This window comes from Falco biarmicus, chromosome 9 (assembly GCF_023638135.1).
Source record: "Falco biarmicus isolate bFalBia1 chromosome 9, bFalBia1.pri, whole genome shotgun sequence".
Lineage (NCBI taxonomy): Eukaryota > Metazoa > Chordata > Aves > Falconiformes > Falconidae > Falco > Falco biarmicus.
The window spans coordinates 504,048-564,995 of record NC_079296.1 but is presented as its reverse complement, the minus strand read 5'-3'; the positions used below and the strand labels follow the sequence as shown (position 1 = coordinate 564,995).

General features: G+C 45.8%; 1 protein-coding gene and 3 long non-coding RNA genes across 4 annotated transcripts; 2 read left to right on the top strand and 2 right to left on the bottom strand.

Annotated features, from left to right (window-relative positions):
* Positions 1 to 5,803: 5,803 nt before the first annotated feature.
* On the bottom strand, positions 5,804 to 26,033 carry LOC130154938 (uncharacterized). Its single transcript, XR_008823890.1, has 3 exons — positions 25,875 to 26,033; positions 7,419 to 7,526; positions 5,804 to 7,320 (listed from the first exon to the last, which is right to left on the bottom strand). It is a non-coding gene; the product is annotated as an uncharacterized LOC130154938 (long non-coding RNA).
* On the top strand, positions 8,085 to 9,435 carry LOC130154936 (uncharacterized). The gene is made up of 3 exons (XR_008823888.1): positions 8,085 to 8,766; positions 9,125 to 9,191; positions 9,298 to 9,435. It is a non-coding gene; the product is annotated as an uncharacterized LOC130154936 (long non-coding RNA).
* LOC130154937 (uncharacterized) lies at positions 14,579 to 24,828 on the top strand. Its single transcript, XR_008823889.1, has 3 exons — positions 14,579 to 14,598; positions 22,337 to 22,404; positions 23,285 to 24,828. It is a non-coding gene; the product is annotated as an uncharacterized LOC130154937 (long non-coding RNA).
* An 841-nt stretch (positions 26,034 to 26,874) lies between the features above and the next one.
* On the bottom strand, positions 26,875 to 31,407 carry LOC130154681 (golgin subfamily A member 2-like). The gene is made up of 5 exons (XM_056350980.1): positions 31,402 to 31,407; positions 31,251 to 31,322; positions 28,522 to 28,569; positions 27,976 to 28,029; positions 26,875 to 27,733 (listed from the first exon to the last, which is right to left on the bottom strand). The coding sequence occupies exons 1-5, from the start codon at positions 31,405 to 31,407 to the stop codon at positions 27,632 to 27,634; spliced, it is 282 nt and encodes a 93-aa protein (XP_056206955.1). The 3' UTR covers positions 26,875 to 27,631.
* Positions 31,408 to 60,948: the final 29,541 nt, after the last annotated feature.

Sequence of the window (60,948 nt, the reverse complement as noted above, 5' to 3'; positions counted from 1 at the left end):
GCTCCGTGTGTGTGCTGGGACCCAGCCAGGTTATCTCCGTCACCCCAAGAGAACACCATCATCTCTTGCTCTTCACAGGTCCACAGTTCGGCTTTTAGCAGCAAGAGAAACCCATCCCGATATACAGGAGAGGAAAATGGGGAATGGCTGACCTAACAAGAGATGAGAGAACAGCTAGGTATTGTGAAGGAGAGGAGGAAAGACGAACATGGTTATCTAGTGACAAATAGGTGTCTGCATGCGTGTAGCGGTACATAGCTATGTAACTGCGTGAATGAGTTCTGCCCTGAGCCTGGTGGTACGTGCAGCTGCGGTTTGTGTCCGGGCTCAGAGATGTCAATACGGGCTTCTCTGTTACGGTAAAGTGTCTCTGGCTGCATTAAAAAAAAAAAAAAAGAAAAAAGAAAAGTGACTTTAGTAAGACTGCAACCTAATCGAATTCCAAGAAACGTGAGATAAGATGAACTTCTGAATTTTGTTCATAAGTTGTAATGGAGTGCTACCTGTATATGAATGCTAGAACATAACTCTATTTCAGTGTGACCAGAATTTAACATGCAACTGCATCAGCATATTGACAGAATACCTTTTATTTCTTTTTTTTCATAACCTCTAAACTGGGAACAGCTCAAGGTGAAAAGAGACTGTTCAAATCCCCTCAGCTGTTGCCTCAGAAGGAATAACGTGTTCTTTGTGTACAGGTGAATTTAACACAGCTGAAAATTTGTTTTGGGTTAGAAGTCAAGTATCTGTCACACCTTCATCCCCACCACCACAACCTTTAAGGTCGGTGGGAAAAGCATTCTGTACTCCGTTGCAGCGGTGAAACTTCAGTTGAGCTGCAGTAGTTTGCGTACTTAACTGCAACTCCTTTGGTGAAAATGAAGTTGTCGTAGAAGTTAGACTTTAACTTGAGTATCATACCATTTGATACCTTGTAAGCGAGAAAGATTGTGTCCTGAGAGCATGCTCTTTCCCACACTTGTGCCTAGAGTTATACTTGAAATCAGTTTGCGTGTTAAGTTTAAACCTAATCACACAGATATCTCAAAGTCCACAAAGATACATCACTGCTTAGGGTATTCTTGCAGTATAGCAGGTGCAAAACTCGTTCCAAAGTAACGATCTAGTGAAGCGTTTTCCTTCAGGAACACCATTTTCTCACTTCTCATAGGTTATACACCATACAACATAATATCTCTCCATAAAGTGTCTTGTGACTAAACTGCATTCTGCAAATTTGTATTAGAAATAGATGCTTGCATTTTCAGCTGGTGAAGTTCCCTAAGATAAAGGATTGTGACCTAGGCATTGTTATGAAGCTCAAAGATCGCGACAACAGTGATGGAGAAGAGTGATTTAACATGTAGTTGATTTATGGTTCATACAGGACTACATCACACTACAAAACCGGTATGAATTCAGAGTTGTGGATGTACTGCATGTTCAGGTAATAGTTTATCTACAATTTTTTTTTTTTTAAAAAGGTGCCTAAGCTATAAATACTGTATACTGCGGCGAATGAAGAGACGGGACGCAGCTTGATGCAAGCAAATGTCAATTTATTGTACAGAAGCACGAGTTTTTATACACTTTCAGAAGCTGTGCGTTTTAAACAGATTGGTTCTTGAAGCTAAGCCTTGCATACTAGGCAATCCCTGATTGGTGGTTAACTACCATCAATTAACAGCAAGGTGTTACCTTTCCTTGGCGCCATCCTTGGCGCCATCCGTCTCCCACTCCCCTGTGCTCTGTAAACATGTCTCATCATGTTAATTGTTGTCTAGACAAGCTCGAGTACATTCCCCTCAGCTAACTGATTGCCATGCATGGTCCTAGTTTCCAGACCGCTCCTGCATCTCCCCCTTCCTGTTGCACAAAAGGAACCTTTGAAACCGAACAAGTAAAACCAAGGTATAAGTAATAGAACAAATAAAACCCCAACTGAGACATATTATTAATGTCAAAATAACCCACTGTCTTTGTTCCGTACAATTTTACAATTTCCCCTTTTTGTTTTTGAACAGCTAGTACCAGGTTTGCCATGTTCTGCAGGGCCCTTGCAAACATGACAGCAACCAAGGCAATAGCAAACAAACAATACTGCCAATTGAGTGAATGGATGCCAAAAAGGCTGAAATTTTCTCAGATTTTGTTAGCATGTTGCTGCAATGGGGCGCCTAAAATCCACGCAGCACATACCATCAGAATCCTCACAGCCATGTCCTTGAACCAACAACAAAAAGCAGTGGCAATTTTGACGCACATTCTTAACTGCATACCAAACAAGGTGATTTAACTCTTTAATGCTTTCCCTGCTGTTACTCTGGATAAGAGAAGAACTGCTGCGACACGTTCCCATCATAGCCTCCTACTACATTAGCATCTACAGAAAGACAATTATTGACTTTCAAACTGTAAACGGTATAATCTTCTTTTGGATTAACATTATACATAGATGGAAGGGCACACCAAACAAGAACTGGTTCAGTCAAAAAGTTCGAACCATCGCATGCCTTCTCTGAACATACCTCTGGGGTCATTCCCTTCATTCCCTCTCTTTTTTATGCAAAGAGAAACACTTTTACCATAACAGAGAAGCCCCTATTTACATCTCTGAGCCCGGACACAAACCGCAGCTGTATGGTCCACCAGGCTCAGGGCAGAAATCATTCATGCAGTTACATAGCTATACATCTCTACAAGCATGCAGACACCTATTAAACACTAGATAACCATGTTTATCTTTCCTAGTCTCCTTCACAATACCCAGCTGTTCTCTCACCTCGTTAGGTCAAATATTCTCCAGCTTCCTCTCCTATCTCTCTCTTCAGACATTCTCTATCCTCCTCTTTTTTGCTTGTTAATTGCGACAAGGCAAAGGTTGTGTGTAGCTGGGTGACCATGACCTGATTTATGTTACAATCAACTAAACACTGAATACAGGAAAAAAAGGTATGGGAGACATAAGGCAAACATCAATAAGGTGGTTAAAGATAATTATAATAAAACCTGTAATACTTTTGAGTCATGGCCCAAAGTTTCCCAGCCGTGAGAAGAGACCAAAGGCATCCCGCCCCTGGCTCTGTTGCAGATCTTTGTTTTAAGGCTTTTGAGTTTTGTATACTTTTGTAAATTAATTCACAGTGGTCACTCAGATTCACGTAACACATCCTATCAAAGTCTTTACACTTGTGTCCCTGTGCTAATAATAAAAATCAATAGCAACTCAGTTCAGTAGCAACATATGATGGACAGAATCAACATCTGTTAATAAGCCAGAAAAAAAAATAGTATTTGTAGTATTACTTTGTTTAGCAAGCTAGCAGCCTAATTTACTAAGCAAGTTAAAAGCGTGTACTATTCTTACAGAAGAGATTAAAGAAGCAAAAATCTGTTATGCTGCATTCCAGAACTCAGCCTGAGAATTACAATCTGCTGTGAGTTCTGCGTTACAATCATTTGACACATGTTGGGGTTGCGATTGTGAAAGTTGCCCATTTACAATTTTCATTGACATTATCACAGCTAGTTGTTTTAAAAGCAACCCTTGAGCTTCCTGATGTTCGACTTGTTACAAAATATTCTGAAGCCAATCAATAAAGTTAGTATTAAAGTTAGTGACTCTCTAGGACCCCGCAACACTGTGGCAAGACTCCCGCATCCTGACTGCCTTAATAGCCATCTCATTCATTTGCAAACAGTTGTCCCTGGGATACCTTGCCTGAGTCACAGAATCGGCACAATTATTTTCTCCAGCCAACTGCTCATAGTTAACAGCAACTCCCCGATTAAGGTTTTCAGTCAAGGCCACTACACATAGCTCACAAAAATCAAATAACCACATCATATACTGTATCAGTTAGTACCATACAAAGCAATAACTTCCAATCATGCAGTGTGAGTGTATAAGGCTCTGCCATCACTTCAAGAAGGGACATAGCAAATGCATTATAAATCCTCCCTTCCCGCACTGCTTTGCTTAACCCTTTAACAGCCTCGTATTGCAGAGGCTGCCACTCTGCAGGTTGATTTGTCTGACAAAATACTGAACATGCCATAGCGACTCCCAAAACCCATCACTGAAGTGTTTCCCACTTGCATTCCTGCCACCAATCCCTCAGACTCCCTTTCACCCTCCCCAAAAATACAATCAATGCATCGGGAGAGACAAGGGGGGCAGGGGAAAGGTCTAGCTCCTTTTCCAGATCTATAGGACCTGGATCAAAAGGTTTAACAGAGTCAATGAAATAATTTTCCGAGTTGTCCTGTTCCCATGCTTGCTCCTGTGTTGCGAGGGTCGCTGCAATCAGTGACAGAAGCTTTGGGGGCAGAGGAGGTGTGGACAGAATCGCCATCACTGACAGTGTCTTGAGAAGAGTCATGCTGTCAGTGGAATTTACAGCTTCCTCTGGTTTAGCACCGATAGTAGAATTAGTCCACACTTGGCAAAGAGTAGTCAGAATTTGCCACCAAGATGTTAAATGCATTCCCGACACAGAGTTCCCCTCCGCGGCAGCATCATACAATTGGCTGCTGTATGTACACACTTTCATTCTTTCAAAGTCTCTAAAGTTTCTTGGCTGCTCACCTGTCTCGATGAATACAGGTGTTATCCTCGGGGTTTAGGTTGTCCGCCTGGTCCAGACAGCAAGACGATCATTCAGCCAAGCCGTCTCCTCCAGAACGCAGCCCTCTTCCACGAGCTGTCTTTTTTCCGTCCTTATTCTTCCAAGGCTTCGGAACACCACCATAGGGGTCACCATTTGAGGAGACTGAGGCACGGACTCCCTGATCTGACTAGAAGACCCTTTATGAGTCCATATACGTCTCTTTCTGGGGACGAAGCCTGATTCCCCATTACGGATTTCCCACAGCTCACCTCTCAACTCCGGAGGGATTTCAGGCCGGCTCCTGCTTCCTTTCAGCAGATCATTCAAAGTTCTGTGGGATTCGCCGCATGTCGCTCAGATAGGCGATTCGAGAGCCCTTCACGTTAGATACTTAAACGCATCACGTCGGGGTCACCAATTTGCGCCGAATGAAGAGACGGGACGCAGCTTGATGCAAGCAAATGTCAATTTATTGTACAGAAGCACGAGTTTTTATACACTTTCAGAAGCTGCGCGTTTTAAACAGATTGGTTCTTGAAGCTAAGCCTTGCATACTAGGCAATCCCTGATTGGTGGTTAACTACCATCAATTAACAGCAAGGTGTTACCTTTCCTTGGCGCCATCCTTGGCGCCATCCGTCTCCCACTCCCCTGTGCTCTGTAAACATGTCTCATCATGTTAATTGTTGTCTAGACAAGCTCGAGTACATTCCCCTCAGCTAACTGATTGCCATGCATGGTCCTAGTTTCCAGACCGCTCCTGCATCATACTATTGTCTTTCCCTATTTTTTTAAGCATTTTTTTATTTCCCTGTTTGTGTATAGTTTTATATATCTATCTATATATAAACAACCAACACAAAGCAACCAGAACATTTTGAGAAACTTTTATAGTTAACTTCTGCATTTAATTCCAGTAACAATCTAGAGGTGTCCATTCAGCTGTTTGTTTAGTTCCAAGTCTTCATTGTATGCTTTCAGGTTCTTTGAACAGCAGCAATAACAGTTGAGCAATTATTTAAAGTAAAACTTTGCTCTACACAATTTCCACTTCCATGCTTTAGAATGGAGGCACAGCGGAACGCTCGCCCAAGGGCAAGATTTCAAGAGCTTTTAAGTAGGTTTTATCTTTTCACGTTAGGATAGAAAATGTTCCTTAACAGCTTATATATAGAATTTACAAGTTAAACACAATTTCTCATGCTCATTTATTTGATTAGAAGTTTCTGAAAAATATTTTCATAAAACTTCCATAGCTTATTGCACGTTCTTATAAATAATCATAAACCTGTATGTTGACCTCTGGATGAAATGCACCGATAACAAGTTTAACATTTTGTGAACCCAATTGAAATGTACAAACGTACACATAAAATAAGGCCAAAATTGGTAATTAAGTAATGAGAAAGAAAACAAAAGAAAAAGGGATGACAACTCCGTAACATGGTAAAGCAACCTTTTACAAAATAAAAGCCAACAAAGAAACAAAACCAAAAGCCAAAAACAGGGGTGAATTGTAGAGAACAGAGACAGTGGGTTGTTTTGACCTTGATAATGTGCAGCTGAGAGCCTGCAGCAAAGAGTCAAATAACTTTGAGGGAGCACGAGAAGACACCAGGATGAGACAGAAAGAAAGGAGGGATGTGATCTCACCTGTAGAAGGCAAGTGAACAGCAGAGAGTAGCCTGTCGCAGCACTCTCCAAAGGAGCCAGCTGCAGCCAGGTCTTTTACCATCACACTCTCCATGGCAGTCCCTCTGCTGCCTTCTAGTCTCGCCTCATCCAGGGCACGCTCACCCTCTCTGCTTCTTCCTCGGCTGCCCAACCGCTTCACAGAACCAGCCACAGCTGCACCTTGTCTACACCAGCCAACCCACCGCCCCTGAAGCCAGCCCACAGCTGTATATTACCAATGCTAATTAACCCAGCTTCGTTCCTCTGCAGTAGCCTATAGTGCACAGCGCTAAGGAATGTGTTGTATGAACCTTCCGGGCCGTTCCGCGTCGATTCACAGTCAGTTACAAAAATTGAAGGACATGTCACAGGGCTTACGGCATGAACTTTTGGGAGATTGGTTGCGGAATCTTTTCAAGTCTCAGGGAACCACCAGACGGTTGCAGGAGTTTACAACACGTGGAGGAATATTGTTATTGGCAATTGTAGTTACGTTGACCATTATTCCCTGTATGCTGAACTGTATAATGATTCAAAAGTAGTTTAACCTCTAATGTTGTTTCTGTTCAAAATAAAGACGGGGGAAGTGTAGAGAGCTTTATGGCCAGTGCTGGAGGCCACGATGCCTGTGAAGGGCCTTGAAGGCTAAAGAAGAGAGAAAGTAAGAAAAGGTTGGCTGAACGCCTGGGAGAAAGATGGGGTATGAAGCAAGGCCAGAGCGGATGCGCGATGCCACATCTCGGCGGCTGGCTGAGAACATGAAACCCACAGCGATAAGAAAGAAGACAGAAAAAAAAGGCAAGAAGTTCAGTGCATTTGCAGCTTAGTAATTAACCAATTATATGTAGCCAAGACGTGTGTGAACAGTATTGATTAACCAATGATAATTTAGTATGGGGCGCGTGAACAGCAAACGAGGATATTATAAGCGTGGGTTCTGGACTAATAAAAGGTCTTCTGGTTGAACTCAGGAGTCCACGTCATCGTCTCCTCAGGCCATATGCTCCTCCTTCTCTTCTGCCATTGCACGGACCTGCAAGGCCACACAATAAAAGTTAAAACAACGTTCATGGTGCATTCACTCCTGCCTGTGTTTGTCTAGAGCAGCTGTGATGCTGCCCCTGGTGTTACCTGTTCAGAGAACTGCTGCACCTACTGCTGCCACATTCTCTGCACCTCCTTCAGTTTCTCTGCATACTGATCTCTTTCTGCCTGGAGCTCAAAAACTGACCCTGAGAGCTGTTCAAAACAAAATAAAACACAAGAAAATCATATTGGCTAAATAAATTTGGCAGTGACTGCTTCAGGGATAAAGCCTGAAGAAACCAGTGTTAATGCAAAGCTCAGGCTGCATTCTTCTGCCACACAAGTTTCTTTACAGACATGAAGATCTGGATGTCATTTCGCACAAGCCCTGAGCAACCCGGGTTCCCAGGCCTGCCTTCTCCTCCAGTGCCACCTGCAACTACTGCTTTGCATCCAGACTCCCTGCCTGATTTGACAACTGCCAAGAAAAATCAAAAAGTCATGGCAAAATGTTAACACGCCACTTCTGCATAGCCTTTCCCCTGATAGCAACCTGCCACATGATCCATGTTGCAACCTTAAAGTGCTCCAACTCACAGTGATGTTCAATGGGGAAAAAAAAAAAAAAAAAAAAGGAGGGGGGAAGGAGATTAAAATCAAAAAGCTTAGATTTTAGCCCTGTAAAACAGGCTGAGCTAGACAGCTTCTCCCTACCAATTTTGTATTTACGATTTGTTTGATTAAAACCTATTTTCTTAATCCAACCAAGGTCTGCCAGTTTGGAGGTTATAAAATAGTATTGTTCTCTCTGCAGACCTCACCCTAATTTGCCTGAGGGTGTTCGCATCAAAAATGGCTTGTCCTCTCTGTAACTATTTCCTCCCAACCCTGCTTTCCTGCCCCTTCCCAGGCTTGGCCAAATGTGGATAAATATGAGCTGTACCAGAAGCTGGATCTTCCCAAGGGTCAGAAGCGCAAGGTGAAGGATTGCCTGAAAGCCGACGTCGGAGACCCCTACGCACTCGACCTCATCGACAAGCTGCTGGTGCTGGATCCCGCCCAGCGGATTGACAGCAATGATGCGCTGAACCACGACTTCTTCTGGTCCGACCCCATGCCCTCGGACCTCAAAAACATGCTGTCCACCCACAACCAGTCCATGTTTGAGTACCTGGCCCCACCGCACAGGAGGGGTGGGCGCATGGCCCAGCAGCCATTCCAAGGCAGGAACCCGGCCGCCACCAACCAGACTGAATTCGACAGAGTGTTTTGAGTGGGGGCTTCCCCAGCGGGGTCCCAGCTGGGCTAATCCACAGGCTGCATTCAGCGGGGATGTCCTGGCAAGGTCTTTCTGTCTGGGAAAGGACTTTCTTCAAGGCGAAGCGCCTGCTGGCTTTAACTCGGCTCTGACATCTCGTGCGGCAGCTCAGCCACCACGGAGCTGCTACAGAAGGTGACACCTGCAAGCCTGCAGATGTTTCCCTACAGCTTTGTTACAGAACTCCCACACCTGCCGGGCGCCGGTTCAGCACGTGGCCCGAACTGGCCACGTTCAGTGTCTGCAGGTGGGGGGAGCCGTGAAGAGGAGCTGATGCTGTGCAGTCTGTCCACCCTGCTGTCCCTGGGTGTATCCCACCTCTGTGCCCCCCACGAGGGTCTTGCAGCTCTGGGTGCGGGGGGGGACATCAGGTGACCCCCTGCCTGGACCAAGCCCCCGTGACCCTGCCAGTGTGGGACTGGTCCTGGTGGCAATCCCATGGGTGGGTCCTGAGGGCTCCCTCAGTGCTGACCCCCCCCTCCTCTCCCCACAGCCCTGCCACTTTGACTACGCTGTCTTCTGCCCCAACTTCACGGAGGTGCCCATGGCCAGCAATGCAGGTGAGTGCCGGGGAGCCGGGGTCTTCCCCGGCCCCGCCCCTCATCCCCGACCCCTCCCTGGCTCCCCCTCCCCCTAATCCCTGGCCCCCATCCCCATCTCTCCCAGACCAGCAAAACTTCAACGTGACGCTGGAGAACTCCCTGACCCGCTGCCTGGAGAACCAGCGGACGTGGACCCGGCTACTGGAGGAAAAGGAGGGGCAGGACCCCTGGCTCCCAGCCCCCCTACAGGAAGGGGGCCTGCTGCAGCTGCTCCTGGCCCCCCCAGCCCTGAGACCCCTCAATTCCCCAGCCCTCGTGTTCCCCTGCCTGGCCCAGGCGCTGAGGTGGGTGGCACAGGGCCGGGACCCTTGACTGGCAGCGCCCACCGCCGTGGGGGCTCACCCCCACCCCGCCGCCAGCAGAGGGGCTGTGCTGCTGCGGGAGGCGGCCGCCATCCACGTCCTGGTCACCGGCAGCCTGCACTTGGGGGAGGGGGGTCCTTCGGCTGCTGGACCCCGCACTCTCCCAGTAATGGGTGCGCAGGGCTTTGCACCTCTTTTTACTTGAAGCGCCGGTTCTGCCCCAGATGATGCTCGGAGGTGGCTGGGGGGGGGCACGTGGGACCCCCAGACCCTTCCCGGCTCATCCCTTTTCACCCCAGTGCCTTTTGCCTGTGCCCCCCGCAGGGGGGACACTGGCCATGGGGGAGCTGCTCCCTGCCCCCAGCCCACGTTGGTGGGACTGGCTGGGGGGGGCCCTGGCCTCCGGGGGGGCTGCCCCAGGCTGTGCCAGGGTCCAGGCGCCCAGGGGCGTAGAGGGAGTTTTGAGGGGGTGGTAGGTGGGAGCCTCAAGCCACAGCGAGGTGTGGACTAATTTAACATAGGGGAGATTTTTATTATTATTATTAATAGTTTGTAACTTGGATGGGGAGCTGGGAGTGTGTGTGGTTTCTGCCCATCACGCCGTGGGGAGCCAGCAGCCCCACACTGCCTCACCCCCCTTAATAAACATTTTGCTGCTCCTGGTGGTGCCCACTGCCTTCTTGGGGGGACCCAGGAGAGGTGCAGGGGGTCACCCCAAGTGCTGGGTCTTGTCCTGGGGGCACCCACTTTTGCCCACCCCCCACCCCCCCATTTGATGGGGAGCCCTGGGGGAGGATTTGGGGGTAGGTACTCTCTCCGCCTCCCCGGTGCACCCAGCAGCAGGGGACCCCAGGGGGGTTGCAGGGTGCCCCCCCCCCCCCCCCCCCCCCCCGGCGTGGGCTGCCCTTGGGGGGCCAAAGCATTCACTTAATGAGTAACGGAGGCCCCCTCCAGGCTCGGCGTGAGATTTGGGGCAAAAAAACAGCTTAATGGGGCTGGGCTGGGTCCCCACGTCTGACAGTTGGGGACTGGGTGGGCGGGGGGGGTTCGGGCCATGCTGCTGGTGGAGCAGGGGGTGCTCTGGGTGCTGCCGATGCTGTGGTTGGTGCTGCTGCTCTCCGAGGCCGGCACCGTGCTGGAAACTGGCTGCAGTTTGGAGGTGTGACCTGGCTCGGTCGTGGTGCTGGAGGGAGAAGCACCGGAGGGAGAAGCACCGAGGGGAACCGAGCTCAGGGCGGCCAGCGGTGGGCAGGATGCTGCTGCTGTGTCAGAGGACAGGCACGGGCTTGAACTGCTGCTACCAGGCTGGTGCTCGTGGCTGGCCTCACACAGCAGCTGGTTCCCCAGAGCACTGGGGGCTGCAGCCCCATATTGACACACTGTGGACCTGCCCCAGAGCTGACCCCTTTGCCCAGCACCTCACCCTCTGCATGCCCTACTGATTCCCTCTGCTCCTCTAGGAGTTGTTGGCAAGGGGAGGTGTAGAGCACTGTGCTGTTCTCCTGCCTTGTACCCACCACTCTTGGGGTGCTCCTGGGACCCCACAGAGTCCCTCAGCAGGAGCCTGACCCCTAGATTCCCCCCCTTCCCTGGGGGGAGATGCTCCATCCCCCGTGGTGGCTGCATTCAGCAGCCAAACCAGGCAACGATGCTGTCCTGGGGACCCTGCTCCAGCCTGGGGAGGGGGAATGAGGCTGCAAAGGGCTCGTGTGAGGGACTGTGCCCTCCAGGGCTTGCCCTCAGCAGCCTGGACCTGCCGCTGTTCCTCCCCTCCCAACTGCTATTGAGTCAAAAGGTCCCACGGATTAGCAGCAGGCAGGCGGGCAGCGGGACCTCGCGCCGGGGGCGCGGGGCGGGGGCACGGGGAGGTTTGGGTCACCCGGGGGTGTCCCGCCGTACCGGGCGTGGGAGGGCAGCGGCGGCCCCTTCCCGAGCCAGCGGCCTGCGGGCTCCCGGGTGGGCGGGAGGGGTCCCGGGGCCGCCGCTCGCCGTGCCTTCTGCCGGGGGCGGCCGGTGCCCGAAGGTCGCCCTGAGAACCGCCGTCCGCCGCGGCAGCCCCGGGAGCGCGGCCAGCAGCCGCGCCGCGTCCCGGGCGGGGCCTCGGGCATCCCGAGCCCGTGCGGCTGCCGGGCGCCGCGGGGGCGCCGGCGGTCCCGGGGCCGGGGCCGGGGCGGAACCCCCGGAGCTGCCCCACGCTCACCAGGGCAGGATGCGCCACCGGTGCCGGTCTGCTGCCTGGATGGGGTCCGGCTGCTCGGCGGGTCCCCGCACCGGGGCCACTGGCTTGTCTTACGCCAGGTCCCACTGCGGTAGGGCCAAGCGTGCGGGCCCGGGGGGCTCGGTGGCCCCCGGCAGCGGCCGTGCCGCGCAGCGGCTGTGCCAGATGCACCGTGCAGGTGCAGCTCCGCTGCTGCGGTTGCGGCCCCGGTTAGAGCCGGCGGGCAGGCATGCTGGCACTGGAGCGCCGCCTGCTCGCACCCATGGGTGGCCTTGTCCCGCCGGGCAGGGGTGGGTGCCGGGTGCTGGGCTGCCCTGTGCCCCCCCGCGGGGCCAAGGGGCACCGGTGGAGAGGTGGCTCCCGTTGCCCATAAGTAGCCCGTCCCCGCGGCGTCCCCCAAACAGGTGCTGGCACTGCCAGCATGTCACCGCGGGGCCATGGCGGCAGCCAGCGGGCACGGCTGCGGGAACCAAACCCTATGGGGTGGATCGGGCTGGGCTGGCCCCTGGGGCTGTGGCGGTTGAGGCTGTGGTGATGGGCGCCATCCTGACCGCCCCTAGGGATCTTTCCAGGACACCATCCGGATCCTCAACACCCTGCAGACCAATGCCAGAGACCTGGAGCAGGTGAAGCGGGAGCGCAGTGACCCCCAGACCCAGCTGGAAGCCATGCAGGGCTTTTTGGAGCGGACCGGGATGAAGGTGAGGAGGGGGTCCCCCCATCACCCCGTCCCCTGTCCCAGCAGTGGTGCCGCCATGCTTGGTGCTGGCTGCCTTGGGGGTCTTATAGGGTGGTTGACCTCTGGCAGGTTGAGGACCTGGATCGACTGAACATCATCCATGTCACGGGGACGAAGGGCAAGGTGAGGCAGATGGGCAGTGCTGGGGGGCAAGGGGGGGCCTCCAGCCTCTCTGGCTCTGTTTGCCCCAGCATGGGGGGGTTAACGCTGCTGTCTCCTCAGGGCTCAGTGTGCGCCTTCACTGAGTGCATCCTCCACAACTACGGGCTGAAGGCAGGCTTTTACAGGTGAGTGTGGGGGGGGTCAGGAGGGTTTGGGGGGGCTGGTGGCACTGTGCCCGACTGTGCCCCCCTCTCCTGCTCTGCCCCCCCCCAGCTCCCCTCACCTGGTGCAGGTGCGTGAGCGGATCCGCATCAATGGGCAGCCCATCAGCAAGGAGCAGTTCAGCAAGTACTTCTGGCTCGTTTACAGCTGCCTGGAGGAGACCAAGGTGGGGCTGGTGGGGGGTGCTCCCTCCCTCGAGGACCCCCCCGGGCCATGTGCCCCAGTGCTGGTTGGGGATGCCCAGCAGATGTTGACACCCAAAACCCCCTGGGTGCCAGCCCTAGAGGAGGGTGCCAGCCCTGAACGTGGGTGCCAGCCCTGTGGGTGAGGGTGCCATCTCTAGAGCAGGGTGTCAGCCTTAGAGGACGGCGCCAGCCCTGCAGACAAGGGAGCACCAGGCACATCTGGGGCTCAGCCGCTGCCCTCACGGCCCCGTGGGGTGACAGCCGGACGGCATCACTGCCAGCAGGAGCCCCCTGCCGCTGGCTGTTGCCTAATGTTGGGGACCTTGGGGTGCCCTGGAGGAAGGAGTGTCTTCACGCAGGACAAGGTGGCCTGGGCCTGGCAGGCTGCAGTGTCTGTGCTGTCCCCCATTCCCAGGCAGCACCTGGTGGCTGCCGTGGCCGGGATGCCAGCAGCCATCTCCGCTGCTGCTCTGGCCTTGGCCCCCCCGTGCCCCCCGCCTTGGGGACCAGTTTCAGACACCCCCAACGCCAAGATGCTCGCGTTGCACCCTGACGCAGGCATCGCAGGGGGGGACGGCAGCCCCCACCGGGCACGTCTGTGCCCCCCAGGACCCGTGTCCTGCCCTGGCTGTGGGGTCCCCTCGCCACAGCCCCTGGGTGCAGGAGCCAGGGAGCAGAAAGGCTGTGGAATCCCTGGCGGGTTTCAGCACGCAGGAGACACGGTGACACGGTGACATGCTTTAGGGCCACCAGCACCAGGGGCGGTGTGTGGCCCGGGCGGTGAGGCGGGGGGCAGGGGGCTGCTGCGGCGGGGGCGGGGTGGGGCTGGCGGGGGCGGGGCTGGCGGCGGCAAGCTCCGCCCACCCAGGCACCCTGAGGCAGCCGCCACTGCCCAGTCCCTGGAGGCCTCGCGGGGCCGCGTTGTTGCGGAAGGGGCTGTGACACGCGCGGGAGGGGCGGAACGCGGTGCTGTAGCGACGGCCGCGGCAGCCATGGTCGAGCGGTCCAACATGGTGGAGTGTCCCTTCTGTGATGAGGTCTCCAAGTACGAGAAGCTCGCCAAGATCGGGCAGGGAACCTTCGGGTGAGTGAGTGCCCGGCCCGCCCCTCCGTCGGGCCTGCTGCTCGGGGCCGGCCCCCTCAGCCCTGCGGCCCGCCCGCCCCGGGCCCGGGTGCCCCCTGCTTGGGTCTGCCTTCCTCGGCCAGCGCTCCGGCCGCCGGGGCCGGCCTGGCCCCTCAGCCCTCCTTTCCCCGGCCCGGCGCCCCGCTCTGGCAGAGCAGAGTTCACTCTGGAGACGGGCAGGGCGGGGCCCTGCACCTTTGCCCAAAATGTGCAGTTTCGGCCAAAATCCTTGTGGGGCTTCTGGGCTGGGTTGGCTTGGCCGCTGCTGAGGGCCTTTGGTCCGAACGGGATGTGGCTGGGTCGGATGGTGGGTCAGCACAGAGCGGTTGTCTTGTCTTTGTGTCTTGTTTGCTGGTGTTCCTGGCCAGGAGCACCTGGCTGCGTCCCTTCTGCCTTGCGCTGCTCAGTGATTTCATTCTGGTTTTACAGGCAAGTTTTCAGAGCCAAACATTGTCAGACAGGCAAGAAAGTAGTGTTACTAAAATCTCGGAATGAAGAACTTACCGACACCAATCGAGTCCTCTCACGATCAACGCACACCAGGTCTCAAAATCAGTCTCCATATATAGAACTTATTCATACATATTCATTAAATATTCATGCGTAATCATAATATTTCCCACAAGTCATTAACATATTCTCCTCCTATATCCGATTCTGCGCAGTAGAGCTTAGAAAGGTCTAGAAATGGGTCTGGGGTACGATTTGGGTAGGTGGTATGTATATGAGTCGGTGGTCGCGATCTCCCCCTGCCGGAATTACCTTTTAGTAAAGTTCACGATTTCTTGGCAGGTAACTACAAGCTGTTCCAGTCGACTCTCCCCAGTTTCCATTCATCTCATATTCTGACATTTCAATACACTTCTACATACAGAAGACTGGTCAAATACAAAGGAACCTTTCAAACCCTAAAGTTATTACCTAAGTTTTAACAATGGTTCTAGCCCCTTCTTCTAGCCGTGGTACAGGATGTACAGAAGATCTCATAACAGCTTTTACTGTGCAGCTATGTTTCATTTAAAATTTTTCTTATCCTTCTATATTTTAATTTTATTAAATGATTTTATAAAATCAATTAATCAATTGAATAAAGTCAATCAATCTTAACTTATTAACAAATCGATAACATTTCCCCCCTTTGAAAGTGTTGAAAATCATTATTTCAATACTTTCACATTATTCATATATCTTTTGTTTCAACATATTTTGGTGATGGATCATGTCTTGGTAAAATAGTTGGTACTTCTCTCATAATCATATGATTTACTGCAATTCTATTGGTAAACTGTTTCTTCAAACATGCATATACTAGCATGCTCATCAAAAAGACAATTAGTAACAGAAACAAAGTCTTAATTATAGATTGTATCTAAGAGCTCAAATTCCATCCCAGTTTGTTAAAAATTTTCCCAAGTCAATCTTCTGACATATCCTTTTGAATTGTTTCAGTTTCTTTTTCAATTTTTCCCAATAGGTCTAGATCATGTTCCACATCCTGAGTGACATTTGGAATGTGGATACAACAGTGGTCCAATTTATCCTTGACATATCCACATACTCCATGTTCTTTAAGTAGGAGCATATCTAGTGTCATTCTGTTTTGTAAAGTCATTCTGGAAGTTGCCTGTAATTGTATATTCAATTCCTTAAACCCTTTTTTTGGTAATGTTTGCTTGTTTTGCCACTTGACCAGTTAAATGATAGAGCCATGCTCTGTTTTTATATGAAGCTATAGGATTTAAAAGTGATTCAAGTGCCCAGCCAATTTTCACTCCTGTAGATGGTTCATTCCAAATATCATCATTTATCTCAGATCTCTTTATTTGTTTCAATTCTAAATTCTCTAAAGATCCTTTAAATTGTGATTTCTTCCAAATTGGACACAATGTTGGCATGCCTAAAGTAATTTGTTTCACCTTACCATCTAATGGTAAGTGTGTTGTCCAGGTTCCATCACTTAATGCCCAAACTAAATGTCCTGGACTTTGAATAGTAGATTTTCTACAACTAAACAAAGTTCCTTTTCTAACTGTAAAACTGCTGGTTAAATTGAGAGTATTCTTAAGACCTCGACAAAAACAACCATATTTTAAAGCAGCGGCCAACGGAGGAATTCTTTGGATTACTAAGTCTGCATTACTGCAATCATACATGTTTTCACATTTCCAGCACGGCAGTATTTTATTTTCCTTCTCTCCCAATAAAGTTGACCTATCATTGACCCAGGGTAATACTGGAAAAAAACTTTTCCATCCCAGGTAAAACACCAAGAAGTTCTTGCCATATACTGAAAATGGGAAAATATGGACATAGACCATATAGAGTCCCATTGTTCTACTAATTGGGTACCTTGGCCAGTTTTGTTACGCTTCCATTTCATGATACTTCTGCCCACATTGGTTTTAAGTTGTTCATCATAAGAACACCATCCTAACTGGGGATTTGGACCCCCAGGAAAAAGAACTAGAGCTACGGCAGTAGGTCGGGATCCTGTTATAAAATCATGATTCAATAGTTTTTTACAATCTGTTTCTTTACCTGGCGACTTCCACTGTTTTCTAATAACCTTTACTTGTTCATACCATTGAGTTACTGGCCTTTGTTCACAATAGGTGATCTCATTTTTATATTCCAGATTGGTCAGATTCATGGTTAAAATTCCCCATGGAATAGGTTCACCTACTGCCCTCGGTATTGGCAAACAAGCAGTGATCTGCGTGACATTTTGTAAATTGGCAAATTCTGTAGTCAATCCTACCATCAAATTTTCCTCAGCCATTTGTTTGGGAATTTCAATCACTTGTTCTGTTTCTACTTGTCTTTTGTTCCTGTCCACCAAGCCAGCCCATGATCCCACCAACACTACCGACCAAAATAAAATCCAGTATAAAAATTAGACATGTTTCAGTGTCAATTTTAAAATCTCTGGGTCACGATTAACAATCTTCCATGGAGTAGGTGCTTTCTTCACTCGAGTATAATGTATCCAAGCATCTGATTCTGCAATTTTGATAGCTGTAAAAGTGGTTAACAGTATCTGGAAAGGTCCTCTCCAGCGCTCCTGCAAAGGTTCGGAGGTCCAAGTCTTCACATAAACATAATCTCCTGGTTGGAAATCATGCACTGAATTTTCCAGGGATAAAGGTCTATTCCAAATTACTGCACTCCGAATTGCAGTCAAAGTTTTTCGTAGAGAAAGCAAATAGTTATATACATCCTGCTTTCCTTTCACATGTATGTTTGGATTTGGTTCTGGAGACTCATATGGTTTTCCATATAATAATTCATAAGGACTGACTGAGGTTCCACTCTTTGGCTGTACTCCGATTCGTAATAACGCCAATGGAGGTGCCTGAGGCCACTTTAAACTGGTTTCTTGACAAATTTTACTTATTTGTCGTTTTAAAGTTTGATTCATCCTTTCCACTTTCCCACTAGATTGTGGCCTCCAAGACGCATGCAAATCCCAATTAATACCCAATGCTTTGCTAACACTTTGTACTACTTCAGCAACAAAGTGTGGACCTCTGTCAGAGGAAATTCCAATAGGAACTCCAAATCTTGGAATTATTTCTTGTAATAACCACTTTACAACCTCTTTTGCTTGTGTGGTGGGACAGGGAAGGGCTTCTGGCCATCCTGTAAAAGTATCAACCCCTACCAAGATGTACCGGTACCCATTGTATCTAGGCAACTCTGAAAAATCTACTTGCCAATAGTCTCCAGGTTCTGTACCAGACTTCAGCCGACCCATTTGAACCTTTTTCTTAATCGTTGGATTATTTTTCAAACACACCTCACATTTTGCAGTTACTATTTTAGCTATTCCCAACATTTTAACTGGTATTACTCGCTTTCGTAAAGATGTTACTAAGGCTTCTGCCCCCCAGTGACATTCTTGGTGTCTCATTTGAATTATCTCTCTCATCAAAAGAGGTGGAATTACTACTTATCCGTTAGGAGTTACCCACCATCCCGCTAAGTTTTTCTTAGCATTTAATAACTGACCCAATTTGTCATCTTCCTCTGAATATCTCGGTTTTTCCCTAGGAAGGGTTACTGTTTTAGAAGGAATTATTGCCATTTGTAATGCTTGTTTCTTTGCTACCTTTTTTGCTGTTCTATCAGCTAAATTATTCCCAGCTATTATTTTTGTATTCCCAATCTGGTGTGCCTTACAGTGCATGATTGCTACTTGATCTGGCTTTTGAACTGCTTGCAATAATCGTAAAATTTTGTTTGATGCTTAATGTTTGATCCTTGAGAGGACAATAATCCCCTCTCTTTCCACAAAGCTCCATGGACATGCACTACCCCAAAGGCATATTTTGAATCACTCCAGATATTTACTCTCTTGTCTTTGCTTAGTTCTAAGGCTCGAATTAAAGCGATGAATTCTGCCTTTTGGGCTGATGTGGTACTCGCCAATGCTCCTGCTTCTATAACTGTAGTCTCTGTTGTTACCGCATATCCGGCGTATCGAACTCCTTGTTCCATAAAGCTGCTTCCATCAGTATACAGTTCCCAATCTGGTCTCTCCAATGGCACATCCTTCAGATCTTCACAACTGGAATAAACATACTCGATGGTAGCCAAGCAATCATGTTCCAGTCGTCCTTCTTCCTGTATGGAACTTAAAAACACTGCAGGATTTACCAGGTTAGTTGTCTTTAGAATCACATCATCTTGTTCAATCAATACCACCTGGTATTTCATCATTCGGCTGGGGGACAGCCAATGCCCCCCTTCTGTTCTAGGACAGTTATCACCATGTGTGGAACATAGACTGTTATTGTTCTTCCCAAAGTCAATTTCCGAGCTTCTTGTATGAGCATCACTGTTGCGGCCACTGCTCGAAGGCAGTTTGGCCACCCTCTACTCACTGTGTCTGGTTGTTTAGAGAAATATCCGACTGGTCATTTCCAGCTTCCTATCCTCTGGGTTAACACTCCCAGTGCAAGGTGTTGTCTTTCATGTACAAACAGCTGGAAATCTTTGGTTAGATCTGGCAGTCCCAAGGCAGGTGCAGACATTAGGGCACGTTTCAACTCTACAAAAGCCTTTTGTTGTTGTGGGCCCCATACAAAGGGAGAGTTCTTTTGGGCCTCGTACAGCGGTTTAGCTATTAGCCCATAGTTCATGATCCAAAGGCGACACCACCCAGTCATTCCCAGAAATGCTCTGAGTTCATGAATATTTCTCAGCTCAGGTATACCACAAATAGCTTCTTTGCGATTTTTTCCTAATTGTCGTCGTCCTTTTGAAATCTCAAAGCCCAGATATATCACAGTCTGGCAGGCTATTTGGGCTTTCTTCCTGGATACCTTATACCCATTTAGTCCCAGGAAATTCAAAAGGTCAATAGTCACCTGTATACAAATAAATCTTTCTTCTGTAGCAATCAATATATCATCCACATATTGTAAAAGTAAATGCCCAGGTCTTGATTTATCCTGTTTCCAGATTTCAAGTTCCTTTGCTAATTGATTTCCAAAAATAGTTGGACTGTTTTTAAATCCTTGGGGTAATCTAGTCCATGTCAACTGCATCTTTCGCCCGGTTAGAGGATTTTCCCATTCAAAAGCAAACAGTTTTCTGCTTCCCTTTTCCAAAGGTATACAAAAGAAAGCATCTTTTAAATCAAGCACTGTAAACCACTGATAAGTCTCCCTCAGTGCTGTAACAGTGTATAAGGGTTTGCTACTACAGGATAAATATCCTTAACTATTTGATTTACTGCGCTCAAGTCTTGTACCAGTCTATATTCACCCGAAGGTTTTCTGACTGGTAAAATAGGAGTATTATACTCAGATTCACATTCTTCCAAAATTTTATACTCCCAAAAATTTATCAATCAATTTCTTCAATTCCTGTCTCACTTCCGGTTTGATTGGATATTGTTTAATTCTCACTGTTCCTGCGCCTTCCTTCAAATCTATTTTAACAGGTTCTGCTAGTTTCGATGTACCAGGAATATCTGTCTCCCATACAGTAGGGATCACTGCCAAATCCACCTCCGGTGGAATTTCTTGTTCCTTTACTTTTTCTTGTATCATCAGGATTTCTCCCGTTTTTGACTCAGGTATTTTCAAGAAAAGTTCTCCTTCGTCAAAAACAATTTGTGCGTTTCATTTGGATAACAAATCTCTTCCTAAGAAGGGTATCGGACATTCTGGTACATACAAAAATTCATGTGTAATTATCTTATTTCCAAATTTCAAATCCGGGGTTGCAAGAATGGCCTGTTTTTGTTCCAGTTTTTCCTTTACAGGTATTTAATAAAAAAAATGTCGCTCCTATATCCACTCCCAATCTCACAATTTGAACAACATTTTTTTTTCACTTTCTTATTATCAGAAGTTATAGCCATTACCAAATTATCTCTAATAGTTAGCTTACATTCATCCTGCCAGTCTTTTCTTTGTCTCAAGTAAAAGAACAAATCCACATATGGCATTTCACTCCATTTCCCTTCCCTTTTACAATACAGCATTAACTGCAGAATAGTGTTATAATTCAGCGTCCCATTCGTGGGCCACTTTTCCTGATCATCCAATATATACAAAGGCCACCAATTATTACAATACTCAAATTATTACAATACTCAATCATCTGGCTCTGCAGATCATCATGTAAATTTCCCCAATGTGCCAATAAACATCCCAACAAAGAATTTTTCGGGATTTTGTCATTTACAGCAAGATTACCCATGCTTTTACTTTTAAACAACCTGGTTAACTTAGTTGCCATGGTGTAATTACTCACAGTACAATACACAATTATTCAGCTCTGTCACTCTGATCCGCGGATCCACACTCCACACTCGCTTTCGTTCTCAATTACACGTCTCACCCTTACAGCCACACTCACACTTTCCCACAGTTACTTTAAACAAACATATAACACAATATTGTACCTCTTAATTTTCTTCTTAATACACAAACTCACAAAAACAACAAAAAACCCAAAAACCTCTTCTAACTTCTTGTTAGAGGCACTACCTTAGAGAACACTATAGCATATAGTTTCTCTTGTCTCCACTTTTGTCCAACCCTGCAATAGCTTTCGCTTATGTCTTACGGGCAGACGCCTAGGCTTCCAGTTCCACAAGGATCCTTTTAGTCCAACCCTGCAATAGCTTTCACTTATGTCTTACGGGCAGACTCCTAGTCCTACCCTGCGCAGCTCTTTCACCGCGTCTGACAGGCAGACTTACTCAGTGGGACTCCAACCCACTGGTGGGAGTCCATCCCACTCCTTACCATACACTTATTATAGTGGGACTCCTACCCACTTCCTCTAGGGCACTTACTTTAGTGGGACTCTAACCCACTTATTACAATTAGAAAAAGAAGTGTCTTACCAAAAATCCAGGGAACATCGCGAAGAGCCTTACGGATCAGGGATCAATGGGTATCCCCGAGAAATCCTCGGTGCCAGCTGGAACCGATCAGGTCCCTGACTCCTCCGGTCTCCTTCAGCGAGGTCCCATCTGGGTCGCCAAAACTGTTACCGATATCTCGGAATGAAGAACTTACCGACACCAATGTGATGTAGATAAGCAGACACTTCTTTATTGACGGCCGGGTGCGTGAGCGAGTCCTCTCACGATCAACGCATACCAGGTCTCAAAATCAAACTCCATATATAGAACTTATTCATACATATTCATTAAATATTCATGTGTAATCATAATATTTCCCACAAGTCATTAACATATTCTCCTCCTATATCCGATTCTGCGCAGTAGAGCTTAGAAAGGTCTAGAAATGGGTCTGGGGTACGATTTGGGTAGGTGGTATATGAGTCGGTGGTCGCGATCTCCCCCTGCCGGAGTTACCTTTTAGTAAAGTTCACAATTTCTTGGCAGGTAACTACAAGCTGTTCCAGTCGACTCTCCCCAGTTTCCATTCATCTCATATTCTGACATTTCAATACACTTCTACATACAGAAGACTGGTCAAATACAAAGGAACCTTTCAAACCCTAAAGTTATTACCTAAGTTTTAACAATGGTTCTAGCCCCTTCTTCTAGCCGTGGTACAGGATGTACAGAAGATCTCATAACAGCTTTTACTGTGCAGCTACAAGTTTCATTTAAAATTTTTCTTATCCTTCTATATTTTAATTTTATTAAATGATTTTATAAAATCAATTAATCAATTGAATAAAGTCAATCAATCTTAACTTATTAACAAGTCAATAACAGTAGCATTGAAAAAAGTGTTGATGGAAAATGAGAAGGAGGGGGTAACTGCAGCAGCATGGCAGAAGAAGGGGGTAAGTGCCGGAACATGGCTGGGCTGTGTTTGGGAAGGCCTGGGTGCGGGGTGTGCGGTGCGCGTTTGTAGTTGAAGGCTAATGTTTGGGACGGCATAGATGTGTTTTCACAGAGTAAATGTGTTTCACAATATTTACAGCTATAATATGCTGTACCTTGAACCTGTAAGGGTGTGGACAGGATCCCAGCCCTGTGGCCTTTTTCCTCTCCTGCTGATACTATGATAACATTGGGCCTTGTGGCTTTGCCAAGGCCTATGGCTTGTTATCGCCTTTTTGGCTGCAAAGGCAGCAGTGTGGTGCAGTCCCTGTGTGGTCACTGGGCTGCATGGGACAGCTGCTGGGAGGTGATGCTGCCCACACGTTCCTCCTTCCGTGCAAAACCCTGTCATCCCCCCCCCAGGCGCAGGGCTCCACACTGGCTGTTGTTTGTGGAGGAGCCGGGTAGTGTGTGAAGGGCGTGTGCTCAGGGGTGTGCAAGAAATGGGAGAAGCTGGGGAGAGAGGTAACAGCTTAAACAGCGCAGGCAGTAGCTGGGGAGGCTGCTCTGCAGCTTGAGCCAGGCCGTACCATGTCCCATTACAAATGTGGAAGATGAGGAGAGGAGGGAGGGGTGCCTGCATGCCTGCCTCAGCACCACACAATCACTCTCTTGTGAAGGAATGTCCCTCAGCAGTGGTGCCCTGATGGTAAATAAATGTGGACAGTACTGGTGTGGGTGTTTTATTTTAAAGCTCTGATTGGCCTTCAGTGACCTGGGACAGTGCTGCTCAAGCAGGTCCCCTGCCGAGCTGCCATGGTCACGTGTCTCCTGTTCTCTAGGCAGGGGTGGCCTGGTCTCACGCACCCCTAATCCCCATCCTTTCTTTCTCCTTTCCAGTTCCCCATCACAGCCTTGCGAGAGATTAAAGTCCTCCAGCTGCTCAAACATGAGAACGTGGTGAACCTCATAGAAATCTGCAGGACCAAAGGTAGCTTGCGGGGTTCTCTCTTGGGCTGGCTGCCAGCTTTTTTTTCAGCCCTCCTTCACTGCTGAGCAGGCTGGTGTTTTGTGCTGGGAGTGGGGTCCTCGAGCTGAGCATAGGCCTCTGTCCCCGCCTGTGATGCGAGGGGTGATGGTACGCTCCTCTTGGAAAACAGTTTTATAGAGTTAGGATGTTGCTGCACCTTGGCTGGAAAAAGCTGTGGTCAGTCCTGCTGGGATATGGGTGTGCTGTGGCAATGAATGCTGCCCCTGTTGGAAAACTCCTGAGAGGCTTGAAATAAACCCACACTGGAGAGACTTTGAAGCAGGGGTTTTGAGCGCGGAGCTGTGCACAGCCAGTTCCCTCCTGTCAGGACCTCTAGCTGTCCCTCTCAGTTGGCTTGAGATGGTTTGTGGCAGCTCTGTGCTGATGATACAGCTCCAGCTGGAGACTTGCTTGGCTTTCTGTGGATGGCAGTAACTGCTCGTGCTGTGAGAGCTGGGACTCCACTCGGGGTGGCCCTGAGCTGCTCTTCCACCTCCTCGCTTCTACCTCACGTGGTGTGCCCCTGCTGCGTGACTGGCACGCTCAGTGCGCTTGGCCTGGCTCCATTTCCAGTGAAATTGCTTTAAAACACTCGGTAGCTTTTATATGTCATTCTCTTCTATGGATTTGTATTGTAAAAAATACTTTTGAAAGTGACAGCTGATGCTCAAGCCTGCCGTTCTCTATATTCAGTCACTTCCATGAAATAAAAATGAAAGTGGCAGGTATCTGGTGATGATGTGTTTTTAAAAGTTCACTGAACTGGTAGAAGTGTTTGGCCCAGGACCAGGAACGTGAAGTTACTTTAGTCCTCTACAGCACGTAGATTATTGTCCGAACAGGTATGAGTAGAAACACTGACAAGTTAATTTTTAATTCATTGTGTGATTAAACAAGTTGTGATAGTTGCATGGCTGGTGTACCCAAGGTAAATATTTTTGTAGCCATATCGGTCGTTTGTGTTTTGTTTGAATTCCAGTTTTCACCCAGATCTACTTTGACCTCAGTTTCCAGTAAAGTAGAAATATTGCATGTGCTGTTCTCAAACTTTTAAGCGCTTCTCTTTTTAGGTGGGAAAGGTGTGGTAGGGGCCATATCTGTGTAAGGAATTGCAAACCTCGTATAGCAGGCACCCTGCTGGCTGGCAGAGTGGTGCGTTTCTGTGAGGGCTGAGCTTAGCTGTCATTGTCCAGTAGGAGCTGCTGATCAGCAAGTTTTGCTGATTACAGCTGATGAAAATCAGCTGTCTTTTTAATGTTTTGCATGTGTGCTCTAGGAACAAGATTGAAATAGACTGCTTCATTTGAGGCTTCCTGTTAGTGACTTTAAATTGCAATTGGAGTTGGACTTTGAAATCACTTTGATCCAGAGCAGACTCCCTGCCTGATTTGACAACTGCCAAGAAATATCAAAAAGTCATGGCAAAATGTTAACATGCCACTTCTACATTGCCTTTCCCCTGATAGTAGTAACCTGACACATGATCCATGTTGTACCTTAAAGTGCTCCAAACTCACGGTGATGTTTAATGAAAAAAAAAAAAAAAAAAAAAGAGGAGGGGAGAAGATGATTAAAATCAAAAAGATTAGATTTTAGCCCTGTAAAACAGGGTGAGCTAGACAACTCCTCCCTACCAATTTTGTATTTACTATTTCTTTGATTAAAACCTATTTTCTTAATCTAAAAATCTGGCTCAGAAACTTTGTGCATTTCCAGAGTCTGTATTACACAGCCAGGTCAGATGGTCTAAAAGCTTGTGATTTTAAAAGTTGTCAAACACGTCAGGAATTTAAAGCCAATGTCTGGAGCATGTCAGTTGGCACACAGTACTTTTCCCAGAAGAGGAGCAGCTGCCTTTATTTCAAGGGTAACTTAAGCCACCGACTGGGGAGGGAAAAAAACCCCAAAACCAAAAATAAACAAAAGAGCAGTTTCTTCCCTCACAGGCTCAGGTTCACACCGGCTTGCTCTCTGAACTGCTAACAGCTGGCTTCCTGAATTCCCTTCCTAACTGGCTGCTTCTCTTAACTTTCCCCAGCTGACCTTCGAGTTACCATTGTCCAATTCACCTTCTGCAAGGGTGGGTACAAACACCACCCCTATTCAACTGGCTTCTCAGTGAGACCACGAGACAGATGCGTAACCAAAATGCCAAACAGATACAAAGCAGGAAAAGCCTTCGTATCGTCACGCGCTGTATGTTCAGTCACCCTCTCATATTGTACAACATTCTTTTCGCAGACCAGCGTCACAACAGCTTTCAGTCTACTCTCCAGCTCCTTCAAACAGACCTTCTGTTCCTCAGAGGCCTCGCTGAAGGCCTTTGACCAAGAGGATGCCTTGATGGGGTTTTGTGCCTTCCTTTCAGAACAAGAGTTAAGCCTTGCCCCCACTCTCAGAAGCAAAGTCTTACAACGGTCAGTGTGATCTACCCTCACAGCCTGGAAGCAGTATGGGCACCTGTTGGATCCTCCGTTCAGCCATTTCCAGTTTCTTACGCCAATCCTTTATATATAACTGCAAGGCTGAGTCCTGGGAAACCAGGCAGCGAAACTTCCGTGACAGCTTTGAATTCTGCAGCTTCATTTCCTCACTACTTTTGCTGAAACAAACCAAAATTAAAGCAGCATCACTGTATGTACTATGGGTCTGGGCAAGTACATGTCAGAAGTTTACAATCCAGCTAGTCGTAACAGTTAGAATCACAGAAACATCACATCCAGTCACTTTTTTTAAGTTGAATATCCAGCCTCCCAAGTCACCACCTGTGGTGCATGCCCCTTGTAATGTTTTGTGGCTCTCCCGGGAAGAGCAGTGTTACTCTGCAGTAACAAGCAGCAAATGGACTTACATTTTGTTTGTACAGCTCCTGTTTCGGGTCTTCTAGCTCCTTCATTAACTCTTCATTACGCTGCAGAAAAAAAGAAATGACTGATTCAGCTGCAGACTTCAGCAAAATATTTCACCTTTAGCACATCAGCTGAAGTGGAAAGCATCAGAACTTTGGCAAAATCCTTCAGGACAGGTTGGCTTAGAACCTCCTGAATTTGCCAGGAATAAATCTGCTCAGCCTTTTCAAACGCGATGCTACTAACTGAACGCGAGGTCATTTCTGCAGACTTCTGGATGAATATCAATACTGAAGTGTGTGCCTGACGGAGACCCTCCTGAGACAAGGTCTCGGTGGCGCTTCTGTTGCGTGGAGCTGGCAAGACTAATGAAGTAAGGTGCCGGATCTGAAGACAGCAACTGGACCATATGATTAGTGGTCACAGAAACCTGAATGAAGTTTGCCTTGACCATGGAGAACACAGGGCTTTACAAGGTTAATTAACAATTCAGAATGTTAATTTCTGCCTCTTCTCCGAGCAGGGACTACAGAATGCAAACATTAGTGTACTGACAAGCAAATAGCCAAAGGCAGAGCTGCTGGTGAAGCATAAGCAGAGGTGACTCTTACCTTCTCTGCCTGTTTCTGCTGCAGAGAGACGGAGGCCAAAGTACGTTCCAGCTCCAATTCCCTCTCGCGCGATGAACATAAACGAGCAGCAAAGCTCTCGGCTTCTCCTGAACAAGTCAGGACAGAGTGAGTTGAGGCTGGACCACAAAGAGCTTTTTGGAACTGGCTAAACAGCACTTTCTACTTTGTCTACAGGCTCTTAAGGCAGCACAGAGCTTTGTAAGTCAGTAGACCTGGTTCCGCCCCCGGCTCTACAGGTGGTTCACTAGCAGCTCTGGGCAGTAAAGCTCTCTGTAACTACCATCCTCACTTTGAGGGAGATGACGAAACTTCCTCTGCAGAGTAGGCAATATGTTGGTTGGGATCTTTCTTTCTAATAGGAGAAGTTACTCAAACTTGGTTCAGAATGAAGGGCTCGGGTAAAACCTACCTTTACGCGATAGCTGTGTGGGAGGGAGGGTGGCGAAAAGGGAACTAAGTTTTAAAAGGATCAGAAGAAAGTCAGAAAGGAACAGCCTGGGGTAGTCGCCGGGGCTGAACAGGGCTGACAAGGCTTTAGCGATGCACAAAAGAACCTCAACTGCCATGGGATCAACATGCTCCCACTTGGGGGCAGCTCTGGCGACAGAGGCAGCGATGGTGCCAAGTATTGCCCACCGAGGAGTCGGCCACTGCTGTGAGCTGGCTGCCAGCAACTGTCATGCCTCTGACTTGAAATTCACACTTTGACCAACAGCTTGAGCTGGAGTGCTCACAGTCAGTTACCCGATTTCTTCCGTGCAGCTTGCTGAGTAGGTGCAAGTGCCGCCTGCAACTCAGACTTCTCAGAAGCTAGAATTCCAATAGTCTTGTTAGGAACCTTCGGGAAAGGAAAATCGGCTCAGCACAAAACTTCTTTGCTTGTAATTGCAACGTCACTGTTGCCACAAAAGGCTAACTCAGTAAAGGGAAAGAGCTCGTGCAGTTAAGTACAGTCTGGCTGGCTCCCAGTTTTCCTGAAGGAACGCGCTCGTGGCTTCCCGAGTAAAGACTGTGAATGGTCAGTAATCCAGAGAACAGCAGAAGGCAGGTAGTGTTACTGTAAAGGAGGCTCTGCCTTACCTGTAGCTTTTCCCTCAGCGCGGCTTGCTCTTCAGAAAATTCCTTTTCCAACTCCTTTTCCTGTATAAAGAAATGATGCCTATTTAGCACAAAAAGGTAGATGGGTAACCCTTGTTTTGTGTCAAACTAAAAAAGCAGTGATACATTGGTAGTACTTGCAGCAGTCCTTTTAAAGACGTACTTCAGCCTTGCGTTATTTGAACGCCTTCACAATTTATCCACCCTAGATTGGCAGTAACAGCATAGCACAATCACCGCTAGCATAAATACGGTAGTGCTTGGAAGCAAGCTGCTGGCAAGGACTTGTATTCTCCTGCCTCCACCACACTCCTCTAATACTTGAGTATTTAAACGTTCGCTTGTGTCAAAATAAGAACGCTACCTGCCAGGCAGGCCTAACTCATGAAGTCAAATTATTCAACCCTACGCTACAATGAAACTGAATCTAACATAAGACAAGACCACACGTGCCTGTGCCACAGCCCACTATACTCTCTATGCCGCCAAGAAAGAGATACTATTTTTCTGCCTATCCAAAACCAGGACACACTTTACCTTCTCCAGCTGATCCACTGCCTCCTGGCTCTGCTCTTTCTGTGGAGGAAAAGCGATGCACCAGTACCAAGAGAAAATACTCTCACACATCTGAAACACATTTTCACTTCAACAAAGTAGGATACATGCCCAATTCACGCAAACAGAATTTCCACTGTCCTTTCTGTAGAGGACTAGGAAGTTCATCTTAGCTATTAAAAATAAGAGATCTGGAGCTGCCTTGACTAATGTACTTTACATGCCAGGCATCTTTTTCATCGCTCAGTAGATTGCCACATTTGTTCTCCAACACCGCTGCTGAAACCCCTCCATGTCTACATCTGAGCATCTACCAGCTTCAGTTAAACTCGCATCCTCACATCTGTGCAACTGATGGCAGTAATCCTGGTGTATTGGGGTGATCGCCAGAAATGCTGGGTTTTTTTAAAAAACACCACCAATAAAAAAAAAAACAACAACCAAACCCCCCAAACAAAAACGTAGTCTTTCCCTTGAACTGAGACCTCAGACCTTTATTCCACTGAAGAGCTGGCCTTAAGTCACGCGGAGCCGCACTTGTGTTGGCAGACTTCTGCAGGAGGTGGTATGGGAGAGCTGAAGCCAGATACAAAGAAAAGGGGTAATTCTGTCCTAGCCAATTTCCATCTTAGCGGTGAAGTATTTGGAGATTTGTTGTCCGTAGGTAATGCACCTTTAGATGGCACATGCAGACAGGAGAAAAAGGAAGGAGCAGAAGAGGAGGAGGGGAGGAAAAAAGCAGTACTTAAAAAGGACAGCAAAATAAATCCTATCAAACTGTGATAATCAGATTCTCCAAACAAAACAAAAATCTACCGTTTCAACAAAAGCAGCTGAGACATCAACACATTTTATCCATTCTGCCAAGGCTTCATTTTGACCTAACAGTGACTCAGAAATAAGAATGGCAGTTGCACGGAAGCCAGATTATCCCCAGTCCCCGAACTGGAAACACCTCCGATACCTGCCTCCCAGTGTTGATCACAACTACCCGATCATAGCACTAGACAGCAATGAACGAGAGCTGTGCATTCAATTAGGTCTCGCTAACACTGCCGAAAGCAGAGTCCCAGTAAGTTATCAACAGTAGCAAATAAGAAAGGGGGCGGGGGGGGGGGGGGGCGGGGACGGGACACGACGGGGACACTGAGAACAACCTCCTTCCATTTCCTTAATATTTGTGGAAGAAACAGCACTTTCTCCATTCACATATGATGTAGACTACAAGCAAAGCAGTCAAGTCAGCCAGTTTTATTCCCCAAGGCAACAAGTCACTACTAAGTAAGAACTGACTGTCATAATAATACTCCTTATAGCACCTTCCACTCCAAAGTACCACACAGAGAAAACATCCTTTTCTGGGTAAGGAGAGATGCAGACTCCCTCTGCGACAAGCTAATGTCAATGATGCAGGTTGATTTCCCATTCTTTTCCACTACATCAAGAATACATCTTTCCATGAATACATGCTGTTCGTTCATCCCACTCAGCTTTTCTTCCCACTGCTGAAAGTTTACGTTCTAAACCAGGATTTTTTGCTTCTCAATGCTTAAATATCATATTGTTCAGTAGGATGACTGCAGACACCGCTGAGATCCAGGAGTGTTTTCTTGAGCTGACTGCTTAAAGCTCCACATCAAATATCAAGAGAATTAACAGGACAAAAGGAATACAAAGGCAAATCAGAGTGAACTCCATTCCATCTTGCAGGTTTCACTGCATCTAACTGGTACCCCTGGTGATTACTATAGTTACATTTATTGATAAGAGACGCACGGATATGTAGTAAACAGGAGTTACTTTATGACAACTGAACTGAAACAATGGTAGGAAAATAAGCTACCAAAATGATGCAAGTGGAATGAAAATCAGAGCTTTGCCACAGCAACAGCGGAAGACAATTCTGGGCTACCAAATTTGACTTCCCTGAGCTTCTATCACAATTTGATCAAGCCTTCCATTTAAATAAACTGCCTGAAAAGAATTGTTTTAAAAAGGCTGGGGGTTTATGTTTGTGCCTGAACACGTTTCTATTGCTTATTGGCATAGTTCCTGCCGTTTCCTCTTCAGAAGCCTGGCAACATGAAGATGCTAAAGCCTGTAAACGTTTGACTCAAAGGATCCGACTTCCTGCCTAAACCTATTTAAAGCCAGTACTGGAACTTGCCAGACTGTACATCCCCTGCGCAAGTTTCATCGCCTGTTGTAAAATGGGTTGGCAGGAATAACTAGACAGCTTCCTCAGGGCAGCTGCTTGCCTGGAGATCAGCAGAGTCATGCCCTTCAGAAGCAAGGCCCTAGGGAATACAGCAATGACACGCACAGCGGGAGAAATACAGACTAAGAAAACACTGCCTCTCCCTACTGCACTTGCCCTCAGCAGTTCAGTTAGTTTATCGCCTCACCCCACACTCCTCCTTTTCCTCAAAGCTCAGCTGTCTCGCGGAAGAGGTTTTGACAAGGTTCACTTTTTCACACGTTCAGTTCGACACAAACCAGAAGGGCGCAAGCACTTTACGAGCAATGGCAACGCATGGTATCAACTAGCTCCATGATAATAAAAACAGCAACAAAACTCAAGCAACTGACAGGGGCTATGTCAGGACAAGGCTCCACCCAAGAAATCGAGGCCAGTGCAAACAGAACCTGAAGCATGCAGTAGGGAGAGCGAGTCACTGCGAGGGACACGAGCACTGCCTCACCTTCCTCCTGTCCAATGAGGGTATGGCTACCCCATTGGAGCGCTTCAGGTCCGACACCGGCACCTTCAGAATCTGAAGGAGGTGAAAGAAAAGGGGAAACGGCTCAGAAAAGGACAGAGAGAAAGTGTCAATCGAAGGTAGCCAAAGAAACCGGCATCCTCCAGCTGGCCAGGAGCACGCAACTCAAAGCAGCAGCTCTGGGCACACCCAGGGCTGCGTGACAGCACCGCATGATCAGACGCGGCTTTGGCACGTACCCTGAACTCTAGTGTGCACCTTCCAGCAGCGGTAGCTGCTAACTATTGTGGCACGCTTCGCGTGCTGGCGATACAGGCAGCTGCGCCAGTCATCTATTACACCCGCATAACCATTTCCCGGCTCTAGTCACGTTGTTCAGAAAACCAAAGAACAAGGAGGTAGCAAATGAGCGGGGACAAAGACCGAGGCACTCACGTTCTCTGGAGGCTGCTGGTCATCGCCCAGGGGAGTCTCAGGTCGACCGTCTCCTTTAGTTTTGTGGTTTTCCTTACTTTCTGCAGCTGCTCCAGGGCTCTTCTTCTGCTGATACTCCTTCACCTGTGAAAAATAATAATAATCTGAAATCCAAACAGAACATGCCTTCTGTGAGAATGATGTCAACCCCCCAGCCCCAACTCCACTGGGTAAAAAGACCAAGTGTAAGGACAAGAGAAACGCTCTTCAATGAGTTTGTCGCCCCGGGGGGAAGAAAAATAGAAATCAAAACACGTCCCAAAAAAAGGCTAAAGTAAGATCTAATGTGATGAGTTTACGACAAGAGGCTCAGAGCTGCAAACGTTCAACTTTTGTACACAGCTAAGAGTTGCTGGGAAACGACTTGATACTCCATCCGGCAACTAAAAGATGAAAAGAAGTTTCTTGGGGTGGGGTTTTTTAGGGTTCTAACTAAGAGCATTGAGGAAAAATGAGTAAAGGGCAATGAAATCTGACTGTTAAGTGAAACATCAACACCTGACAGTAAGACCTCCCACTCTGTGAAAGCCTTTGAGAAGGAAAATTACAGTCCTTACAGACAAATGCCATGTTAATACAAGCAGCGCAGTCACTGTGAACTAAGGGGAGAAGCAACCTACAACTCATTTTTCAATCACACCCACTTCACCCCAGAAAAGCTAGTCGGATAAGCCGTTCGCTTGAGTTCGGCTAGGTCTTCCGAGCTGAATCGTTTGTGCTCCAGCAGGGTGAAGCCCCCAGGCAAGCGAGCCCCAGGCAGTTCGGTCAACTGCCTGTTTCCCCAGCCCGCAGCCCGCCCTCCGGCCCCCCGCCGTGCCGTGCCGCGCCGCGCCTCGGCCTCCAGGTGGGGAAAGAAGGACCCATTATTGGCAGAATTCCAAAATGGAAGCCCGAACCGCTCCAGGACACTTTCCCCTCCCCAGGACTTTCACATACGCCGCCGACGCCGCGGCCGGGGAAATAAGTAACATGAGACCAAAAAACCCCAAAAAAGGGTGTGGGGGAGGTCAGGGGGAGGGAAAACCGCCAAACCGAACCCGGCGGACCCACGGCACCGCCGGCCCGGCGCGGCCCGCCCCGGCCCCCGCCGCCCCTCACTTTCTCCTTGCCCGCCGCCAGCCTGCTCTGCCTGCTGCCGTACGCCACGGCCGCCCTGCGCCTGCGCCGCCTTGGCTTCACCCACCACCGGCGGCAGCAGCCAGGGACCGCCCAGCCTGCGCTGCCTCCCTGGAGGCCCAGCCCATCGCCGTGCCCCACCGGGCCCGGCAGCTCCGCTTTTCCCTCAATCACTGGGGAAGCCGGTGCCACCTTGCAGTGCCTGCTCCCCATGTTGGAGCCCGCACCGCCCGCTGCTCGGGTGACAGCCGGCACTGCCCGCTGCTCGGGTGACACCTGACTGGCCCGTCGTGCCCCACCCAAACCTCACCTGCAGCTTCACAGGAGACAGTTTGTTCCCCAGCGCTGACGGCACAATGGGCCCTGTCGCTGGGAAACTCCACTTCCCAGCGTGCCCCGCGGCGCGCCCGCGCCTGCTGCTCCCGGCTGGCCCCGCGTGCACCCGGCCGGCCCGGCGGGAGGCGGCAGCCCTGGCCGAGCGGGTCCCACCGAGCACGGGTCGCAGCACGCCTGCCCCGCCCCGCCGCGGCTGGGTCCCGGGCGGTAGGAGCCGGGTCCCCGTGTTACAGATTTGCTAATGGTTAGAATTTATTAACCTTATTTGATTTTATAAAATCATTTTCATAGAACTATAGACGAATAAGAAATATATTTTAGTGGAACTAGCAGTTGCACAACACAAGCTGCTGTGGAATCTTCTGTACAGCCCTGTACCAAGGCCAAGGACTGAGAGCAACCGAATGAAACAACTCGGAGCTACCGGCCAAGAAATCGTGAACTTTAATAATAGTGATATAAAGAAATGGTATGGAATGGGGACAATCAGTTACGGGTAAATATATTTACGCAAAGAATGTAGGTCTAGTAATCAGGTCATGGAACCATAGTTTGAAAGAAATAATTAATGAAAGAGCTAGCGAAAGAAGGAGTCCGTTTCTCTAACTTTCTCTGACAAGGGGCCTGTTTATAAGTTATCTAGAGGGAGCGAGTAAAAGAAACAAGCAGAAGGACCAGATGGTCGACAAGGACATCCATTAGCTCGTGATATGGAGAAATAATGTGAAATGGGGATAATGGACATGGATTGTGATTGTATGTGTCTGCTTAAGGAATGTGGGTATGGTGACTAGTCATGGGTGCGGTGACAACTACAGTTTTGGGGAGACGCCTGCCCCTCTAACAAAGGGGAGACGGGGAGACGCCTGCCCTTCTTCCTCTAACAAAGGGGCTATTTAAAAGAGAATAAGAAAAGATGAGAGACATTCAAATGCTATCTAGAGGGAGGGAGTGCTAAGTCTCCTTGCTGGAAAAGATTGGGTGGTCACAAGGACATGAATCACCTACAAACCTGCAAGACCACCACATTCCAGGAAACGGACTGATAAGCTAATTAACATACGAAGCGGGGTTTAGGTAACGAATATGTATAGGCGTTAATTGAATATTCATTTGTTCATTGTATAAATGTGAGATGGTTCGTCACTTTGGGTATGCACGCTTGTGGAGGAGCGATCCCCCGTGCATCTGCGCGCAATAAACATACCTACTTTATAACTTTCGAGTTATAGAGTCTAATTCCGCACGTCACTCGGACCGATAAGAACACTGCAGACTTGCAAGACCATCACATACCAGGCAAAAGGTGAAAAGTACACCATGAGGTGAGGTACGCTATTAAACTCTGTAACTCAAAAGTTATAAAGCAGGTATGTTTATTGCGCGCAGGTGCATGGGGGATCGCTCCTCCACAAGTGTGCATGCCCCATCTCACATTTACACAATAAAACAAATGAATATTCAATTAATGCCTATACATATTCGTTACCTAAACCTGCTTCCTCTCGCTTCGTATGTTAATTAGCTTATCAGTCCTTTGCCTGGAATGTGTTGGTCTTGCAGGTTTGTAGGTCCTTGTGACCATCTGATCTTCTCCAGCAAGGAGACTTAGCACTCCCTTCCTCTAGATAACATTGGAATGTCTCTCATCCTTTTCTCATCCTTTTTATAAATAGCCCCTTTGTTAGACGAAGAAGGGTAGGTGTCTCCTCAAAGCTGTGTGCCTATGTGACCAGACACCACACCCATGACCGGTCACCATACCCACATTCCTTGAGCAGACATATACAATCACGATCAATGTCCATTGTCCCGATTTCACACTATTTCTCCATAGCAGAGAAATATTCACTGCAAAACTCTCTTCATAAAGTATTGGAAGAATATTTAACATTTTGCCCAATTACAGATAATTTAACGTCTCTGCAATGCCTGTGCCTGTCCACAGAATTTAAATACTGCTTATAGCACAGGAGGCACCTTACCTTCCCTACAGGGAGGTACAGAAAAATTAAGCATACACAGTTATTTCTCTTTCAGTGAGATCTTCTGCTCCAGCTATTAATGCATTGTAGTAGAGCAAGGGTATTTCACCTCGATTTCCTACTCCGTTTGCAGGGCAGTGCCACTGGCTTCAACAGCACCAGAGGCCCAAAGGACCACCTGCCTAGTCTGAGGGGACTTACAGACAAGACTTTCCACATACCCTGATTTTCTCTGATTTCTTCGGATGGAAGAAAAACCAAGCTTAATGTGCAATCACCGGCTGCTACAGCCTGTGCGTGCTACGCCTGGAGCCAAGTGATCAGGCAGATTCCTTCCACACATTCAGGGAAATCACACAAACACATTAATTGAATGCTCTTAGTACTGCTGGGTTGGGGCTCTGAAAATACATTCTTAATTTCTGGCACAATTAACACTTGAGCAACATTAACTGCTCATTTTCTTACCACTGCGTTGTTGAGGTGCACTCAACGATTTAAGACACAAGTATGCAGTGGCAGAGTCCTGTAGAGAGCTCTCTCCCTGGCAATGCTTCAAACCCACAGCAGGAGCACAAAACTCCTGGAAAAAAATGGAATATGGGGGGATTTCAAAAGGCAACTACAGAAGTAAGTAAAAGGTTGTGCCTTGTACTTTGCCAGCTGGTTATTCTTCAGGACGTATTTAATAGCAGAATAAGTGACATCTCTGTTCCTGTCCTTCACAGGTCAAACTGATTTAATATACAGAGAATCAGCATTAAACACATAGTTAATTACAAAATAAGACTAAGAAAACAGGCTTTTGAGGCTAATCTTAGTAGCTCAAGAGGCAGCATCTCAGCCACGCTGAGGGTAATTCTTGCCAGTCTTGGCTAACTACTGCATCTCGCCTCCCCCAACCAGCCTGACCAGATGCATGGGGAGATGAAGCTGAAAAGCAGTCATAGCACTAGGGAACCAACTAGGGAGAAACATCCCCAGAAGGCACAGCACTGGCCTTGCACCCTGTCCTGACAGATGACTCATGGTGCAAGATGGTGACCATCTTGCTGAGCTGACACTGTTTGGCCCTGAGCCCTGTTGTTCTGGACTCCAGCATTCAGCTCCCTCTAATGATGAAACGAAGTCTTGAAGATGCCTTGTGGCAGGGCTTCTCACACAAGGATGGTCTCAGACCTACAGCCTTTTCTTTCTTTCTCTAATCCTTAGACTGCAAGCTTCTTTGCGAAAAGCAAAGCACCCACAACTCTCTCAACCTCTGACTTGAGGGCTTCCCTGTAGCATACACAGAGAGCTCTCCCAGTTTACACGTTTCTCCCCAACACCCACCCCCACCCCCCCCATGTGTGGGTTTTAGGTTGAACAGGAACATGTTAGGGAAGCTGCAAACCTAGCAAGGCACCCCAAAGTGTACCCATGTAGAGCTTGCTTGGAGATGAAGGCACTCTTCTTTTTTGAAGACATGGTTGGGTGCTGAAGCCTCTGTGTTCCTCTACTAAAAGAAGGTTACAGTAAACAAGAGATGTGTTCAAAATTCAGGGCTCCAAAGCACGTATCGATAACAGACTTCCTTTTAGTTATCAAAACAAAAAGCAGCAGTCTAGCCAACTAGGCAATATACAGGCGAGGGAGGCATCAGATTCCCAGCATGTCCAGCGTGGCAGATCATTGACGACAGGACCCCGCAGTCAGTGCTAAAGAAACTCTGTCCTCTAGGGTGTAGGAAAATCTGCTGTTGGGCAGGATGTATTCCCAGTCATGCTAACAGTAACAAGGCACATGAGGTCCTGAGCAGTTTCTCTTCTCAACATCTAAAATTTAGGAAAGTGGTTAAGGTCCTTGAGGAAATGCAGCAGTTGACAGATGATGAGAGTGGGGCACAGATACTGAAGGAGGGTCATCAGCTTCTCACTCGTCCCTCTGGTTCCTCATCCTAGCACTCAGCTAGCAATGCTGAAGAGGACCACACCTGTACACTTTTCAAACCCATAGCGCTCTCCCATCTAGAAGTGCAGGTGCTACACAGACAGATCCTGATAGGGAAATAGAGTTGAAGGAAAGCTGAACTCTGCAGCAGCAGATGTAAAATAAATATATTTAAACCCAGGGAGTGAGAATTGTATAATCATAGGATGGTTTGGGTTGGAAGGGACCTTAAAGATCATCTGGTTCGAACCTCCCTGCTATGTGCAGGGCCACCTTCCACTTGACCAGGTTGCTCAAAGCCCCATTAAAATAGAAACAATATGGAAATGCTCTTAAAACACTCAAACCCCCACATACAGTTTGCCAGAAGAACAGTTAGAGAGCTAGCTCAGCATTTATATGACACAAGCTCTTTTGGCAACCTAAAATTCAAAACACTGCAGAAGTACCCCTCTCTGTTTCATTTTCTTCTCCTGACACATAATTAAAATGACAAAAGAGACCACATTGCCAAGCCTAGCACTTAGTCCATGCAGCACAGATGCAAACCAAAGCACATGCCACCATTTCTCTCATCCACCTGCTCCTTCTAGGAAAGCCTGGGGTCACACTGTCGTGCAGGTGGGTGGTTGCTGGACCCTGAATGCCCTAATAATAATGGGAACAGTTACATCCACTGCAGCAAGCTGTAGCCAGCAGAAGGTCAGATGACATTTGCCTGTAAGCAAAGGAAAACCAACAGCAATACAGTGGTCTTTGGTCTCAGTCCTTTCATTGCAACTGTCCTTGCTACAGAAGACACAGCAACCAGCCTCTGTCCCCATCCACCACATCAAGCTGCCCCCAAGTCAGAAACTCGGCTCCCACCCCATTAGCCCCAGTGAAGCTCTCATAAAATGAGTTTTTAATGTGAAAAGCTTTAACATGCAACAGGGGAAGCCCTCTTGGGTCTTGGCTCAGGAGCAAGCACAGAGAATAGAAGAACTAAGTTTTCTAAGGCTACTTTGCCAATACATACTATTTCTACCTTCCCACTTTAGCCACCTAATCCCACTTTACTATCATTTTAATTTTTTTTTTCCCCACTCAACATGACAACTTTTCTAGAACTCATTTCCCTTCCTTTTCAGAGCAAGGTACAATAAAGAAACACACCGCAGATTGCACTTGGTGCCCCACCACTGCTTGACCTGGGGGATCTTCACTCGTGGTACTGGCAAAGACACACATGGATTTAAATGGGAAACAGACCCTATTAACATTGCCTGGCTTTGTAGTCAGGTAAAAACTGACATTTGAATGTAAAGCACTTAGATTTTCATACTCCAGTCAGAGGAATGAAGACATTATTCTTATCAATTATATTGCCACAAATTAATTTTCTCACAGCTGCCAATTTCTGTTACGAAAGAACCACACACAAATTTGAGCCTCTCCATTGCAGTTCTCCACCAGAACAAAACTATTCTGCAAGCAGAGTTTTAAAGTTTGTTTAGGTTCAAATGATTATAATGGTGGGACCCACTTAGGCTGTAACAGTATTAACTTTTGCAGTGAACAGAGTACTTCCCTCTTATTAACTGTATGTACCTGTGTGTGCACATTGTACTCCCCCCCATATGGCTGGGGAAAAAAAAAATAATCTTGATTTATTGCACAGGAGAAATGCTTGCCTTTTACAGCAAATGAAGTGCTAATCCTTTATTTAATAAAAGGGATGAATAATCTCACTTACACTGTTTCCAAATTACATTTTTCATATAATACCCAGGCATCAGTGAATGAAGGTGCTCTACAAGTACCTTGCCTTAGAACAACTTCATGTAACACACTCTCAAAATTATTGTTGCAGAATGGATGAGAGAAAACGGCCACGGATCCATGGAAGGGCTGTGTGACACAGCACTTGACATGAGTTTGGAGTGAACCAGACTAGGCCGCAGAGAAAAATTTACTGAGCTTGCAAGAATGGACAATGGACAAGGAAGATAAGGAAAAGGTCGATGCTGAGCTTGCAGAAGATGTTGCAACTAACTCTGAGGAAGTCACGTAGAACACGGAGCCAAGCTATGAGACAAGCTAACCACAGAAACCGCAAGTAGGAGGCCGTACGAAGACGTAACCGTTAGAGCTTAGCCTATCAACATATGACTAGTAGGCATAATTAACTGGAAATGTATAAATATCATAATTGCGCCGTAATAAATCGGAGCTTGCTTTATCACTCATACTGAGTCGGCTGCTTGCTTCCCCTCGCTCGTCGAAAGTGGCGCCCGAACAGGGACCCCCAATCCCTGTTCTTCACCGGACAGCGAGGACGGAGAAGCACTGGTAGCAGCGACCAGGGAGCAAAGATCGACTGATGCTGGCATCGTATCTCGATCCGTGCTTGAACCACGTTAATCAAGGGAAAGGTTCGCCGTCCGTCAGAGGCTACCCAGGGGAAAAAGGCTGCATCTTAATCAAGGAGAAGAATTCTCTTAATCAGGGAAGAATTCTTTAAAAAGCGCGCTATGGAAAAAGAGGTAGCACTCGCTCTTTTACAACGCTTTTTAGAAAAGCGGGGGGTAAGCCCTTTAAAAGATTTATCTGGGCTAATTACGTTAGGCAAAGCAAAAGGTTACTTTAAAGATCCTGAAAGTATGTTTGAAATAGAAGAATGGCGTAATTATGGGGACTGTTTATGGGATTTGGTGATTGATGATGATAAAGTTGCTAAAAAGTTAATGAAATCTTGGAGAGAGGTCATTAACTGTTTAAAACGTTACAAAGTTGAAAAACAGATGGCTGCAGCTGCCTCTAATCGGCTCGAAAAAACTGACTCAACAGCGGGGCGTTTTACAGCAGGAGGAGATTACTTCAGTCCTCCTGCTTCAGGAATTCCTGTCCCTGTTGTTCGTCAGCCCTCAAATCAACCACCTCCTCCTCCTCACACAGAGAAAGAAGTTTGTCCTTCGGCACCGTTGCAAGATCAGGTGCTGGATGGCGCACAAAATGTTAAATTAGAGGAGGAGTTCATTGAGCTCGAGGGAAAGGCAACAAGGGGACAGTTGAAAGATAAAACATTTAGTAAACCGGTTAACTCACCCCCGCATTCACAGTTGGTTCGGGTCGACTGGGACAAAATACTCCGAGAGGCAATGGAGCAGAAAGATTTTGATGCTGTAACTCAAATTAATTGTCAAGCTTATCCTGTGATCTACACTATCGATAATGCAGGAGTAATGACAGGAGAACATCATACTTTAGATTGGAAAATTTTAAATCAACTGCGAAGTACAGTTAATGACTCAGGTTTACATGGTGAACCTACCCGACAAATGTTAAACTATATTTGGGGAAGTGGAATATTGTGTCCGGAAGATATAAAAAATATTATGAGACTTATTTTGAAACAATCACAGCAATTGTTGTGGCAGGCTCATTGGCAAAGGCTTTGTGAACTATCTGTACATGCGTCGCGTGACCGATTAGCAGGAGTAACCGTAGAACAATTGATGGGGTCTGGACCTTTTGCCTCAATAGAAATGCAGATGCAAACTGGTCCTGATGTACTGTTAGAATCTATGAAACTGGCGCGTGAAGCATTACAAAAAGTGAGAACAACCCCTACTACACCTTCATATATGTCAGTTAAACAAAGCAGGGATGAGTCTTTTGCCTCTTTTGTAGACAGAGTCACTGATGCAATCAATCGCGCAGATATAGCGGATTTTATGAAGGGACCATTATTGAGGCAGTGTGTATTAGAAAATTGTAACACTTATACAAAAGGCATTTTAGTTACCCTTCCTCTAGATGCTTCTGTTGAAACTATGTTAGAAAGAATGAGCCGAGTGCCTGTAGGACCTCAAGCTTTGTTAGTCGAAACGCTTAAAGAGGTAGGAGACAATTTAGTTAAAACTCAGCAGCAAGCTTTTGCAGCCCTCGCTCCTTTAAAAACATCAGATGAACGGCCAAGCAAGAAACCACCTCGAAAAGACTTTATTTGCTTTCGTTGTGGGCGTCCTGGACATACACGTCGTCAATGTCGAGAGCGCCACCTATGGTGCAAAAATTGTCAAATGGACACAGCATCGAGACAGATTATTTCGGCTGCCACGACCAGATGAAGAAAAACGACTTGTAGAAAAGCTGACATATATTATTCTTCCCATTTTATGGCAGCTGCCTCGGGAGATACAATATCAATTACCCTCTGATAGATTGTCTTTATTACATTTTACCCGTATTTTGCATACTTTGCAAGACCTCTTTGGGCAAGGACCAATACAATTAGAAAAATTTTGTCCTATATGTAAAATTGTTTGTAATTCAAAAATTACATTTTATTGTGGATATTGTAAAAGAGTTGGAGTGTTTAGACGAAAAACTTTATGTTCCTGGGTATGTCCACCCTGTCAAAATAACATTCTACGTTTTGGCTTTGGTGGACATTCCCTTTTGACTGAAACACCTGCTCCTAGTTTTGCAGTTATCAACAAAGCATTACAATCTTATGAGGCTTTTGAACAATTATTTTTGGCAGAATTACGTAACGAATTTATCTTTTGGGTCCGCATTATTAAGAAAAGTTTTGAGTCTCATATCATACAACATCATTGCAAACGTGGATGATGGCATTGTTTTTGGGAATTAGCCTATTGAATATTGTCGTTGTTTTCGCTTTACATAGTATAGAGCCTAGACAAAACATGTGGGTTACGTGGGCAAATCAATCAGGAGTTACAGATTTTTGTCTTTCCCTGCAGAAAGCAAGTGATCCTTTCCGAACGTGTCTAATTGGTTACCCTTATATACATTGGCCTGATTTTGAACCTTTGGGAGTAAATTATACAGCCATAAATCAATCATATTTGGCTTGGTTAGACTGGAAGTATAATGACATGAATTTTGGCTTTGGTGATAACTGTACCTGGTGGAATAGTACACTTATTAGAAATACGTATTTTTTACAACAGTTGATTTACCATCTAAATGAATCAATCCATTTACCTCAGCAAGAATTAGACCTATGGGGCTCTTTTCCAGCCGCTGGGCCTTTAGTAAATGTTAGTCAAAAACTTAATTGTACCAGAGTTCGCCCCCTATTTCGACCTGTCAATGGCTCAGGTGCTGTCATGTTTGGAGATGAATGGAAACGCATCATGCACCGTGACAATGTAATACAATTTTACTTAGGATATCAGAATGTATCAGGGAATTCTAGCCATTGGAACACCTCAAAATATGCCGGTGAATTTGATGTGGAAAGTGTTACGGCGAAATTATTACCAGAAGGATATTTTTTAATATGTGGAGACAGGGCGTGGCCTGCCATACCATTTCGTCCTGTGGGAGGACCCTGTTATATTGGCAAGTTAACCATGTTTGCACCCGCCATGCGTGACTTGGTAGACAAGCGAATGAGAGTAGAGCAAAACGCAGTTTTCATGACTTAAAGCCAGATTGTAATGATAATGTAAATCTTGGCACAGTGGCTGGAACTGTAGCTCTTTCATTTTTTCTTCCCGGTGGCGCAGCAGCTGCGAATTGGGCTAAAATAAAGACTCTAGCTTGTTGGGCAGTGAAACAATTTAATTCTACAACAGACATTTTATCAGGTCTTGCCACTGATGTTGATAGCTTACGCCACGCAATCTTGCAAAATAGAGCTGCTATAGATTTTTTGCTTTTGGCAAATGGGCATGGATGTCAGGATTTTGAAGGCATGTGTTGCCTAAATCTCTCTGATCATTCACAAAGTATTCATCGACAGCTAGAGGAGTTAAGAAATCGTATGCATCATGTCAAAGAAGGTTCATCAGGCATAGATTCTTGGTTTGCTTCTCTGGGCATAAATGGATGGTTAAGAGACTTGTTAAAACAGGGTTTATCTGTATTGTTGCTTATTGGTTTACTGTTGCTTTTGTTACCTTGTATTCTTTCTTGTATCCGAAAATTATTTGAACGTGTTACCCAATCCTTCCTTGTCCAAAAAGAAAAAGGGGGAATTGTTGCAGAATGGATGAGAGAAAACGGCCACGGATCCATGGAAGGGCTGTGTGACACAGCACTTGACATGAGTTTGGAGTGAACCAGACTAGGCCGCAGAGAAAAATTTACTGAGCTTGCAAGAATGGACAATGGACAAGGAAGATAAGGAAAAGGTCGATGCTGAGCTTGCAGAAGATGTTGCAACTAACTCTGAGGAAGTCACGTAGAACACGGAGCCAAGCTATGAGACAAGCTAACCACAGAAACCGCAAGTAGGAGGCCGTACGAAGACGTAACCATTAGAGCTTAGCCTATCAACATATGACTAGTAGGCATAATTAACTGGAAATGTATAAATATCATAATTGCGCCGTAATAAATCGGAGCTTGCTTTATCACTCATACTGAGTCGGCTGCTTGCTTCCCCTCGCTCGTCGAAAAATTATCGCTTCCTAATTGATTTCATTGTGAAGTACAGAGATTGAAAATGTCAATAATCCATAAATGCTTTCACGAACCACAACCTAAATTAGATCCTTAAATATGGTATCTATAGATTTTCAGAAATCAAAGCTGTCATTTTTCATAAGTGGATTTTTATTTTCTGCTTAGATTTCCACTCATCTGATAAATTCGTGAAACCTTTCAAACCATTAATTTGGGCTTCCTTAAAATGTCAGTGGTTTTAGTCTGCTTTTTAATACATAATAACTAAATTTAACAGATGTTCACTGAAATAATACTAAGGATTATTAATGTTAAAATCCTTGTCAGTCTAACTGTGAATCATCAGGACCCAGGAAACCACTAATATACATTAACCCTTCTTGTCCACTAGAGGTTTCTGAGAGATGAAAAAAGTCACCGTTATCTACAAAATTGTCTTGTGTATTATAGATCAAACTCTAGGCTATTTTGGGAGGAAGCCATATTTTTGTTAGACATTTCTATAAGGAACGACAGGCATCAGAGGCCCAAGCCCTCACACAGAGTTTCTGCCAAACCCCAAAATTAACAAATGCTTTTCCACAGCACTATCCTCTCAAGGCCAATTTTCTAGGAGCTTAAACATTATGAACTCATTTCCAAATTTTAGGTAATAAAGTACACAAAAATTATGCCTTTAAATATTTTGTTAAGGGGGGCGCGGAACGAACACAAACCCCACAACATTGGGATTCTGAGTTTCAGGGTCGAACTGTAAGAGTCCTACTACATGCCCGGCCCTGCAAGAGCTGACGTGGTGTGCAGAGCAGAGATCATCAGTGAGATGATTCTGAACGGTTCTGCAAACATTCAGATTTCCCAACATTCTGTGAATAATTTCTATTCTTTCTTTGCTTCTCTCTTCTTGTTATTATTCCAGGTGGCAGTCACAGTGACTGGCTTCTCTGAAGAAGCAGACACTTCGTCAGCTTCAGCAGATACTGAATGTGATTGCACTGCATTTCTAAATGTATTATTCCAAGAGGTAAATATTTTTTGCTCAAGTAAAGATAATTCATTTAAGGTCTAATAAGCCCTGAAATATACTACACTGGGAAAAAAAGGAGCAAGTATTGTTATATTCAAAGTTCATCTTCAGAAGGAATATCTAATTTTTTTCAGGTGTATAAATCTCTTCTGTAGATGACATTTTATGTTTGGAGCACTATTCCTGAGATAAAGCAACCTGAATTTTTGAAATAGAAAGGTTGTTTATGCTAGTCAAAGTGTCAGAGCACTGGCCACTACCCACCACCATCACAAGCAGAAAAATGAACCGTTGCAGACTTCTGCTATGACCCTACTGCCAGTAGCACATCCCCCTGTTGTCAGTAGTTTATACAAAAACCAGTAGTAACTTCTCAGTTCACTGCAACCCTCAACTTGTTGTACACCCGCATTTTCCTTTAGAATTTGTCAATTAAAAAGAAGCAGCAAGATGAGTTAGCAAAAAGAGGGGGAAGGAGCATACAAGTACTGCGTGAAATTCAATTATGGCTGCAAGTCATTCAGCCCAACTTCCCTTGGCAGTTGGCCTCATTGTTTCCAGCACAACAGCAGATGAGTGATCTGCCATTACATTACAGCAGAATTAGCCACCTGGACATCATTGTCCAATAATGGGGGCGGGGGGGGGGGGGGGCGGGGGGGGAGCGGGGACGGGGACATGGACAGGACAGGAAAAGTGAAAGTGCAGATCCAGAAAGGGAGGCAAGCACGGCAGGACTGACCCTCTGCAGCACTGCTTCTGTAGCCGGCTCTTGCTGCCGATGAAAACCCACCAGCCTTTTGCAACACAGCCTGATGGTTAGGACGAGAGAGTTATGTGGAGATCTGGTCCCTCCAATGGAGGTGTGGATTAAACCTCACCTGGGTTTTGTGCTCCTTTTATAGGGGAGACCGGCATTACCATGCATTACTTACAGCTCCAGGTCCAAAAAAAAAAAAAAAGCTGAGCATTTTCCAAGAATGTTAATTCCAGGGTGCCCCTCTGGAAAAGATTTGGACACAAAATGAGTACTAAGATGCTGCTCCCCTCCATCAGGAAAGGCTTCTGTGCACATAAAGGAGCACAAGGAGGTGCTGGCAGCAGGGTTTGATTCTCCAGGGCTGTTAAACGTGGCTTTCCAGGGAATGAACCTTCCTTAGACCTGATTCCCAGTGCTGCCAGGTCAACCCAGGAGTGCTCAGAGAAGGGGCATGGAGACATGGACCAACAGAAACATTAAAATCCCCACAACAGAACAGCTGTTTGAGAAATAACCTTGCCTGGTAAAATCTAACCCTGGAGAGCTCTTGTAAGCAAGTTTGAGTCTGGGCCTTACTTCCCCTGTAAGGGAGTGGAATCGGGTCAGGTAAACGGACCCGCAAAACCACCCCACTTCTTCTTCCCCCTGAGATGTCAAACACATGGAAAGATTACTTGGCAACTAGGCAAATATAGCTAATTAAGAATAATTATTATTTGCATAGCTCTTTATGTCTTCCTTGCCAGATGAATCGCAAACCCTCCTCGCCTGACTTTAAAAGGAACAAACCCCTGAAGTTCATTAAAGATTTGTCCTCATCCAGGCATGAGATAAATCTGGGATGTCAAGAGCCTGACAGAGCCATCAAGGCAAACACTAGGTGTCTTGCCTTAAGCAATAAGCAGGAAGGAAAAAATGTCTTAGGTGGGGGAACGCAGAATTAAAGCTCTGTGTCTTTTGGTCTGATTTCTCTCCAAAGAGGAATAAACTGTTTGTCATCCTGCCAGCTGTGAAACTAGCTATAAAATAATGGATTTCACAAGCCCAAATGAGGCTAATCATGATTGCCAAGGCATGTCTGTGCTGTGAGAAGTGAGTGAAATCTGATACTCTTCAGAGAAAACATTTTTTGAAAAGCTCTTTGCTCTGCAATAAGCCTTGGGAGTTATCTCATGTCTTGGAGTATCTACCATATTTCTTGTTCGATTGCAAGGCATATTGCTGACACTGGCTGCTATGGCTGAGTTTCCTTTAATAACACTTTGGTAGGTAAAACACCGCTTCTTTTTTAACTATTGAGAAAATGGTATGGAAGGGTTTTGCATCAATTGCCTCTCTCAGTAGTACTTAAAGGGTAAGTGTCTCCAACTGAATGCTGTAGTAAAATGCCCCATCAAAATCAGAAAAGGATTTCCACAAAGCTGGACACCAAAACAACACATTTGTTTTTTCCTCTCTGGATTGGGGGAACACCTACAAAGTAGCTGGAGAGGTGGGATTTTACTACAACCACTCTGGAGAGCAAGTGAACAGCAGGGGAAGGAGTCGTCAGATTTCCTCAGGAACTGGTCCTTTGGAACAAGATTTTACAATCTGGTCTAAATTTTAACAACATCTGCTATTTTACAAAAAAGCAGAAAAAAAAGAATCAAGGCGCGACTTCTAGCATTTTTAGGTTTAAGTAATTAACGCAAGTGTGCTGTATGTGTGTGCACATACGCACAATCATATGCAGAGGGGTGACTTCCAAGATTTAAAGATTTAAATAATTAACCCAAGCGTGTCACACGCACATACGTTCACATGTGTTACAGAAAGGTACTGGCATAGCTTACACTTTGAGGCACATTCCCAATCACTCTAAAGAAACGATTCTGCAGTAGACTGACACGCACATCCCATCTACTACCCGTTAAAGCAAGTATTGCAGAAAATTGCTTAGGAGTCTTAATTTAAATCATCTTTTCTTTTGCTCCAACTCTCAGTACTCAAGAGTCAATACAAATCTCAGCTGAGAGCCAGATGTTTCAGAGGAGATCATGCCCTGCTGAATTGTGAAATACTCTCATGCCTTTTCCCCAGTTCATGCTCCAGATGTGCTGGGGAGATGGGAGAGACTGTGTGCACGCCTGTGCAGTGCAGAGACAGTCATCGCTGCCTCCTCGAGATGCACAGACCAGAAGGTAACATTAAATGTGCTGGTTCTGGTGAATGTTAGGGTGTCCTCAAACCCCAGCTGAGCAAATCTCTCTGCTGTGCACAAGCATCTTCCTCGCCTCTGTTTCACTTGTCTCCCTGCCACGCCAAGCGCCCAGTAATCACTACCTACCAAACAGTGCAGAAGACCCTCACAGATTTGCAGAGCTGAGTGAGGAGCAGAAATGAAGCCGAGAGTCCCTGTGGTGCTCTTGGCAAGGCTGCGGCAAGCCAGCCTGCCACCAGCTGAGGCTGCCGTGCCAGCAAACCCTCCATAGGCTGGTGCTGGGGTGCATCTACTCAACCAAGCATGCAGGTAAATGCATTAAGGGACAGTAGCTTACTACTAATGTGTGCTCTGAGCCCAAGTGTGAATACAGAGCACTGTATGGGGTTTGGGATTTGGCTCCCCACTATTTGAATCTGGGACTAAGAAGGATGACGTTCTATTTTATACTTTTTTTCAATGAATAGGTACTGATACAAAGGGACCTAGCTAGAATGAACTGTCACTTTAAAGGAATACATCTGAGACCTTTAACTTGTACTGGTATAACCAGTCAAGTAAAAATATTATTCTGCTTGGGAGAACCACAAATTACAGCAATAAAATATATGCAGGGAATACATAGAAACTTGGTACTATTTGCAATGAACGAATATTAGGCACCGCTAAGACCTATCATTTTCATCACTAATGAAAAAGAGACTATTTTATTTCTAATTTAAAGCATAAGAATTTATGAAGGTTCAGAGAAGTCTTTTGTGTGCGTGTGCTTTTGGAACAGCTTAACTTCTAATATATTATGTATTCTAAAACTAGGATCCTTGAGCTCTTGCACAATATATACTGGTGCATGTTACTGGAGCAGTCAGTGTGTGCTGCCCTCTGTCTATTTCATAGCCAATGCAGCATTTTCCCCATAGCACCAATAGATTAAAAAAAATAATATCTTTCTAAGTAAAACAAAACAAAACAAAAGTGACAATGAAACACACTCATTTTGCTATGAGGTAATTCAATAAATCTGTCTGTTTTGCTAAGGCTTAGTTTTTATGTAAAACAACACTTGTTTATCTTGCTAACTTCAAAAATGGTAAAAAGAATGAAGTGCGAGGTTTAGTTTTCAGCCCAGATTTTACTAATTTGAAAATAGGAAATAGAGCTAAGAGGGATGCTGAGAAATCTAGGGGACAGAGCCAGATGACAAGGCTATGCCTGCTTCACGTAAATGCTCTCTTGAAATCTCTTTTGGACAATTCAGATGAGGCAAACTCACAAGAATTAAATGATCGTGTTGTCAGAGGTTCCCAGGGGGACATCAATGAAGTCATGCTGATATGGTGGCACAGAAGACTTGGCCCTTTTCTTTCACTGTATGCTATTCTGTTCTGCACAGGAGGCCTCATCTAACAGATCAAATGGAAGCATGTCATGGCCTGAGCCCATGTACAGCACGAGCATATAGCTTATAGCATCTCCTGGGAGAGGCTTTTGAAGATCCAGCTTCCCACCAAATTACTAAAAAACCTTGCACTGGAAGGAAAGGTTGAGAAGGTAGAGAAGAGTTGGAACAAAAGAAGTACAACTAGGTGACCTAAGGCTGGTGAGAAGAGGCTGCACCAGGATAGAACTTGAAGTGAAACGGTTTAAGAAGCATCTACCAGTAAGACTGGTATGGAAACACAACCTAGAGACCACCCAACAACACACATCTCAACTAGTACACACCACAGCTCATTGCTAACCCAGCCTGCTTTTTCCATGTTCACCTCTTAGAGACATGCAGCAGTTTCTGATGACCAGCAAAAATCCAACATGAGAAGATCATGTGTTCTTGGCAGTGACAGCACATTATAAAATTCATACTTAAAAATCATACTTGGGCACAACGCAACGAAGATTTAGTCAACTGTGTAGTCTCAACAGGTTTATGAAAGCCTAGGATGCCGTGCATCTTCATCACAACTTGAGGGCAAGAGCAGTGCCTCAAGTGAGGGTTGTGGGTAGCCCATCCTACGGCTACAAGGAGCTTGTGTGGTATGATATTTCACAAACACATACTTTATACAAATGTACACAATTTCCAGTGCATTACTATGTTCTCATTGAGCTAACGCATGAAACAGAAAGTCCCCACGACAGCTCTACCCGGGTTGACTGAGGCGGAAGGCCTGATCTTTAGTCTACATTAGCAGAAGACCAACCTATTTTTCAAAGAGGCCTCTAATTTAAAGAGAGCAGGTATTCAGCAGTTTCAGAAAGATGATAGCCCATACCTTCATTTAACGCCCATATTCTTAATAATAGTAGATTGTGTGTGTGACCCGAGACATGGAGAAAGGATGAAAGTGTACATATTACATTGGCTGAGAGACTGCCCTTCTCTGAGAGTTAAAGGAGGGGGTGCTGGGGGCTCTCGGCAGCTGGTGTTGCCTGTTCTGGTGTCACACTCAAATGGAGGGAAGGAAAAAAGGTAGATGGATGGGATGGCTCCAGTGCTGCATGGTCACAGGCAGCTGCGGGAGACAGCTGACATGGGAGTCAGGGAGAAGAAAAAGCAGCAGCAGGGACATCCTGCTCCTTGGTGTGCACTGAGGTTTTGATGAACCCAGGCCAGGCTCCCAGCAAAGGAACCTACTGTTGGGCTGTAGCATCCAAGCTTTTTCGTGATGCACGATTTCAACCAGCAGAACACGTGCCCTTGAGACATGCCATTGGAAACAAATACAAAATGGGCACAACAATGCCACATGGCATTTCAGGGTGCATCAGAACAAAGAAAAGCCGTCCTCATCTCTGCAAAACTCCCCAATTCCCTCTTGCCTGAAGGTACATCCAGAAGACCCCATGCTTTCTTATCCTCTCCTTACATGACCACATGTCCATGCCTTCCAGACAGTGTTTCTGCGGCTCTCACTCCCACAGCTGTACAGCAAAGACAGCATTCCTTACAACAAGTGCAAAATCTATAGGGAAAGACAGATCTGATTGATGTACAGGAACTCTCACTGCTGAGTAGCTCATAACCCCAGCAGACATCTCTAGTTTTAAGCCATGGTGAACCTTCTGGGCAGGACTACGGCATTGCTCTTGTCATGCCCAAAAGGCAAGAAACATAAGCTGGAAGCAGCCTCGTTTGCTGGCCTCCAGATCTTTTAGTGGGCCTCTCCGAGTCTGCAAAATAAACATGCGACTAATGAGTTCTGGACTCTCCATTCAATGCAAAGACTAGGTATTATAAAGCTACTCCCTCCAAACCACATCTGAGGAAGTGGTATCTCCATCATACTGGTAACGAAGCCAACACAAATGCAACACCCTGCAACCCTGGCAGTGCAAGGATCAGTGACCTGGCACAGCTGGCCAGGTATTTAATTCAATGTCCATTAACTTACAGCAATTTTTAGTTCAAAAACTCTCTAAAAATATTACTACTCCAGTTTTCAGGATGGCAAAAGGGAAAAAAAAAGCCCAGGGATTTTACAGTTTGCTCCAAGTCATGCAACAAAGTCAGAGGAAAACTGGACCAGGTGCTCATAGCACAATCTCTAGTGAATTAAGTGAAATGAAACTGTGCTTGACATATGCACAGCCATGCATGAACACAAGGACAGGAGAAATACGCTCAATGAAATACTGAGATGAACAGTCTAGTACGTCAGAGCTCTTCAAAGATCTGGATGTTCCACAGTAAACCTACATTTGCTAAATAATGTCTCATTCCTTGCTGAAGTGTGAGTGGAGCCAGGAGAAAGCATCCACAGTATGAACAGCAAAGGCACTTTTTTTTTTTTTTTTTTTTTGGGGGGGGGGGGGCGGGGCGGGGGCAGGGAAGTGAAGCACATGAAGACAGCCATATGTAAGTTTTACAGTGAAACCAAACAAAACCAATATCCAACACCTAAAGAGGTACTTTAAAAAATATCTGTAATTTCCATCCAAAGTCACATGCCACTTTGGACTGGAATTGCAATTTGAAGCTCTTGTCAAAAAACTTATTTCATCGCTCACAACTCTGGTCATCTCTGACTGTATCATAGCCAAATACAGAGAAAAATACCAGCCCAAAAGAACAGTGCTCATTTTTCTAATGAAAGGGATGAAACAATCACTTCACAACCCTAACTCACAGGAAAAAACCCCACTACTGGTAAAACTATATACATATTCTCAGCTTGTCACGCTGAGTCTCTTAAGCAAAGACCTTCAGAAATAAAAAGCATTTTGTTTATACTTGCCTAAGCTTAGAAACACAATACAAACACTAGATGAAATGTGAAAAATCCCTAAACCACTGAGTTTTGCTATGAAGAAAGTTTGCTTTTTCATGGATGTATCTTGTTTTGCTCCTCTTAAACCTATAATAAGCGTAAGTCTCATAGATGTTGCAAAACTGCTTCTCTGAACACTCCTGTTACGCATGCTGGAATTCAAAACTTAGTTAAAATTATGGATCAACAAGTCAATGACGGTATTTCCACCATGGGTGTGACTGCAACAGCAAAGACACGGACGAGGAAATACCACGTTATTTTTGATGATACAGGTCCTATAGCAATATCCCAGGGCCAGAGCAGAAACAGACAGCTGTCCACTGCTAATGGGAGAAAAAAAATGTTCTCCCAATAGCTTGCAAGCTAATCAGACAAAACAGTCAGGATTAATGAAAGACTGATTAAGAGTCCTGTTAAGGAACAGTGGCAGGAAAACATTACTTGCTTCACCTGAGAAGCTGTGGCAGAGCTGGGAAATGGTGCCAAATCCGGATTCCATCACTTAAACCATAGTCCAAAATAAAATACAAAAACCTGCAAGCAGCAGAAGTGAACACAGATGCTACCACCTGCCTGGATGCCTATTGGCTGCTGTCAGTAGTCTGGTTGACAGTGGGGAATGCCTTGTCATGGGGAGATCTGCTTTAAGGAACTGAGAAAATTTGTTACCTTACAGCATCATTTTCAGGTGTTGGCTTGTTAACTGGCCAAGCCACTTCCTAGGGACGGCCTCACCACAGATCTGACTCTATGACTCATGAAGCAGCAGGAGGGAAAAAAAGCCTGTAAGAAAAGCTCCTCTGTCTTCCTCAGCTTGTCAGAAGTCTCTTCTCTTCCTCTGAGAGATGGGCCTGGCCTCCACCATTACAAGGTTAAACTCCCAGAAATAGGCTGTACTTTGGAAAGCCACCAAGTTTTCCAAAGCCACCAAGATTAAAGCTGGTGCGCAACACAGCTGTTCCTCCTTCACACAAGTCGGCTCCCAAGAGGAAAGGCCATGGTCTCTGCTCTGGACAAGGTGCCAGTTGCCTTCTGGATGCACTTCAACCTACCACGATGCTGGCAAAGACTCAGAAGCAGCTACCCCCAGCCCCCTGTTGTCAGGGCAGCTGTCTTTGCATGAACCTGCTGGCAATGGCCATCTCAGGAGTGGGGATGGCCAAAGAAGTGACAGCCATCCTCCCCAGCAGCCAAAGCTGGAAAAAACAGGAATGCTGCTCCATGGGCACCAAACACAGGAAAACAGTATGGGGCTGCAGCCATAGCCGCTTTGACAAATGATGCAAGGGTGCCACCATCCTTCCCATCTCTATCAGGCATATGGCACTCTCACTGATGCTCATTCTCCCCCATTCCTGATGTCTGCACAGCAGCTGCAAGGTGAAGTCAAACTCTGCATGTACGCATATGCTGTAGAGCCACGCTGGACTGATGGATGTCAGTTTGGTCATGGATAAGGATACATGCTGAATATCCACCACCAGAGCTGCACCAGTTTGAAGGGGCTCTGGATAATGGCCTTACTGTTTTCTTTCCTGGCTATGCCAGGGGAGGCCAAGGATCATCAAGATGCTACCTTAAAAAAAACACAGACCAGAACTACAGGAAAGTGGAAAATATGACAGCAAGAGCTGGAGTTCAGTATCACTGCGAGACCACACAGGGGTGGCATTCACAGCAGGGGAGAGCAAAATGAGATGTTTAGAAGCTTCAGGAAAATAAATGCCAAGACAGACAGATGCCAGCGGAGCACCACCAGTTCGGCCCTCTGTTATGTTCTCAGCTTTGCCAGGCCAGGACTGCAGGGATAGCCTGATGCGGTGACATGCGTGACATACACACGATGGCTTGGAAAGTCACAGGACCTTCAACTCTGAATTCCCCTACCATAACAGCAGGAATTTGCCTTGTTAGAGTATACCATAAAAATCATTTAGTGTATGCCTGCTTTGAGGACTGTGATGAAAGGAACCAACAACCCCTCCCCCAAGAGACAGTATGAGATACAGTTCCTTCCAGGAAAGGGTTATGGGATTCTTCAAAGCAAGTCTTGCTACCCTTCCTCACAAGGAGGATAAATTGAGAGCACTTAGTGTGCAGAGAGGACTTCAGATCTGAACAGTGCAGTCCTTGGGGAGGAGCCCCAGGAGCAGCTCAGCACGCTGTTTTTTGTTGCTTGCTCTGTTAATAAATCTAAAGGGGACTTTGAGCTTTGTGTGCAACATGGACTTTATTTATAGACCAGGTCAGGGAAGGCTCCTGCTCACAAAGTCGATAGTGGAAAATGGCACTGCTGTACACAATATCATCACACCAGGGACCTGAGTGTGCAGAATGCTGAGCTTGTTGACTGTAATCAGAATTTCTGCTTTGTCTTCCAATCTTTAGCCACATAATGACTATGTTTCACAAGAGGAAAACTGGAACAGAAAATAGTGGCCACCAGGTTAGGGCATAACTGGGTTTCCTTCTGGACCATCAGGATTCATCCAAGCCACACCCAATCAACACAGTGTTTGCAAGCATGACCTTCTCTGGCAATTACAGCTTTGCTTCCCTGTTAAAATGTTTTATCCAGCAATGATTTTGCAGCTCCATGAAGCATTCCCGATTAGATTTTCAACACTGCTACACATGAGGTCTTTTGTACAGAACAGTTTCCACACAGAGAATGTGAGAATTGCTGTTCAGCACTTTTCAGTGTACATTTTGAAGGAAAATAGAAAGAGAAACCCCTTATTTTATAAAAAAAGTAATTTTAAAGTGCTTGAAAATTCTTTAAAAGCAAGGGTTCCCCCCCCACCCGCAACCACCATGTGTGCATTTCAACAAACGTGTATAAATGAAACTGTGTTAAGAGTAAGAAAATAACAACTCCTAGCACCACACATATTCAGGAACAGAAAGTCAATATTAAAATCATCTATAGCGCCATCGTAGGCTATTGCCCTATAGTTTTAGGGCAAAGCTGAAGCAGAGAGAGTTTTCAACTTGTCCTAGATTAATTCCACATGCTAAAGCTGGAGATAGGAAAGATGGGTGGTATACAGCCTGTAAAAAACCTTCAGGTCATGTCCAACCAAGTCCCGTACCGGATATTTTACAGACAGAAGGGGGAAGAGGAGAGGAAAGTGACACATTATGACCAAACTGTTTTAGACAGGAAGAATGTTGAGCACATCTATTAGCTTTTCTAAAAGTAATCTCCATCAGATGGAGGAACGGAGGGGGAGATCTCCTACCTGTGGAATAGAAATGCAGTCTGCAGCACCAATGTCATGCTGTAAGGCCAAGACTCTTTCCTTCCAGATGATAGAAATCCAACACAAGGGAGCCAGGGCATTAGCAAGAGCAAAACAGGAATGATGAAACACCCCGCATATCTTGTCTTCTCTACACCCTACATTGCGATACTCCCAACTGAAGCAGAAACATTTTGATGCAACTGGTCCAAAAGGTCTCCATAATCATGGAGAGCTTGCCTTCCCCTAGAATGTTATATGGCAAGCCATGGCATCCCTTGAAGTGGGATCATTGGTATCAATGAGTTCAATGTTTTGCATGGAACAAAAAAGGCAGTGAAAGAAACAATGGGACAGACAAAGAGCAATCAGATCCTATTTGGTTTCTCTTTTTTGACGTCTTTCAGCAGATATAATTTCAATTCCTTAAAAGCAATTAACTGTGAGAAGCTGGCAACAGCTTACGTCATCTACACTTACCATCAAAGGATGCAGGGTCCTGCAATCAATAGGCTTTTTTTTATTTTATTTGGTCAATTTACAATGAACTCTTAACATTTGGTAAAATTCCACCCCAACTAAATAGACACAGGATTTGTAAATGTTGCTCCATTAGCAGTGAAACAGTCAAGGATTAGCTCTTCTGGATTAAAAGAGAAAGTGTATCCAAAAATTCTAAATAATGACAAGTTCACACTAAATAGAAGTAGAAGAAGATTATTTTTATTTTTTTTTACCTATTATTTCACTCACAAGTTTCACCTGCCAAGCTTGCTATTTTTGTCACTAATCTTTTTACAATTACTCAGTTGCCTGAGCAGCTAGGAATAACACAGGCAGCACACAATGCCCACTGCAAAGCACCTTCAGCAGGATAACTATCAAACAAGGCTGCATTAATCATCTCTTGCAGACTCAACCTTACTGAGAGCCGATTGGGTTTTTAAAAACAAACTACTTCTGTGTGCCTAGTCCGAAACATTTGGAGCTTTTAGTTCAGTTGTATGCTGCAGGTACACACAATGGCACATTTATATTTCCAGCAATTCCTTGGTATCAAATCTTTTAAAGTTCAGGTCAATTAGGTTTGGAGCCTGCCAGCCCATGAAGTTGGAAAAGCCCTTCCACTAGGTACTGGACTACTAAGGAGGTTTTGCATCTACACAAGCATTACAGATCAGGCATCTCCCTGAGAAACTCAAACAAATTTTGTTTGGATTTAAGTTAAAAGAGTGACTCAAACGTTGAAGCAGTGGTGCTGAAATTCTGTTTTCTGCTCCATCCCCATTTCAAGGCAGGCAAAAGCCTGCCCAAATGGCCCAGCAGGAGCATCCACTGGCCCAAAATTCAGGCCCACATATCGCACTCTTTCCCAACTACAAAGACAAATGAGTAAAGCCAGTGTTTTCTTTGCATGTTGTCCAGAGCATCACCCAGTTTGTTACGCTTTTTTATAGAGCTGCCATGTATCACCACATAAACGTCTCCTGGGTGAAGAGAGACATCAGGATGCTGCTACATGTTAATTAATATGTGAAAGAATTTCTGTTTTTTTCAAATAAAATGTGTTTTGGAGCAAAAGTTGTTTGCATATTCATTTCTTTAAATGAAACTAACAAGTCATGTAAATAATAAAACCTAAAAGCAAAGGAAAAAACTCTATAAAATTAATTTTCTCTTAGGTACGTCCAATTCACCATTTTCTGTAGCACATAATTCTTTGGAGCTTTAATGTCCATGCTTTTATAGACCAAAACCAATCTGTTATTTTGCTTGAAAGAAAACATGCAGGCTGTGAAAAGAAGGCTCTAATTGACTTATTTTGTTTTATGAAAAACTGTCCCCCCAAATTCTTTATGCAGTAAATTGAATTTTCAAACTGATGCTTATCATATGTGCAATTGTTTCCAGAAATTAATTTTCAAAACAGTGATACTGGACAGACCACTCTGGTAAAGAGCTTGCCTGATGTTTTTAAAACTAATGGTTGCAGTAAAAATGTCAGTCGGAAGAGGAAGTAACAATATTGGCTTCTACTGCTGATTTCATACATTTCAAATTTTTATTAGGACATTCATTTATGGCCAACATTAATGAGGAGTCATATAGCTGTAGGTCAGAGCAATTATATGCATTTAGAAGCAAGTCCGTTATTTCTGCATATGATTTTTCTTTGTAGGTTAAGAATAGTTTTATGGTGAATATATATTGTTAGTCTCCAATAAAAGCATAATTCTTATTTTTAGATCCATTACACATACACAATTCATTCTGGGAACTTCTGAAATTCAGCAAGGTACACTATATTTAGAAACAGGAGTTGTTCTCAGTTTGATGCTTTCTTACTGATCATTAACTACCACACAACTGGCAATGAAATCAAGCCGCCCAATTGTCTTTTAAATTCAATAAATACATAACCGGGTCATATTATTGCTGTGAATCATCTTTATCCACTTTTACATCATGTAATTTAATATCCATTTGCAGAAGAGCTGACACTACCACTCTATTCTTGTTCAATATCGGAAAATTTAATTGCCTACCTATCCGACTTCAGGCAAACAGTGGTATAAACCAGACAAACTCTTTCGTCTTGACCCTATTGACTGACCAAAGTAAAACACACCACTGGTACCACAAAACCCATGTGCACATTAAGTTACAACAATTCTGCATTCCTAGCAGTGAACAGATTTTAGGACTCTCTACTGGCATAACAAGAAAAACTTGGGGGGGGGGGGGGGCGCGGTGGGAAGTCCATGTTGACCATTTAACAGTAAATACAATTCTCTACAAGCCAATATCCTCCCAGAACCCTGTCTTTCAGAAGATCCTCTGCTCCCAAAAGGCAAGGTCAACTGCAAAGAACAGCATTTGGATTTAAAAGACTGAAGCTTGTAAAGCCAAAGTCACAGCTGTACAGGTACATTTATGATAGAGTAAGTAGGAGTGGGAGAAACGAAGTGGAAAGAGAATAGGAGGGGAGAGGAAATGTGAATTTTCAATAACGTTTCCCTGAATTCAGGCAGAGAGAAGGAAAAGGAATAAATAATCTCTCTGCAGATAGCTCACATGTCTACACTGTTTAACAGTATTCATACACCTAACTTCCATAGACTCTGATATCATGAGGAAAACAGCAAATTTTGGCTACCTGGGGCTCCGTCCTACACATCCTGACCTCCTGACTTCTAATGAGTCTGTCAACCTGCTGAGATTTATGCCGCCCGCGAATAGCATGGCAAAGGTAACAGTAGCTCAGTGTTGGACCAAAAGCATCGCAGGGAGTATGATCACAAGTGGGAGAGAAGAAGGAAGAAGATGCGTCTCTCATGCATCTTCACGCAGCAATATTCAGGTAGCAGGAGGTGCACCTCTTGCCAAGATGACCATCAGTATCTAAGTCTGCCCCTTCTTGCCCCTAGCTCTACAGAAACTAAAACGTTTAGAGCTTGCATGACTCTCACCATGCTTCTGCAGATGATCAGGAAGGAGCCATAGAGCAGCAAATCTCACCACAAAAAAATAGGCTTTTACAGTGGACACTCTCTACAACCAGATCTGACCTACGGCACAATACAAGAACTTTGTCCCACTGTTAGCAGAGAGCACTGCAGAATTCCTCTAATTTTGTCAGATAAAATTAAAATGGTGGGGTTTTTTTCCCATTAAAATAAATATCAAAAGTAGTGCTTAAGAAACCTGTTTAACTTTAGAGCTTTGTTTAGATTTTATTTATTTTCTTTGCCTGAAGAGAGGGCTGTGTAAATGCTGCTCTGTTAAGGGAAAGAAGTTCAAACTTTACATCAGGGCTTTTTGCCCAGTGTCTCTTGGCATGCTTCCTTGGGTTTTAGATTGCTTTTTATGGTGAAGCATTACAGAATAAGATAACACTGTGTTATCTAGGCACTAAGGAAGGGCTTTGCACTAAAGAAATTGAGCCAAAATTTCTTTTCAAGGAGAGCAGAGAATGCATTTGAATAAGCACTAAATTCAGCAGGAGAATAACTAATATGGTTGGTTTTAAAGACACAGAAATGAATATTTTGCTGCGTTATGAATGTTAAGTGTGGATTTTAAAAGGCCAGAGGAAGAACATACATGATTTCTGCTGCCAGTTTCTGGCAAGATGCTGTAGCAATTTGATAAATGAGAAAGTAAGCAAATGATTGTGATTTTATTTTTGAATGGCTACTATCACAAAAGACCTTTGGCTCATTTGTTCTGGCAATATGTGCCGTAATGATGTCTTTTGCATCATAGCCAGCAAACATTTTTGCAGCATGTTTTGTAAAAGCAACGAAGATTTTTAACAGCCTGTTCTCCACCAAATTAAGCACCGATCCTGCAGATGCTTACACAGTTTATTTGTTTCCAGATAAGGCATGTGCATGGACATCATGATACACCTTCACCTTAGGTTATACCAGCTGGCCCCCTTGCAGTAAACATTGTACTAAGTTCTCAAGATGTCAGGTAAGAGCTCTTGCAAAACTTCCCGGTCCCAAGGTCCCTCAGGAAAGGCTGATCAATACTTTTTTGTTGTGTTGCGAACACAAATTTCAGCCTTGCCCAGACAGGTGCAGTTCCCACCAAGCTGAGAAAGAGCAGGATTCTCTTACACTGGAATTGACGTTTGCTCACAGTTTTCCATCATGCAGTATTTCATGGTCTTCATTCTCTGGTTATTAAAACAGGATGTTAATCAACAAGTGGAGAAGGAGGAGTCAGGGAGTTGGTTCCCATCTCAGAAGTGGCAGCTAAAGCTGCAGAGCAACACGTGTTTCTCATTTGAAACATATCACTCATTCTTAAAAACAATAAGACATACCATCTGTTGCAGCCATTCATAATTTATAAGATTTGGGCTGAGTTTGACTGTGAAAACCCATTTCAACATGAGTATAAATGTGCAGATGAAGAAGTGTTGCAAAGCAATTCATTGGAGCTTTCCTTGCTATACACTACAGGCAACAATGGCCAACTGTCTCCAGGCATACACACGGGGCTCTGTAAGCCCCATTTATCGAGTCATTGCAAAGCATCAACATCTTCCTGCGGCAAAAATAGTTTTAACAATTTGGCACCATTTCCCTCAAGCAGTTAATAAACAAATTACTAGATGTTTGTGGGACTGTGCAAAGCAGTTGACTCTGTCAACAGAACTTTTAAAATGCAAGGATAGACCGGGCATATTTTCAGTTGAAAGGGACCTACAAGGATCATCTAGCCCAACTGCCTGACCAATTCAGGGCGGACCAAAAGTTAAAGCATGTTATTAAGGGCATTGTCCAAATGGCCAACACTGACAGGCTTGGGCATCGACTACCTCTCAGGGAAGCCTCTTCCAGTGTTTGACCACCCTCACAGTAAAGAAATGCTTCCTAATGCCCAGTCTAAAACCTCTCCTGGCACAGCTGTGAACCCTTCCCGCGTGTCCTGCCAGTGGGTATCAGGGAGAAGAGATCAGCACCTGCCTCTCCACTTCACCTCCTCAGGAAGCTGTAGAGAGCCATGAGGTCATTCCTTGGCCACCTCCTCTCCAAATTAGGTGAACCCAAAGTCATCAGCTGCTCCTCACAGGACATGCCTTCCAGCCCTTCCACCAGCTTTGCTGCCCTCCTCTCGAGACATGCAAGTCCAATTGTAGGGCCCAAACCTGCACACAGTACTCAAAGTGAGGAGGCTGAACCAACTCTAAACACAGCGGGATAAACACCCCTTTTGACTGGCTGGTTAGACTGTGTTTGATGCACCCCAGGATGCGGTGTGCCCTCTTGGCTGCCTGGGCACACTGATGATTCATACTGAGCCGCTGTCAACAAGCACACCCAGATCCCTTTCTGCAGGGCTGCTCTCCAGCCACTCCCCTCCCAATTTACGTTTGTGCCTGACTTTACTCCATCCCAGA

Coding starts and splice junctions, on each gene's coding strand:
- LOC130154681 (XM_056350980.1), bottom strand. Junction 28,030..28,521: donor AGCTGGAGAAGGTAAAGTGT/GTCCTGGTTTTG, acceptor ATACAGGAAAAG/GAGTTGGAAAAGGAATTTTC. Junction 27,734..27,975: donor CGCTGAGGGAAAAGCTACAG/GTAAGGCAGAGC, acceptor CCTTTCCCGAAG/GTTCCTAACAAGACTATTGG.